At 40.8% G+C, this 62,320-nt stretch overlaps 6 protein-coding genes across 10 annotated transcripts; 3 read left to right on the forward strand and 3 right to left on the reverse strand.

The window, feature by feature from the left end:
• The first annotated feature begins 803 nt into the window (after positions 1–803).
• Positions 804–4,087, forward strand: LOC145458148 (uncharacterized). The gene is made up of 3 exons (XM_080336512.1): positions 804–1,791; positions 2,355–2,505; positions 3,848–4,087. The coding sequence occupies exons 1-3, from the start codon at positions 1,710–1,712 to the stop codon at positions 3,981–3,983; spliced, it is 369 nt and encodes a 122-aa protein (XP_080192638.1). The 5' UTR covers positions 804–1,709; the 3' UTR covers positions 3,984–4,087.
• Positions 4,088–6,229: 2,142 nt separating this feature from the next.
• Positions 6,230–13,800, reverse strand: LOC145458147 (membrane protein BRI3-like). The gene is made up of 3 exons (XM_080336510.1): positions 13,647–13,800; positions 11,285–11,483; positions 6,230–11,011 (listed from the first exon to the last, which is right to left on the reverse strand). The coding sequence occupies exons 1-3, from the start codon at positions 13,693–13,695 to the stop codon at positions 10,885–10,887; spliced, it is 375 nt and encodes a 124-aa protein (XP_080192636.1). The 5' UTR covers positions 13,696–13,800; the 3' UTR covers positions 6,230–10,884.
• Positions 13,801–17,464: 3,664 nt separating this feature from the next.
• LOC145458104 (uncharacterized) lies at positions 17,465–30,113 on the reverse strand. 2 transcript variants are annotated; one of them, XM_080336425.1, is made up of 5 exons: positions 29,998–30,113; positions 26,484–26,673; positions 21,787–25,489; positions 18,950–19,148; positions 17,465–17,696 (listed from the first exon to the last, which is right to left on the reverse strand). In XM_080336425.1, the coding sequence occupies exons 1-3, from the start codon at positions 30,050–30,052 to the stop codon at positions 25,363–25,365; spliced, it is 372 nt and encodes a 123-aa protein (XP_080192551.1). In that variant the 5' UTR covers positions 30,053–30,113; the 3' UTR covers positions 17,465–17,696; positions 18,950–19,148; positions 21,787–25,362. The 2 variants fall into 2 exon arrangements, with proteins under 2 accessions (XP_080192551.1, XP_080192549.1); XM_080336423.1 differs by lacking the exons at positions 26,484–26,673; positions 29,998–30,113 and having other exon boundaries at positions 21,787–21,920.
• A 3,437-nt stretch (positions 30,114–33,550) lies between these two features.
• On the forward strand, positions 33,551–39,744 carry LOC145458099 (lactadherin-like). 2 transcript variants are annotated; one of them, XM_080336417.1, is made up of 6 exons: positions 33,551–34,963; positions 35,429–35,542; positions 36,905–37,045; positions 38,056–38,214; positions 38,919–39,070; positions 39,523–39,744. In XM_080336417.1, exons 1-6 carry the CDS (start codon positions 34,528–34,530, stop codon positions 39,676–39,678), a joined length of 1,158 nt encoding a protein of 385 aa, XP_080192543.1. In that variant the 5' UTR covers positions 33,551–34,527; the 3' UTR covers positions 39,679–39,744. The 2 variants fall into 2 exon arrangements, with proteins under 2 accessions (XP_080192543.1, XP_080192544.1); XM_080336418.1 differs by lacking the exon at positions 33,551–34,963 and having other exon boundaries at positions 35,017–35,542.
• A 2,433-nt stretch (positions 39,745–42,177) lies between these two features.
• LOC145457276 (lactadherin-like) lies at positions 42,178–51,141 on the forward strand. Its single transcript, XM_080335466.1, has 5 exons — positions 42,178–43,617; positions 45,161–45,259; positions 45,318–45,475; positions 47,677–47,826; positions 49,788–51,141. Exons 1-5 carry the CDS (start codon positions 43,446–43,448, stop codon positions 49,941–49,943), a joined length of 735 nt encoding a protein of 244 aa, XP_080191592.1. The 5' UTR covers positions 42,178–43,445; the 3' UTR covers positions 49,944–51,141.
• On the reverse strand, positions 45,386–53,321 carry LOC145457274 (uncharacterized). Of its 3 annotated transcripts, XR_013920826.1 has the most exons (6): positions 53,134–53,316; positions 52,703–52,924; positions 52,348–52,587; positions 51,175–51,304; positions 50,506–50,918; positions 50,320–50,474 (listed from the first exon to the last, which is right to left on the reverse strand). XR_013920826.1 is itself a non-coding variant. In XM_080335465.1 (5 exons), exons 1-5 carry the CDS (start codon positions 53,198–53,200, stop codon positions 45,468–45,470), a joined length of 684 nt encoding a protein of 227 aa, XP_080191591.1. In that variant the 5' UTR covers positions 53,201–53,321; the 3' UTR covers positions 45,386–45,467. The 3 variants fall into 3 exon arrangements, 2 of the variants coding, with proteins under 2 accessions (XP_080191591.1, XP_080191590.1); XM_080335465.1 differs by lacking the exons at positions 50,320–50,474; positions 50,506–50,918 and adding an exon at positions 45,386–45,492 and having other exon boundaries at positions 53,134–53,321; XM_080335464.1 differs by having other exon boundaries at positions 50,320–50,918.
• Between the last annotated feature and the right edge of the window lie 8,999 nt (positions 53,322–62,320).

Consider the following 62,320-nt stretch of genomic DNA (forward strand, 5'->3'; position numbering starts at 1 on the left):
AAATAGCCAGCAAAGGTTGATTGTTCTGAACAACGGGCGCGCGGCAACACAATGGTCAATGGCGTCAAGCGAATGATCGGAGCAATGCGAATTTTCATATTTTGGTGACTATTTTGGGTTCCTTTCATTGCCCTGGTATTCCTGCGCTCCCGACCGTACTCTGAAATTCTAAATTTGGCCCTGCCACCGAAAAAGGTTGGGAACCACTGGCGTAGAGCCTATAATTATATTTGAAAACGTACATTATCGCTATTTAGGTTTAGGCCAATACTTCTAACTCGTAGGTTTTAGAGTGCATTTCTGTAACAATCGGTTCCATATCCTCCGACATGTCATCAAATTAATTCACCATACACCAAAGTATGATTGCATACGTAGATTGTACATAATTACAATGCTTTATGGAGCCAAAAGGAAGCTATTTATATAATATTCTTTTGACACTGAAGCACAAAGCTTCGCTCTATTATTGGGCACTGATTAGCTGGCGCTTCGAGAGTAGGTGAATGAAATCAGTGACTCCGATTTCAAAATTGGACTTCAAAGTAAGCGCGATATTGCCAACAACAATATTTATTTATGCCGATTTCTGATGATACCGACTTCGCTATTTGCTTTGAATTCACTTTCCGTAGAACCCAAGCGGTCGCCATGGCTGTACCACGTCCAGACTTATCCTCGAGCCTTTGTCGGGAGGTGGCAAATCAAGGATGTATCAATATCGATTTGTGATTTGATTCAAACTGTTTATATTTCTTGGCCCCGCATACATCGAATAAGAATTCTCTGGCATCGTCAGCTTCATTATATCTATGGGGTTCACGCTGCATGGCAGACCAGAAATATTTGACGATTACCATGCCAGTGATTTTTGTTCAGTCGCATTACTGATGCAATTGAAAAGTGAATATAAAAGATTAAGGAGTCATCATTCAGATATACATTTCACGCAGCAGAAATTTAAATTGAATCAGGCCAAGATCAAATAGTAGCGTTGTCGACCATTTGAAGAGAATACGCTCGTTTTAAAGTGATAGCGATGGTCGACCTATATTTCAAAATGATATGGTGTGTTCGTGATCATGGTGTTCACTCAGTGTTCAAATTCGGGTATGCTGACTAAATTGGGAATGAAAGCCGTATTGCATAATCTGCTGGTTCTGAACAGTGGGTCAATTCTCCACTGATGGGATGTCATGACTTCAGAGAGAATTTCATGACAATTTTACATTTAAAAAAATTCCGATCGCAAGTATACTTTTGTCAACTTTGAATTACAATTTAATAGTTCATTTATCTTCAATGAAAATTAGGGCCAAAACTGGATCTTCATCTCCCAGCAAATTTTTCGTGATTTATTTCGCACAGCTGGAGAATTAATGCACCTCAAGATTGCGATACGATGATAAGATGGCAAGGTTTCGAAACGACTTGGAGTAGTCCTTGAAATCAGACACCCTCCTGGGCCTAGGCGATGCAAAGAAGGGGCATGCACACTGAATAAAAAGCAATTGAAGATATCATAAAATGACAAACGACAAAATGAGGGGGATGTGACGGAAGCCGGAAGTCAATGTATCAGATCGTGGTCCAGAATAATCTCGAGCGCTGACTAGAATATATCCAGCAGAGTCTGTTTGTATATCGTTATATATTTAATCCTTGTTGCAACTGCAGCTAGATAAGGTTCAATCAGCAGCGGTCTCAAGATGAACACAGTATACCCTCAGCCAGGCTACGGTCAACCTCCGCCAGTTTACAACCCGTATCCGCCGCCAGCGCCTGCACCAAGTAAGAATTTACAGCACCGTCGAATGCCTTTCTCTGAGAGTTCCTGTAATGAAGGAAATCTCAACTATGCCTGCTGGATGGATAGAGCAAATGTAGCTTAGTCATCTCCACGCCATGTCCAGGTGCGATGCCGGGGTTATGAGCCATAAATTGGAAGTGTATAATAACGATCTTCCCTATAGTTACAATATTATTTTCAACGGAAAATCTAAATTAATTGTGTTGCCTATGATCTTCAATGGCGATAGAAGCGAGTTCATGCTCATAGCTAAATGAATTCTTGATTTAGCATCGTCACATAAGCACATATAGTAGATTACAAACACCGAGAGGTTCAGGCTATAGGCAACGTTGAATACCAATTTCTGAAAATGAGGCTCAAATAGGATATCATTCATCTATTCTTGTGTGCTTGGAAAACAATGCAGCGGTCAATCAATTGGACACTGCTATATCCGTTATTTGAGATCGTTAACCATAAATTTCATATTGAAAATAATATATACAGTATACACCCATCAGTCTACTGCGAGGAACAGTAGTATCACTGAAGCATTTTACAGTTCTGCAAGCGCCTGTTTCGACGTCAAACAACCAAACCATAGTCCAAGCACCTGCACCGGCAGCTCCCACAGTCATTATGGCTGGGACGGGGTCAGGGGGTAACTCAGGCACAGAAGCTCGATTCAGTGCTGGAAGCTGTACCAGATGCGGGTGGGTATAATCTGAGGTGGTCGCTAATGAAGAATACTTCTAGGTCTACTTGTAGTATATTTTGCCTAGTTGTACTACTTCCTTAAGTGGTTTTGTTTTAGATTATTTCTACTTGACAATTTTCTTTTTCCTAGGTGAAGCAAGGCCTGGAGTACTTATTGTTTCACTTACACTACTTTTTCTTGTTCTCCAGTAGAAATTGAGGACGGTACTTCTACTTCTACTTGAGTTCCAAGGATACTACGTTTACCCCTTATACGTATAATATTATATATAAATCAATTTCAATCAAATAATTTGTGTATACTGAGATAAACCCAAGTATTTTCGGCTGCCACTCGTCAGGGTCCAGTCAGCCACTAGACTATAGTAGAGAACTGAAAAGAAGATTGCTTATCATATTTCGTGATACGATTGTTGATATGCAATGTTCTTTTCGATTCTCTACCAGTCGCTGACGATTATCCTCGACGAGTGTCAGCCGAAAATATTCTGGTCTATTTCAATACCAAGATAATGTTCAATTGTACATTGAAGTTCTGTACCTCCAAGAAGCTCTTTAGATTAATTCCATAACATGTATCGTATGCCAGAGGTTTGAAATCTTGTCAAATCTTGTCAAATGCAGAGTTGGACAATTGGAATATTTTAACCTTTTCCAAATTTGAATGGAATAGGATTATAGCTACGCTGTTTTTTTAAATTGGATTAGAATTAGAATAATTAAATTCGAAAAAATTTGGCGATTGAATAAATTTTCTACTTAGAAAGAAATACTACAAAAATCAAGTTTAGTTCAAATCAAATCAGAGCTCATTCTCAGAAGCATGAGAATGGCAAATGCCTGAACACCAATCTTGGCCCGTTTCGTATTATACTAATCTGCTGTCGGATTATCTGTAAAACCTGAAATTAGATTCGAATTAAATTAGGAGCATATAGACTAGGGTTACCATACATCCTCTTTTAAGAGGATTTGTCCTCTTTTTTGACTTTGTTGAAAGTGTCCTCGGAGGACGCCCTTTTGTCCTCTTTTTTGAGATTTTGTCCTCATTTTTGAAAATTTAGGCCATATTTAGAGCAAAATGCGATTGCTATGCCGTACATTAGCACAGAAGTGACGCTCCGGCTGGGCGAAAAGTAGTTGACCTTTTTTTTTGTCAACCACCTGGCAATGTGGAGAGACAAATTTATTCAGAAGTGTATTACAGGCATTTCGCTCCAATGAGTCTACTCATACAACTAGAATTATCTGGTCGTCCAAGTGCGCTACACGGCTTGCTTTCCGGATAAACCTCCAATAGGTGCGATCTACCCAGGCTTATTTCTTTGCTTATTGCAGAGGCGAGATCGGGCCGGGGCCTTTCACGACAAACGGCATTCTGTGCGCTATCTGTTGCTTCCCGTGCGGCATTATATGCTGTCTCAAATGGAAGAACAAAAAGTGCAAATCGTGCGGGAGGGTATTCAAAAGCTGAAGCTGAAGATCCGCTCACCTGACCTTAGCGATTATGAACAACCGTTATGGTAATCGCGGATATTTGTCAGTCGCGTTTGAAAAAATAAATGCAAATAAAATGCATGCTTCGGATGTTTTAGATGTCGCTAGGTAGAGCCAAAGATATCGAGATTTTAGCAGCGACCCAGTTCAATATGAGGTAGGACAAAATGGATTACCTGAGTGATTCTCTTCTGAACCGATGTTAGGCGCCTAGTCGACTATTCGAGCATCACTAACTACGACGCCATAGGAGTATCGCGGATGTGGAAAGTTCAAGCATGTACAATGTACATTGTCCATATCCGACTGCAAAGAACTAACGTCAGTTTTACGCCAATAAAGATGCTTGGTATATTTTCGACCATGCCATATTGCATTGCACTTTATGACAACGCTGTGAATTGATCACCACTTCGCAGAAATGTCATTTCCACAAACGTGCGTAGCTTTGCACATTGTATTACATGTGTGGAAGACCTCCTGATATTGTAGATGTAAAGAGATACATACAGCAGTCGTTTTCAGAGTGCTTTATCATAGCCTACGTCCTCCCGACACCAGCCAGCATAGAAAATAACGAAGCATGCTCTGTCATGTGTCCACCAAGTGTCCATGCTACCTAGTCGTAATCAGACACTTGGTGGCCTCAGCAATAATAACACTACCACAATAAACAATGATAACAAATACACCCCTATTGGGCAGATATGAGCGGATTTGGAATTTCTATGTCCTAATCCAATCTAAATCCGACCAGGGATTAGGATTAGCAGAGATTAGCATGGATTAGGATTTGAAAAAATGAACTTATGAAATTTTGTCGGATATGGATTGGATATTTTTTTTTCTGAACGGATTAGGATTTGGAGTGGATTTACCGATTTTCATATGTCGTGTGGTGAAAGGCGACAAACTTTATTCAGATCAGTTAATAATGTACTTATGGTACACTACACTATGGTACACTCGGTGCCAATGAATTTGAGAGGTGCAGACCTATGCCAAGTTATCTTTAATCAAGAGAATTGTTGGTTATGAAAGAAAAATGTCCACTTCCTCCCTTGCATAAATTAGCATTTTTACTGAATTTCAAGTTATGATCGGATTAGGATTGGACCAGTGATGAGCATCGGAGTGGAGTCGGAGTGGATTCGGAGCGGAGTTTTGTCGAGTTTGTGACAGTTGGAGCGGAGTCGGAGTTTACTACAGATATTTTTTCGGAGAATTTCGGAGTATTGTAACTTTTGTCTCTGATATCTCTGGATAGCTCTGACCAGAATACACTCTTGATTATGATTACAAACCAAAACACAGACAGTTGACACCTTGTAAAGTTGTAATATGACTGGTAACAGGCAAAAATGATTGCCAAGTGCCTAAAAATCAGCCATCTGCACTACAATTGGGGACTGAAGAGTAAAAAATACTATAAGGCCAACCATATGATCACATTAATTTAGTAAAACACATTACCAAGTGTACCATGCTTGCCACTGTTTCGAAAACTTGACGAGATTCATCGGAGTATCTCGGAGTCTGGGATTGAGCTCTTCGGAGTCGAAGGGAGTTTTCCTCAGACACTAAAGTTGTCGGAGGGATTGGGAGTCTCGAAAAGAACTATCCGCTCATCACTGGATTGGACACGGATTTGAATATGTGCTAAAGTTCTGGATTAGAATTTGGATTATGATTTTAAGTTTCGGATTCGGACTGGATTAGGACATAGAAATTCCAAACCCGCTCATATCTGCTAATGGGTGGGTTGCCACACATGTTTCGCATGCTTTGGTGCAGCCATTCGATGTTCCAACGCTTTCAAGGCGGGAAAAAAGTATCGAAACTATAATTGTCGTTAATATCTCTTACTGGAATTGGCGTATATGTATCCAGTTGTCGAAAAAAAAACGACATCTCACTGCTCGACGTGAAGTATCGCCATTATTACTCCCTAAGGCTTTTTTGTCTTTATTGTCCTTAAGCTTAATACATTTTTAAATCGAAGCTACTATCGCGCTTTCAGCTGTTCTAAATAAAAATATTTCCCTAGCAAAACCTTAGTTGAATCAGTCCAGACTAGGTTACTTTCAGTCGCAATAACAGCTGGCATATAGCTCGTAAAATTTATTTCCGTTTCGCGAGTATCATTGGGAATCTATTATCACTACACAAAGTCTGTAGTGATATGAGCCATACTGAGAGACTACTCGCTACAGCGATGGCACATGCTGGAGGCGGATGCTTATTATTGTTATTGTGAATTCATTGAATAAAGCTGAGCTTGTGCTTTGGTTAATAAACGCCGCTGTAGATAAGCAGATATCTTGACATGGTGGCAGCGGTAAACGTGTAAAGACAAGTCAGCGTGAAGATTGATTCCGAGAGACTCCAGTGTGCCTGCGGGTAGACAGAGAAGCGAGTTCCGGTAAGAAACAATGGCGAATCCGATTCCGAAGATGGACTGGGGATATGACCCCCTCTCCGAGGCTCTGGAAACGTTCCAGGATATGATAAATGTATACTTCGAGCTGAATGCCACTACGAATAACGCCAAGAAAGCCGCGACCATAATGATGGGATTAGGCGATGAAGGCGCCAGAAGAGTACGACAATCGGGACTGTCCGCCGATGACAGGAAAGTGCCCGAACGAATATGGGAACTACTCAAACTGGAGATCGATACAAGTGACAGAGTGAGCTACAGAGTTCACAGATTAGAATTTGCGAAGCTATGTCAGTTGAAGGATGAGTCACTGACCGACTTTGTCCACAGAATCAGGAAAAAAGCTAAGAAATGTGATTTTGAAGACAATGAAGTAGAAGAGAGATTGGTGGAAAGAATCGTTGCATCCACCCCAATCGAGAAACTAAGAGTGAAGATCTTGAAGAAACAGAAAGGCTTCACGACTAAGGAAGCCCTGCAGTTGGGTTTGGAATTGGAAGCGCTACACACATACAACAGTAGCCATGATGCTCCCGAAGGAGCGACTTCAAGTATTGACGTAATACGCAAAGGAGATAGAGACAAGGCCTGCAACAAATGCGGACTATCACACGGTTGGAAATGCCCAGCATTTAGATCTCGCTGTAACTATTGCGAAAACTATGGCCACTGGGAGGATTTCTGCGCAACGAAGAAGCGTGATAATGACGGCAATGCGAGAAACAAGCAACACGAGAGCAACCAACGTAAGGCTCCGAGAAAGTCAAAGAAACATCAAAAGAGTCGACATACTCGACAATCAGAAGTAAAAGTGTATGACACAGATAGCAGCAGTACCGACTGTCAAAACCCCGATAGTGATGATGACCAAACGAACACAATTTCATCGATCACCATTGGAGCTGTAAACGACTGCAAGAACAAACAGGGTAAGGAAGCATACACCAGGATTAAATTCAAGCATATGAACCCAAAGTTGACTGGGAGCTGGAAGATCAAGGTCGACACTGGCGCTGGAGCAAACACTCTTCCAAGACGACTTTTCAAGGAAATATTCGGGGAATTCAATCCGACCCCGTTACAACCAGAACCCAATGTTTTGCTAAAGAACTACTCCGGTTCGCGTATTGAGTGCTTTGGATCGATAAGTCTCCGCATCAAACGGCCACATGGCAAGAAGTATCGTAAGGATAAATTCTATGTGGTCGACACTGACGGTCCCGGCATCCTGGGCCTGCCCACCTGCGAGGCACTCAATCTTGTAACACTGAATCTGGACACATGCAGTGTCATGGACAAAGCTCCTCATACAGAGCAGACGCCGCCTAGAGTGGATACCATTGAGGACCTGAAAAAATGTTTTCCAGACTGCTTTGATGGCATTGGCAACTTTAAGGGTGAAGAAACTCTGCACATACACACAAACGCAGAACCGTTCCAAGATGCTCCGCGGAAATGCCCAATCCATATTAAGGATCAAATCAAGCAAGAACTCGATAAGATGGAGACCCTGGGGATTATACGGAAAGTCACCAAACATACTGACTGGTGCTCTTCGCTCACTGTGGCAATGAAGGCAGATAAGACACTGCGAGTCTGCCTTGATCCAAGACGCCTTAACGAAGCGCTGAAGAGAAATCCACACAAGATCCCTACAGTCGAAGAACTCCTACCAGAATTCAGCAAGTCAAAAGTATTTTCTAAGCTTGATGCTAAATCTGGATACTGGAGTGTGAAGTTATCACCAGCCTCACAAGAACTGACGACATTTCGAAGCCCCCTTGGCGACAAATACTGTTTCTTGCGCCTACCATTCGGGCTCAATGTATCACAGGATATATTCCAAGCCAAAATGGATGCTATCATTGCCCAATGCGAAGGTTGTGTTGGCATATCTGATGATATTGTGATACACGGAAAAGACAATGACGAACATGACAGGCGACTGAGACACTTCTTGTACACTGCGAAAAAAGAGGGTCTCATGCTCAATTCCAAGAAATGTTGCATCAAGACCAACTGCATCTCGTTCTTCGGAAGACTCCTGACTGATCATGGTGTAAAACCTGACCCGACAAAAGTCAGTGACATAACCGGCATGCCGACACCACGAAACAAGCAGGACCTACAAACATTCCTAGGCATGGCACAATTCCTAGCCTGTCACATTCCAAACTTTTCGAAAACAAGTGCGTCATTGAGAGACCTCTGCAAAAAGGATATAACATTTCTCTGGAATGAAGATCACCAGCACGCCTTTGAGCAGATCAAGAAAGCAATCACTGACAGCCACATCCTGCAATACTACGATCCTACTTCACCGGTCACTCTGGAAGTGGATGCATCGCTAAAAGGATTGGGAAGCTCGCTGGTTCAAGGTGAGCGAGTGGTCGCTTTCGCAAGCAAAGCTCTGACGCCAAGTGAGTCAAATTACAGTAATATTGAGCGAGAGTGCCTAGCAATTCTGTATGGCATAAAAAGATTTCACCATTATCTGTTTGGCCGCCACTTCAAGGTCATTACCGACCACAAACCGCTTGAAATGATATTCAAAAAACCGATATACTGTGCACCCCCTCGCTTACAGAGAATAATATCGCAAACACTAGGCTACGACTTTGTGGTATCCTATAGACCTGGACCCGGCATGGTGCTCGCTGATGCACTCTCGCGTCTACCAAACCAAAAAGACGAGACTGCAACTCTCGACCACAGTGCAAACACAGTACCTATCAGCTGCATAAGTGATATGCCCATTGACTTCTTGTGTTTTTCAAGTGTGAAGCAATCGCAGATACAACAGCAAACTGCCACAGATCCGATCTTGAAAACCGTTGCCGAAACCATACACATTGGTTGGCCCGACACGATTCAAGAGGTACCTTCGGACATACGAGAGTACTGGAACTACAGGGATGAGCTAGCCCTTGAAAACGGCATAATATTCAAAGGAAATCAGACAGTCGTTCCAACATGTCTGCGATCAGATATATTACAACAACTGCATGAGAGTCACCAGGGCATCGAGAAGACAAGAAGACTTGCCAGGGAATATGTATATTGGCCTGGAATCAACAACGACATTTCAACACTCTGCAAGTCATGCGAATCATGCCAGGAGCTCCTACCAGAACAAACAAAACAACCGATGAAGATGCATGAACGCCCACCAAGACCTTGGGTGAAACTCGGAACTGACATTTTCGAGATCAAAGGTAGGAACTTTCTGATCATTTCAGACTACTTTTCCAGATACCCCATCGTGCAAGAATTACGATCGATCACATCGAAATCCGTCGTCAACAAAACGAAAAGGATCCTGAGCTTATTTGGAAGCGTCAAAGAAATAGTCAGTGACGGTGGACCTTGTTACCTCAGCCAATACGACAAATTCTGTGATGAATGGGGCATCACGCACACAACCAGCTCACCCCGACACAGCAGATCCAATGGCTTCATCGAAAGACAGATAGGATATCTCAAACCTATCATCAAGAAATGTATCAAGACTGGAGGAGATATCCAGGCAGCGTTACTCAATGTCCGGGCAACACCTCTCGACAATGTGCTGCCCAGCCCTGCTGAACTGCTATTTGGCCGCCGCATCACAACGAAGCTGCCTACTCATGATATCATCTCAACACCTCAGGTATACAGAGACAAGGTTGACCGGATAGTGGAAAACCAGAAGAAATACGCCGATCAGCACACTAAAGAACTTCCACTACTGCACCATGGACAAAATGTACGGGTGCTGGACAAACAAGATAAAGTTTGGAAGCCCGCGACCATATTATCGCGTGAAAGTGACCGAAGATACACGGTACAAATGGCAACAGGACGACAGCTTGTCAGAAATCGGGCCTACTTGAGAAATGTGGAAACATGTGCCACGGAGCAAACCTTGACAAACGTTGTGGACACGTCAAGCACATCCATACCGATAGAACAAGAAGACAGCACACCATCCTCAAGCGCCTTGAACACAAGCATACAGACTACCAGATCCGGCCGAGCTGTACGCAAACCGAAACGCTACATCGACGATGACGAAAACTGAAAGAGGAGGATGTAGTGATATGAGCCATACTGAGAGACTACTCGCTACAGCGATGGCACATGCTGGAGGCGGATGCTTATTATTGTTATTGTGAATTCATTGAATAAAGCTGAGCTTGTGCTTTGGTTAATAAACGCCGCTGTAGATAAGCAGATATCTTGACAAAGTCAATATATCAACAGCAGATGTCCTTGTCAATATAACATATTATATAGTGAAGCATGTCAATATTCACTACCAACGTCACACTATACGTATCCATGTGAACTAGAAAAATCAGTCGGCTGACCCATCCATACCAATAAATGCACGTGGTTAAATTGTGATATCGAGTGGGTTCATATCATGCCTGGTCGCCGAGTCGCCTTTTGATGTGATCTAAAATTGTTGCCCACACGAAGAACATTTTTTGTTTTTGATGCAAAACAAGCATATTAGGCCGATAGGAAAGAAGATTATGCAGAGAAAGATCCCACAGCACGAGAAATGTTCACCGATGAAGCCCCTGAAATGCACATATTAAAATCTTATTAAATCTAATTAAAATCGCGGTTTAGACAGTAAAAATGCGCCTAATTAGATCAATGTTTTCTAGGTTGAGTTCCCTAAGCCGGTCAAGGTGGGTGTCTGATTTCGAAGACTACTCCAAGTCGTTTCGACACCTTCCAATTTTTTATTGTATCGCAGTCTTGTGGTGTATTGTAATGATGATTTTGATTGTTGTTAGCAACAAATTGAGTTGAATCGAACCTCACGCAAATTATTCTTGCTCACTCACCCGCATCTCGGACAGCTCCCAGGTCTGAATTGAGTCGTTGCTGCTCCTTGCGCCATAATCACCGTCGTGTTGTTCTGTGGAGGTGGAGGCGGGGCGCTCTGTATGATGGTCTGCTGGAAATTGTTGGTCGGTGGCGGAGGTGGCGCATTTTGAACGATGGTCTGGTTGTAATTGCTGTTCATCGGTACATTTTGCTGAACTGCGAAACTATGCTTAATCACACAGGAATTCTCAAAAGTATTGCTAAATGCTAGTAAGTGTAGGGTTACCATATTTTGAGATACGGAAAGGAGGACACTTTTCACGGACTGCAAAAGTTACTAATGCGGACGAGAAATGGGCGATTTTCACATTTATAGAGCTAATTTGGTTGGGTTGATTAGATTTTTTACAAAAGGTCATTTTTCCTACTTAACTTCTAAAATACCCGCTTTTACCCTATATTAGAGGTATTGACTAAAAAAAGAAATATACCATAGGTCATTTTTTCAGCTCGACTCCAGAAATACTCGGCGTCCGAGGATTCGGCCCTTCATTTCCCCTAATTTGTGTGTCTTTCTGGGCATTTTGCGCTAACAAGGAGGACAAATTACTAGGAATGGTGTGAACGCGAGGTTCACGTTCGCGTTCTGTGTGTGAACCTCGGAAATTTAGAGGTTCGCGTTCACAACAGAACCTCGGTAAGTTCTGCACTGTGAACCTTTTTCATAGATTACAATTTTCACTTCATTGTAACATGTTTGGTTCAAATATACTACATTTCATCTGCGGGCCACTCTATGTATGGCGCTGGCAGCATTAAAAATCAACACTAAACGAGCATGCACCTCGACCATCTCAAAAGTTTTACTTGCTTTGTTACAAAAGTTTGCTCGAAACATCCAGTCTTCCGTTTGTGGATATTTAGTGACACTCTGCTGTGAGCTTGAGCTGCAATCACACAGCATCACGAGCCGAATACGAAGTCAGCGAATGATGCTTATTCAACCAATCAATGAGATTGATGTCGTTTACTGATGCAAAAAATCTAGCAGGCGTACGGGGTCAATCTTGAATTCATATCTTTACTGCATCATTAAAACCAAATCCGTGCGATTGAGGTGTTGGCTATACTGCTGTAGAACTTGTTAATGTGGTAATATCTGTAGCAAGTATAGAAACCCGTTTTACACTCTGCACGATATCAATATAGCAATACCCAGACGCCGAATACATTTTCCGGTCTAGCCTAGACCTTTAAGGCGTAAGCTTATATTTCTTCGTAAGTCAGTTGATACATTTAGCAGCGTTTAAAACGCCAATATGTAGCCTACTTCAGCATTGTGGTCTTATGTGGCCCGAGCCGTCGCTAGGTATATCGTGTACATTAATATAGGTTATCGATTCATTGAAAGATAGAGATGAAATTAGCAATATGACGCCACGTGACGTCACGAGGTTCACGTTCGTGTTCACACTGAACCTTTCAAAAAGGTTCGCGTTCACACGAACCTGAACCTTTCAGAGGTTCACACCATCCCTACAAATTACCAAAAAATAGGACATTTCTTGAAAAAGGAGGACGTATCGTAACCCTACTTAACTGTAACGCTACAATACACATCTGACAACTCACATGATGCTAATGGCAATTCATGAGCACGCGCTAGGCAAAGCCTTGTTGCCTAGATCTCAAATCAATCAAGTTAGATTGCATACATCCAATGTAAAGTAGATATGATTTTCAAGTTACTTCCCGTACGGTAACCCTAAGTAACTTCTCCTGTAAGGGCACCGCCAGTGATATATTGTTCTCCGTGCATGTTGTGGAGTCTATCGATAAATACGTGGTGTGCGTTGATCATAACAAAAGCGTTCTCACGTTAGATGGAAAGGCGAGGTAGCCAACGCCATACTTGATGTGCATATATCGTCGATGTGGAACAAAAGTAACTTATGTAGATTTTGCATATTTTGAGAGAATTAAGTTGGTGTAGCGTTTTCATTTTTTCGGCGGCATCTTGGCCTAAAACTACTACGCTCGTGCACATACGCTTTTGTAAAGTATAGATCAGTGTTTTTGTTGGTTTGCGTCACCTTTGTAATCACTTGAGGAGCGATCATGACTACTTTGACCACCTCAGCCCATATGTAACTTTGTATCGAACATATATATTATATAAACATATATTTGGAGATGGATGTATAGTAGCCTAGCCTATATTTTGCACATTACTCATTATTCCGTTCGCTGTCAGTCAAGACCGAATACACGGCCACGAAGATGTATAATTCGTTTGTACATCTTACCTACTGAAAGATCTAGCGATGATCTTACATAAAGTAATGTCTTTGCTTAGCAAATATGTTGTTTTGATCTTACCTGGAGGAGGAGCGTACGGTGGTGGTTGGTATTGCGGGTTGACTGACATTATAGCGTATTTGCTCGAAGTTTAATCCTGAAAATAACGTAATTATGCGTAGATATCGATTCAGATTGGAAATTCTGCTGATAACATAATAATAATAATAGTATGTTATCTATATGCTATAGACAGGGTTGCCATACCGTCCTTATTTCTAAGATTTGTCCTTATTTTGAAGGTCCACGTCTTAGAAAACTCAACTGTCCTTATTTATAAGAAATGTCCTTATTTTTGACTTACGTCCTTATTTTGTCTTATTTTCAACCACTACTGAACTTCGATCGTTTTCCTCTGGTATCTGTGTTGCATAATATTCTAAAATTATGCTTTTGCGTTGAGATTTTATGACACCATAAATGAAAGGAACTCTCGTGACGTACACACCACAAGATTTGCCTTCTAAGTGGTGAGATAGCTAGGGCAGTGAGTGGTGGTATAAAAGTTTCGTCTGTACCAAGCTATCGCAGCGGACGTCATTTTAGCAGTAAACAGCAATACCAGGTTCCTGCTGTTTGGTCCACAGCAGAATAAGCTCAAGCTGTTTGGAAGGCAGCATTCATGGCGTAGTGAAAAAAGGCGCAGTGCAGTCGACACACTGGTTAAAAAGCAATAAAGCTATAAATCATTGATAAATTTATCTAACTTATATTGTACTTGCGCATATAGTTTTATCTACTACTAAGGCTAAATCTGATTAGTTAAAATGAGCAGGCGTTAAAACGTTTTTCGTGACGATTATGAGAGAGAATTCAAAGGAACCTAACGAAGCTTGAACGGCGAGTGTTTCGCACATTGCAATATCTGCAATTGAGACATTAACCTGGAGGACATAGGAAAGACCGCTATTTTAATTCACATTGATACCCCAAAACACAGGAAGTGTGTCACAATGATTAATTTTAGCCAGTCGATGAATAATTTTTCCACAAGTCGATCAGCACCAACGACCACAGAAGACAAGGCAGCTGCTGCAGAGGATACCAGAGCATTCCATACTGTCAAACACCAGCAATCATTCCTCACCAATGATTGCACAATTGCAATTGTTCAAAGCAATATTCCCCAATTCCAACATCGCCAATAAGTTTTCTTCGGCCAGGACAAAGACTACAAGCATTGTTACTGGAGTTCTTGCTCCATACGCTCAAAAAAAGATTTTGTCTAAACTTGGTGTACGGCCTTTTCTCATCTAGGTTGACGCCTCTAATCACAATGAGGTGAAGAAGTTTGGTTTTTCACCGTATGGGGGTGGGGGTAGGGAAAGACCAACGTTTTTATTGGGGGGGGATGACGAAGTGCTGTTTCGGCCCTGAGTAAAGGTAAACCTAGACTTGAGCTGTCGTGAGATCCATGAAGCCCTTTCTAATAACAAGGCGTTGCTGGAGCTTATTGTTTCTGACGAAAAGTATGGACTGTGATAGGCCACGGCTCGTATAAATACAAAGTATGTACAAAAACGCTTTTTCATGCTAATCTAATTTTTCGACTGTCCTTATTTTTAGGTCAATGTCGATGGCAACCCTGGCTATAGATCAGGGGTGTTCAACATTTTTGATCAACAGAGCCTCATCGGGTTTACGAATAATTACACAGATGACTTGAGCGCGAATTCGTAACGATTGCTGTATTACAATTTCTGATTATAACCTCACCTTCCGATAAAGAACCTATATAAGAGCAATGAACATACCAAGATATAGTAACAAAGTTTTTTCTAAACATCGACACTTCAGTACCAACATTGGCAGTGTGTTTTTCGTATTTAAATATCTAACGACCTTCAAAAATTTGCAACCAACTAAAATAGAATCAACTAGATTAAAATGTGAAGCAATTCGTTAATTTATAATTTTAGCGGAATCGGATTGGCTTTTCAGATGAACTGAACATGAACATGAAATGGGAAGGGTTTCGACCCCCAAAACCCACCCCTGAAACTAGAACTGCTAAAAAACACGTCAACTAACTCGACTGGTAGTTTCTAGTTTCTACAAGTCTGCCCTTAATAGTTTAATCGCCTTTTATCGAGCAGCAATTATTCAAGTCCGATAATGCGAAACAACCCTTATTAAATCACTAGACCAAAGATCATTATTCACATCGCCGACAAGTTTCGATTAATAGTTATAATCATGTAGCAACAAATACTATTTTCGCAGATCTCCTTTCCTTCGCCATGGTTGAGCGCCATTGAACAGTACCAGCGGTAACGAATCACGTCAGTTTCACACAACCCGTCGGTACTGCCACGGGTATCCATTCTCCCAATCGACAAAGGTGTGAACTTGAAGTCTGCACAGATCCACACTGTCAGTGTGAACCTGAAACTAATATAGAGCTCATTCAGCCTCCCAGCTGGTTTTCCGTCGCCGAAATCAAGCACTCAAAATGCACTTCTTGCCCAGTCGGTTGGAGCTGTCTGTATGTGGTCGGTTACAACCTTTACATACTACTAGTAAGCACATCTGTAATAAGTCTGTGAATATGGCTATTGTCATTTATATAGTTGTTGATGTGCCACAGTGCCTATTTAAAGGTATTCTCATACGTGACGATTCTCATGGATTTCCTCTCTCTGAATATTTTCGTAATCACACCCTACCATACCGGTAAAGGATATAGGCTATATTTCCGATATCTTTTCACAGTCATATTGTCGTGAATGCATGTATGCCTTGTGAGGATTACTAGAGATTTAACTTCAAACACGGACTATGGAAATTCGCTCATTATTATTAATCATAATTACCATTTGTGTTGTAACTTGCATACAGCGGATTCGCATTGGCGTTTTTGCATCCGTGAAAAACTATTTTCGGTCGATTTTTACATAAAACGCTGTGCACTTTTTTGCCTTTTCGGAATTCGGTGTCAATGTCGCCGACTCATTCCTAACGATGACTATAGTGAAAACGAAAACCATTGTTGCGTGGTTATAGTAGCCTATGCTATGAATATCTTCGACATATGCTGTCTTGGAGGAATATTCACGTGACAGTGTTCCTTACTAAAATCTTTTATCATAAACATGCTGGATAGTGTAAGCATTTTCACATTTGCTCAGACTTGCTTCGCGGGTCGGATGAAATCGCTCAGCGGGGATAAAATCGCGCAGCGGGGATGGAATCGCGCAGCGGGGATGGAATCGCGCAGCGGGCATAGATGATTAGCATAGATGGTTACGGCCTTGGCAAATGCGCAATTGTAGCATAATTATAATCAGCTCCGAAATATAATTCAGTAAAAACGACGGAACCAGCATGCCTGGAAGATTATAAACACAATAGTATGATAACTATATATAGCGTTTTCTGCTCGAGATATGAACCTGGTGGATTGAAAAGATGAATAACAGGCTATTCCACTGAGATGCGATGTATTATGTTTGGGATGCTGGATCTCCCAATCCGTCGAACATCCGTAGCTGCTCGCGCATTCTGCGGCTGCGAAATTCGTTTTGTAATATCTTCACATCGACCTCATCATTTCCTACGAAAAACCATTCTAAATTCAACAAAACTATCATTTCATAGCAAGGCGTTATAGTTGAATAAGTCCAACACTGGTTATTTTCCGTCGCGATATCGGCGACACATTGCTCGTAAAATAATTTCCGACGATACTATCTTATTTTGCGAGCATCATTGGTATTCTTATGTCTACATGAACTCAATATATGAACACTGGACACTGGACAGTGGCTCTCCTTATCAATATACAGTAATGCGTGTCACTAAACAGTTCAGCATATTAACGTTCACTGCCAAAGCCACACTGATGTGAAAAACAGTTTATTTTATTCATACTAATAGATGCACCCGATTAAATTGTGATATTGAGAGAAATCAACACGCCTGGTCGCCGCGTCTCGCGCTAGAGTCTAGAATGACCGCCCACAGGAAACACATTTTTTGTTTTTCATGCAAAACAGGCATATCAATCCGATCGGGAAGAAAAGTATGCAGCAACAGATCCCGCAGCACGAAAAACTTTCACCGATGAAGCCCCTGAAATACAAATAACAGAATATTTTGGAATCGCGATTTTGACGGTAATTTGACGTGCCCGGAATTAAAATCTTGGCCCGGAATTGATCAACTAGAAATTTTTCTGGGTCAAATTGAATTTTCGAAGTATTGGTGATGATTCAAAGTCATTACATTTCGCTAGCTGTGTGAAAGACAGATTGATTGGCCATTTATCAAATATACATGCAAAATGCCGTTGTATCGCTCACGCACAGGTAGAACTGCTAATAAAATACGTGAGCCGAAATAGAAGATCGAACACGAAGCCTTTAGAAGTTGAAACAAATTGATATGGTACAGTTCACTACCAATCTACACATCCGTGAGAATATAAACGCATAAAAACATTCATCCAATTCAACTCATACAAAAGGGTTGGTTGAGGTGAACACTGCGTAATGTATGTACTGAGTCGTCTAAGAAAGGGAGATACATTGCTATTCGATAAATTTACTGCTAGTACATGAACGCAAGCTGTGATCATTTCGTTTGTGGTCAATTTATTTGTGATGTGACAATGGAGGATCAGTGAAACGTACAATCCGTGAATGACTGGTTGCTCTCACAAGTCACACTGGCGTGTCGCGAACAATACAAACTTAAACAAGATACAGTAATTTAACCGACAACACATATTTCATGACTTGAAATTGACTCCTAAATTTTGCTTCGAGTCACGAGTCAATCCACATTTCTAAAGCGCCGAGTCAAGTCAAGTCAAGTCATTTTTGCACAGCGACTCGATTCAAGTCATGTCAAGCAAAAAGTTTACTCGAGTCATCCCAACAATGATTGAATTATGTTCCTAAATCAAGCTCAGTTCATATCAAATCAGAACTCATTCCGACAAGCGCGAGAATGGCAAATGTCTGTGTAGCATGCTGGGCTCGTCTCGCGCTATACCGTTCTCCTGTAGCATTTTCAGAAAAAAACAGAACTTAGGTTATAATTATAATAACAGTATAGAAATATTTCACACATTAGATAACCTGCATTACCTGCATGCCGTGCTACAAGTCGACAGCTATTACGGAATAATAATGAAGAATATCGGCCTAGTGGAAATGACCAGTGTCGCCGAAAAACACAATGAATAAGACTAAACAACAAAAACCTGCATTTCACTTCAATCAGACAACTGCCCGGGATTTCTCGTCTACCAACTATCAGAAAAAGCGACGCGCGCCGGATTCGAACCCGGGACTTCTCTCAATTCAATGCATCGAACTCACCCACATCTCGGGCAACTCCCGGGACTGAATTGAGTCGTTGCCGCCCCTTGCGCCACTACCACTGTCGTGTTGTTGTGAACCGGTGCCGGCGGGGCACTTTGTATGATGGTCTGGTGGAAATTGTTGGTCGCTGGCGGAGGTGGAGCATTTTGTATGATAGGCTGGCCGACCGTGCTGTACACCGGTGCACTGGGTTGAACTGTGTTTAATCAGACAAGAGAATTCTTCACAATATTACTGAATGCTAATAACTGGGGTAGTGGTTCTCCACGGTGTGACGCGGCACAGTAGTGTGACATTTACGCCTCGTACGGGTGCCGCGACAGATTTCGTCGAAATTCTGGAATTATGCGCACAATAATTCTAGTTTATAGCAAACGATCAACAATCTAAATAGGACTGGATGTGAAGTTTGTACATTTGACAAATCAAAATTGCCGTCATGCCCGCAATCAATAGCTAAAAATTCTGAACCTCACACTGAAGCATGGAAATTTTTTCTCCCGCCTTGCACTATAGAATTGTAAAAAAGAGTGTTTGAGACCAAAGCTGCGACTTCGATGTCAAATGATACCATTCGTAGACGTATTTGTGACAAGTCAGCAGATAAAGAAAATGCAGTAATTTCTTCTTTGAAGCCGACCAAAGCCTACTTGAGTGCTCCGAAAGTGCACGACTGTGGGTGCTGCCAAGTATTCTGGCAGTTGCAGGAGCCGTAAGCCAAAACATTTCAGAACCACCGTGCTGCCGCTAACTATTTTTCATTTTCAAAGGGTGCCGTGAGGTCAAAAAGCTCGAGAACCACTGAACCAGGGTGATTATTGATATTTCAAATAAGTAAAAATTTTGTCAAAATTGTAGCGCTAGGTCAAAAAATTGTCAAAATTCTTTACATGAAGTCAGATTTTTTTGCTAACTTCATTTCGTTGGTGTTGTAGAGGTCGCACAGTCGGACTCGCTAGTAATCTATGTTAACGGGAGATGTCGAGCATGTACAATTGTACATCGTACGTGTGAGTTCGCTAACACGAGGAAGCTGATCCCATTAATGTATTATCGGCATCGGTGCATGTACCTAATAAATTGATGCTACCTCGGTAAATTCGAAATCAATCAGGCGGGCGGCTGGCTGGCTGCGCGCCTGCTTAATAGTATCGTAATTTTGTCACCATATACAAGCGACTATTGATCGCTTGCGAGTCGGCTCATTTTTCAATTCTGAGGTATTTTGACGTCATCACTTTGTGACGTCATCGATCCCGCATACCTACGCAAAATTAGAGTTCAGCTCTTATGATTCTTATATATATATTGTTGTTGCTCAAAACTTGGTGGTCGTGTCATCGGATTGTTCGGAGGAAATGCAAACGTGATACGAATTGCGTGATTATAAATGAGCTTTTAAATCAGGGGTGTCCAACTCAACTTGGGTCGCGGGCCGGATTCAAACATTTTGATCGCTCGCGGGCCGCACCAGTCAAATGATTCCAAAATGTTACCTTAAATTTAAACTGTCGTTTTTCACTGGAATGCTATATTATCAAAGCAGTGCATAATAGTAATATATACATTATATTGCATAGGCCTATCCTAAATAAGGCCAATGCTTACGATGATGTTACTCACAAACAGCTGAATAGACAAAACCACCATGATCGGCCGATTGAATACAGCTATAAACCACAATAACAGGATAGCTCTATAACGACGATACAAGTTGGCATGTTTCTATGCTCCTCCCTTTGTTTTAGTCGTGACACGAAGTTGACCCCGCATTTTCGTTGTGAGGTAGGCCTATCCAAGAGATTTTACTGTAAACGTGGGCGTCAGAATTTATTTCAGGGTTTTAAAATCACGATTCGGGTTTCTCTGGAGAGCAAGGCTTGGGCCCTTTGGATCATAATACGGTATTCAGCGTTGCGACCAAATATATTTGAATTGTATTCTTCGTGTAACTATTATCTGATTCATGTACCTTACATATAACGTTTTCGTATTGGTGTTTTCGCCTCTTGATCATTATCATCGAATTCTCCCTAATGGTACCTAGAGTGAAACCGCAACAATGCTGTCGGATGGCTTTGATGTGGCTATGTGGTTATCAACAGTGAACAAGTTCGACATTTGCTGTCTTGGGGGGTTATTTATACTGGAAGTATTTCTTACATAAAATCTCAACATTTTATTAGAAATGTGCTGGATAATACAAGGTTTTTTGCATTTGCTCAAAATTGCTTTGCGGGTCGGACTAAATCGTCTGGCGGGCCGGACGCGGCCCGCGGGCCGTGTGTTTGACACTCTTGTTTTAAATATTGAAAATAGAATTGGGATTTCTGTAATCGCAGTTTATTTCTCGTCAGAGATCAGAAAGACAATGAATATTAGAAAACTACATTGTGATACAGGCGCTGCCATGTCTCCTAGTCTCTTTGATCAATGACTGCATCGTGCAATTCAAGATTTCGCACCGGCCTAATCGAATTTGAGAGTGATATTGGTGGCTGGCGAGACATCAACTTAAATTTGAGAATTTTGAAAAGGGATGCGAGCCCCTAACCCTCAATACGTCACTGTATTAACCTATCAAAAACATGTTTATAATCCACAAGAATAATCATACTTCTCGTGCTGAATATTTAATAACACGTTGCTGCAATATTGATAAATAAGGCACAAAAATAAAAAATTTCGCAAAGAGTCATATCTTATGTCCAAAAGAGCCATATATGGCTCGCGAGCCATAGGTTCCCGACCACTGTCCTATACGAACGTAAAGCGCAAGAGACTATCTTACACAGACCACCTTACTTGCTTGTTAAATACGGTATTGATCTTACCTGGAGCAGGAGCGTATGGTGGAGGTTCATATTTCGGCGGGTAGTCTGACATTCTAAGTATAGCTCGAATTAAATCCTGTAAATAACATCAATATGTGGACTGTGCAGATGTTGAATCAGGTTACAAAAATCTGCTGATCAAATACTAGCATGTAGTTCACTCCGTTCTAAACATAAAGTGGTCTCAAATTAGAAACAAGCTTGAAAAGAATTTGGCTGCAGCCATCATCTTCATGAAACCACAATTTAAAACTTTACGTGAAATCTGGAAGTGGATTCTACAAAATAATCTAAAATGAAAGTAAACTGGTGAGGTTTATGTAGTGTACTGACCTTTCGAGGAAAGATTGGGTAAGCTATACAAAGACTAAAGTGCTTCAAAGCTTTCTAGGTTTTTGTCAATTAAAATTCGGTTACAATCAACTAAGGAATCAAGACATGCACTTCCGAGCACAGACATAAGCAACTGGGGTACGCACAGAATGAACAGAGTAATCAGCGCTCAAGTGCCTCGAGAAATCACCACAGATTATCCTGACGACTCCAATGACACGAATTTCCCCGCCCAGAAGCCACGCATTGCTACTATCCAAGCGGCATTCACTAACTACCAATCTGTGTATTCGCTGATGTTTTCCTCCGTTTCAAATTCTAGCTATGGCAAGTCTCCAAACTTCCCCTAGATCGGGCCCTCAGTAAATATCAATGCTCTCCTTCTGTAGATTATCATGTTACTAAGGCCTGTACCAAATCGAGGCTGGCAAACAGTCACATTAATTTGGCGAAGCAGATGCCGTTGTTTGTTATATTTTTCACAAGCGACTCACTATTCATAAGGTTTCATCGCCGTTCATCCTACAACCAATATTCATGTCCGCATCATTTTTACGTTGTTTCCTTGTCATATATATTCTAAATGGTTACTATATGTGTATGTGTGTGATTTAATATATATGTTCACGTAATAAACCATAACCTGCATCAAATACTCTGACGACCGACGAATGACTCTGGCCTCTGGCGCAGCATCGACAAAGGTGCGCAAAGCGCACTACAAAGATAAGAGGATTTACTATTTTCCAATCCAAGTCCAAATGCAAATCCAGCGTAGTTCCATATATTCGATCCAAATCCGACCATACTCATCAACTTCGTTTCATTTCCAATCCACATCCAAATCCATGCTCATCCCTGATGCACTGGCAATAATTCTGTAAATTCCCAGATACACAGCTGTCGATGTTCCGCCCCGCATACATTTGTGGGTTCTCAGACATCGTTGTTCGTATGGAATCATTTTTCTATGTGTTTCGCCAATACGCCCAAGACAAAGAGTATACCGTCAAAATATTTCAAATTCATATTGACGCCCGTCTGTCTATTCATATCCTATATTATCCGGGAATACGGGTGTTAGGAGCAGGTATCCAAAGTCCAAACCGTACCGGTTGCTGTCAGACGCAACATACAAGGCGGATATAGCACGCGAATACCTTTTGTGAGCTTGTCACCTTTTAATATGTGGCCGCTAATATAATATAGCTGGATTCTAAACATCTGAACCAGGTTTTCTGACGTCTATCGTAGCTTAGTCAATTCGCGAGAGGCTTTCTTGAATATCCGGCTTCAAGTAACCGTGATCGTTAACAATTATGATGACCACGACGGCAATAAGCAATAAACTGCTGACAAGTTTTGCATTTGTCCAAAACTTGACGTATCATCACATCAGAATTTGCATTGATAGCGGAACCGAATCTCGCTTGATCGAAAAACTTTAATCTGTCATTGCTATTGTAGATTTTCCAGGATTTGTTGAATTTGTTTACCATATTCATTAATACTGAACTGTTTGGATCATTAACATTGATTAATGCGGATTTTCAGCCATTGAAGGGATGTCTCCATTGACTTTTTTAATGACTTATCTCGAGTTAGTATCGCATAATGACATGACTTTACTCGGATTTGACGTACAAGAAATGGTGGACTCTGGACTCGGACACATATGTTGATTGTTCATGTCAATAAATTTGCTACTCCTGAGTCTACCAGCCGCACTAGAATCGGCCACGTCATCAATTGCAATCTTTTGTTTTTTGGATTCAGTCTACGTTTTCGATATGGTTAATCCCGTTAGCAGTAACATCGCAGGCAAAACAGCTTCGGCATGACTGGCCATCCCATGACTGCCGTCAGAATGGCTTCGTCTTGCATTACACTATAACTACAGCCGGCTTGCATAAATCTGTTCAATAAGTATCGTATGTGCGGAACTACGCGCTGTTGAATATCTGTGTGTCATGCATGCATGCACTTTCGGCAATACGCCATAAATGAGGACCCATAATTGGCGATTGTTTTAGAATAAGGATGTAGCCTACTTTACGCGCTGTTTCGGTAGCCGGTCATTGAATTCAAATCTATTCCACCGAAATCCTACATGGATTTGGATGACAGATGACAGGGCTAAAATGTAGCCAGAACACACAACCTTTAAGACACAAATATTCAACAGTCATAGTTGAAATTTTGCCTATCTAAAGGTTTTGTTTGTACAGTTAGAACCATTTCTGGGAATTACGTTCACTTTTTCTGGAGTCAGCAACTACTGAATAGCGCGTGGCACGAAGAACGATTTCAAATTGAATAAAACTGCCATAAATACTCTACTCATTTCGATTTACGAAATAATTTTAAGTCCTCCTTGGAGCTTCGAATCTGGTTTGGAAAATTTTTTCCACCCAACAAAATTCTTCGCAGTCATGTTAATTTTTTGGAATGTGCTTCGCGGTCCCAGAGAATCGTCTTGTTGACCCTAAAATGACACAGGACCCCGCAGTTGGAGAACCGTTGATGTATAATGTCTCGTCTCGAGTGCAATGACTCGGGTACAAGTAGGGTTGCATTTGAATAAAACGGTGTTTTTAAAACATTTTGTTTAAAACATGTTTTAAACAGTGTTTTTTTTTAAGTTGTAAAATTATGCCATAATTGTGTGAATACTTTACAAAAAACATGTTGTATCAGCCTACGGACAATTACCACCCGATATAGCCGACGTATATCGATATGGGATGGTTGGAATCCTCCAAATAGTCGGCTCAACAGCAATATATATATTTCGTCAAAGGAGCTATATTTACCCGATTTTTTTTTTATTGTCAATGCATATCCACTATGACGTTACAATTGAATATTTGTGACGTCATGATTTGAAAAAAAAAACATAAAAAACAATAAAAAACATGTTTTAAATTAGGGCCTTGTTTTAAGTAGCCTATGTTTGTTTTAAATTGATTTTTGTTTCAAATGCAACCCTAGGTACAAGCCGAATCAATCCAAAATGCGACTCAAGCCGCGTTCATGTTCATTATTCAAACAAATGGTGATTCCCGCGTCTCTATCTAATTACAATTCCAGGTGTTAGATTGCTTATCTGGAATTCAATGCATATCAACCTTTATTCCGAAAATCCATTTGCTCAATGATTAAATGTCATTAAATCGTTTCACAACGAGTCGATTGCTGTTACTCCTATAGTCGCAATGGCTCACATAACGCACTTCACGCGATCTAGAATTTTTTTCCACACGAATCACACTGTCTGTCTTTCATCAGGAACAAGCACAGTAATCCGAATGGAAAAAAGAGAATGCAAAGAGTGATCCCACAGCACGAGAATTTTTCATTGATGTAGCCCCTGAAATTCAGAAATTGGAATAGGTTGGATTCACGTATATGTGATGGTCAAAGTAGTCACAGTTGGTTCTCAAGTAGCTTCTCGGGCAGGAGGTCACCAATCTTTTTGCAACCAAGAGGTACTTCTTGGGTACTCCCGCCGTTTACCCATACCAGACGGAATTTCCGCTTTGATATTCATAGCACTGGGCAGGAATCACACTGCGGTAAAACTTCTAAAAGAGTCTTTTAAATCAAAACATCCCATTTCAAGTAGCTAGCCACTAAGAATTTTTTGAGAAATTATGAATTACTTTGCACCATGTTAACATAAATAAATTATTCAACAACAGTCAACTCAAATTTTAAAATAAATCATGTCACACTTTAGACCGGACATCATGTTATCTGTTCTTCCTATATTAGTCCGTTGGAAGCCTGGCATTGCATGCTATTAACCAATGCGATGTACTCTGGTATGTAACTTGACGCTGCAACTCTGAGTGAGTGTTACAGATGTGCATTATTGGTGAGGCGTGTCATCATTTTGAGTATTTATATATATGTATTGTCATTTGTAAGTTACATGTTAGTGTGAATTACACAAGAATAGCTAAATAAATAAATCTATATATTTAAAAGCTCACTGTTAGTAATCTGTCGAATATTGGTAAATGCTGCTATTCGATCTATTTTTAGAACAGGCTGGCGGGCTACTCATCTGGTCCTCCCGGGCTACCTGGGGCTCGAGGGCACCGCGTTGGTGACTCCTGCTCTAGGACTATAAGTAGAATTGTAAATTATACTCGAAGTAATTCGTTAACGGCCAGCTCTGAGTAAAAGTGCAGCTCTGATTCATTCAAGTAATTTTGTCGTGTGACCATGTTATTTGAAGAGGCTGTTGGAGGTACAGAACTTCAACAATTTACAATAATATATAGAACTATAGTATTGAAACAATTCGAACATTTTCGTCATATAACAGAGCATTCATCATATTATTATTTTCGACTTACCCGCATCTTGGACAGCTGCCTGCTCTGAATTGAACCGTTGCCGTAGCGGCCGGTTGCGCCATCACTACTGTCGTATTGTTCTGTGGCGGTGGAGGCGGGGCGCTTTGTATGATGGTCTGATGGAAGTTGTTGGTCGGTGGCGGAGGTGCCGCATTTTGTACGAAGGTCTGGTTGAAATTGCTGGGCTGAACTGTGAAACTATGCTTAATCGGACAATAGTTTTCAACAATATTACTTAATGCTGATAACGTATTACTCGCGCGATTTTTTGACATGTCAAAAAAAAGTCAAAATTTTGTCAAAATTGTGACGTTCGGTCAAACAATTGTCAAAATTGCTTACAAAGTCAGAGTTTTGTTGCATCCTGCATTTCGTCTTAATCGTAGATGTATGGCAAGGATCGGCAACCTACGGCCCGCCACGCGAAATCGTCCGGCCCGCGGCATCATAATTAGTTGTTGAGTTTCAAACTTCAGTGCCAGCACTGTTTAGAAAAATTGTGGCATTGCTAAGATATAAGTAGGCCTACGTTGTACTACTCTGTTGGTACGACATAAAACCGATGCGTAGGCGGAATACTGATATTATACCATACCAAGTGCAGTGCAATATTGTCTGCAGAGTTAACGATAGTTGCCAAGAACAGTGCTCTTCAACCGAGTGCGTACACCCAATCGTGTACCATATATTTTAACGGGTGTATCATGTGCCACTCTGATGGGTTGTAGGCCTACCAGATATCGCATTTCATTCGGGTGATGACTAGCTATCACAACAATGAATTTGCTACTGACTGATATTTCAGAAGGGGTCGACTGGATGTAGAATACGGTATAATGCTCCAAGTGTACGCACTACGCAGCTTGTAAATTACATACTATTAGACATGTCATTAATGGCTCCACTTGTTTGTAGTATTTGTGTTGTTTTCCGACTGCAATGTCATTTACACCAGGCCGATATTCCTTATTTTGATTCTGTAGATATGCCGACTTGTAGCACGGCCTACTAATTTAATTACTGAATTTTCCGAAATTCGTTCTCTACGAAATAAATTCAGGCTATTCAGTACTTCGTTTGCTGTAAAAGTTATTACCATACCCACAGAATTTCAAAATGATCTTATTGAAATGCAATTCAGTGACGAATTGAAGGAAAAATTCCGTACAAAGAGCATATCGCTACTTGACCTTTACAAAAAGTACATCCTTGAAAGTGGTCTTTATCCCAGCTTGACCACTGACCAGCCATGCAAAAGAAACGAAGAGCAAACTAAGATCGCGCATTTCCGACGCCCATTTAGAAAATGTTCTGGTTCTTGCATCATCTGACTTGGTACCAGATGTAAAAAAAAACTTTCAAAAAGCAACCAGCATCAAGTTTCACAATAATGCTGTGTTGTTGTGTGAATATGCATTTGCTCTTTTTGTGATTGGTATGGTTGAGATTGAGCAATGTAGCGTAATATACTGAAGTGAGTATGAATTGTAGTATGAGAAGTCCGGCCCGCCTATGAGTTGTGCCTTTGATATTTGGCCCGCGACCACCAAAAGGTTGCCGACCCCTGATGTATGCACTGTCGGTGAACTTATAATTTTATATTTTACATATTGCAGCCTACTTTAGAGGCCTACCGTTGTAGACGGCCCATTGTCTGCTCATTGTCGATCATACACGGTCACATCAAGCTGATACATGATTAAATCGTATACATTATATTGCGGATCATTGGCGCTCTATTCCACCAATACATTAATTCGCAAACAAGTAAATTGGCAAAAATATGATGATTGCCAGATTGAACACAGGTATAAACTGCTATAACGGTGGCGTTAGCGACGATATAAGTTGACGTATTTCCATGCTCCTTTTACGTTAGGCGCGGTCATGCGTATGCATTGTGAGGAATACTAGAGATTTAACTGAAAAGGCGGACCTTGGTATTTCGCTCATAATTAGTAATCACTAGGGCGATTTTTTTTTACCTAAAAAACGGAAGATTTTGACCTAAAAAATCTAAATTCTGACCTCACGTTGACCTCTAAATTTTGACCAAATTTTGACCTCACGTATGCAAATCAGGTGTTTTCGCACATAATGTTAAAATTGTACTACTTATCTTCATTTCTGGTTGGAACTGTCTGTCCTTACAAAGTAGATTGGCCTGAAAGAACGTTTTGGCTCAAAAACTGATAAATTTTTACATGAAAAAACTAGTATTTTAACGAAATCTGGCCCTATGAAGAATTGCAGTAGTTACATTACGTATTATGGTGGAATAATTAAAATTTGCTGTAGTACAACGAAAGATACTTTCCTACATTCTCTGGTAGAAAGTGTTTGTTTTGTTTGTTTGTTTTGTGGTATTCATGGTGTTTGTCAACTACTATGGTCATTTACACCAGGCCGATATACTTCATTATTTTCCATAACTGCCAACATATAGCACGGCCCACCTCTAGGCTTTTTTGTAAGACACCGCTTACGCGGATGAGGTGGCGAGGAGGAGCCTAGGTAAACCTCCAACACTTAGCTATCGGAATTATGAAGTCGACCTCGGTCGGAATCGAACCCACACCCATTGGTGTTGCAGCCCCGCTGCGCTATCTCGGGTAGAAAGTGTCTGTCCTTACTAAGTAGCTTGTCAAGAATGGAGAAAGAACGTTCAACAGCAGCAGTTGTTAGCTGACAACACTGAAGTTGTGTGCACACTGCTTGCTGGCGATGCACCGTGTTGCTTCATTCTGACAATGTTTTCTATATCACAATTTTTCAGCTTGCGCTTCTTGATGTAAGAACCATGCAATGCCCAAGCAGTCTTGCTTCAGTTAGGATATTGCGGTACGTTGACCATAAAACCATGTCACTATTTGTTTTATTTGACCGTTTATGATTTACAGTGAGCAGACGATGGGCCGTTTACAACGGTAGGCCTATAAAGTAGGCTACAGGCTGTAAATTATCAAGTGATAAGTTCACAGACAGCGCAAAATCTACGATACAAACTAAATGTAGAGGTCGAAAAATGTTTGATTTTGTAAACAATTTTGACAAATTTTGACCTAACGCTACAATTTTTACCTAATTTTGACTTTTTTTGACATGTCAAAAAAAAAATCGCCCTAGTAATCATCATTCCGGTTGCAATTTGCATGCAATGGTTTCACATTGGCGTTTTCGCAGCTATGAATAACTATTTTTCAGTCTGTTTTCCAAAACATTCTGAACTCAATGTGCTTTCTTGGAATCTGGTAGCGATGGCCTATTGACATGTTCGACATTTGCTGCATTGTGATATTATTTACAGGAGAGTATTTAATAAAGGTCAGCGTTTCTTAGAAATGTGTTGGATAATAATATATAAGCATTTTCCATTCACTCAAAACTGGTACGGGGGCCAGATGAGATCAATTGGGGGTCATATGTTTGAAACGCCTGATTTCGAGGTGTGCACCATTCATCCGTCATATGCTACTTTCCTTTCTAGCGAAGTATGGCTATGTTTTGATCTTACCTGGAGGTGGAGGGGGTGCATATGCAGGTTGCTGATATTGTGGGTAGACTGACATCTTAAGACTATCTACCGTACTCAAATGTTATTCCTGTAAATATCAGAACGTATTTTCTTAATATCTGATCTCCTCCTCGAATGTCATCAGGTATAATATATAATACGATGAACTATACCAAGAGTGACCACTGCACAGTACTCCACCCTTGTGCTTAAAAGGCGACATCCGGTCTGGCTGGATTATAATATAGTCTACCAATATAGCCGTCAAATCAAACACCAAACTCACACATTTACAAATTGTGCATTGTACTCTTTAGCCATTATAAGAATAGTAAGCACGCCAATATATAGCATCAAAGTTATAGGCTACTTAGAAGTAGGCCTGCTGTACTCTTTTTCCAAGACACGCGGACTGCTGGGTGACCGGGCTTTTCGAACAACAGCCAAACATTCGCTAGTTAACATGCCGTCGTTCAGCATAATCTGACGACATGTTTGCTGACCAGTGACCATGACGTCGACAGCTAGATCATTCTAGCTGTCTAATTATGGAGCTTAGAGCTTGATGCCGGTAGTTCTAATCTAATTTGTGATATGTTTCTATGCTGTCATTTTAATTGTAATCTATTTTCTGGTTTTTCCGAAAATGCTACTGGAGAGCTGTATTGTGCGAAATGAGCCAAGCCTGCTGTACAGACATTTGCTATTCTAGGGTTACCATGACTCCTCTTTTAAGAGGATTTGTCCTCTTTTTTGACTTTTTTGAAAGTGTCCTCGGAGGACTTTTTTGAGATTTTGTCCCACTTTTGAGAATGTAGGTCATATTTATAGCAAAATGCGACTGGAATGCCGTAAATCAGCTACGAAGTGACGCTCCGGCGCCGGGTATTTAGGTATTTTTTTGTTTAGTCAACCACCTGACAATGTGGAGGCAAAAACGGTATTTTGGGCGCTGAGAGGGAAAGCTGAACTGTTTTTATTCTACGACCACAAAGTGGGAAAAATTTACCCTTTTTTTGAGAATTTTTCTCAAGTTTTGCAAGTCTGAAAATTCTGAAAAAGTGTCTTCTTTTCAGATTTCCAAAATATGGTAACCTTATGCTATTATCATGCTTATGATAATGAGAGGAAGAGAGAGAGGGAGAGAGAGAGAGAGAGTTCTTCTATTACAGCCACCATGATATACAGTTGTAAATAACCACAACCATAAGTACTAAAATGAGAATTTTGCCAAACATATATTACATGTATAGACAGGGAGACTCGATATCACCAAAGTCTCCAAGGCCGGAGTCACCCGAGCATATTTGGAAGTAATAATAATCCATTTCCTCCCTCAGTCAAGTATATACGAACAACGAGTAAGGAAACGAAAACAAAAGTAAGCAAAAGAGAACTCTGATTTCATATGAAGGATCCGTGGACCCCTTGGGAGGCACGAAGCACAAAATCAGGGGGTACGAGATGCATTGAGGAGTTAGGCCTATGTGCTATATCTAGAGCACAAAATTATTTATGAATCAACTAACAGTGGAATATTTCTAGGCTGATTTATCCAACTCAAAAATTTTCTTCGCGCTGTGCGTGATTTCATGTCAATAGTCCTTTCGATTTTACCATAGGTACCATCAGAAGTTGGGTTGTTCATGGACAGGATTGCGGGAAATTTCGTTTAAGGTTAAGGGGGTATAATATTTTGAAATTTTTCCTGAATACTTTTCAAGAGTTGCCGGAAAATGCGAATTTTATGAGTGCGCCTCTGCACCTGTCTGCGGTCTCTCTCGTTCACCGAAGCGATGTTATTGTGATTATCCAAGACCTATATTTTATTTATGTAGTATTATATCTTTCTTTGAGATGATATATTTGAAATATTTTAGTCGCATGAATAAGAGGTTATAAATAGATTTAGTCGATATGACAATCCATTTTTAGATGCATTGACATCGCCGTGAAGTGTTCTAGGCCCATTAGTTACGTCAAATGCCTGTTATGCGTCGTTTCATTGTTGAGATCCTCATCCTCAATTCTCACTTTGGCTAAAACACTGGATGCAAAATATGCAGGCTGCGCTGTTGCTCAAAGACCTCCCACGTCGGGATATCCGCTGATTCCGTGGTGAAACATCGCCCAAGCGTCCGAATCTTTGGCGTCGTTGTAGTAAGTAACTTTGTGATATAACAAATGCTTTGAATTGGGAGGTGAAGTCAAGAAGAAGCTCAAGAAGATATCAAAATTAATCATTGACACGATCAACACGGATGGATTTACCAGTAAATACTTCGATCCGTTTGAGTTGTTAAATAAATCTTTCCCGACATACGTGACGCAATCAGAGCGATAGGGCTGATTCTGTTTGGTTGTTTAGGATCCGCGCGGCTCAAACATGTCGCTTGTCGCCAGGCAACGTTCGAAAACTAATCTAGATCGTGTCGAGATAATCGTGAGGTTTGTTCAAATAATTGGTTCAAATATTTGTTGTTCGTGGTTCCTGCGGTAGAAGGAGTATTGTTATGGGGACTATATTTCCACATCTGTTTTATCGACTCTGGCTTGAACTTGTTTGACAGCGAATCAGTCTTGGACTTGGACAACGAGATAATCCAATCAGTCTAATCTAATTAGAGCGAATTGCCGGTAGTGTAATGTGAAACGTTTCTATACTCATCATTTTGATTATAATCTTATTTCTGGTTATCCTGAAAATGACACAGAAGAACTATATAGCGCAAAACGCACCAAGCTCTCTGTGCAGATATTCGATATTCTCGTGATTACGAAAATGAACTAAAACTTGACACGAACTGAAATTTCATTCTTATTCGGAATTTGATTCAATTCCCAAGTTTTGCGAATTCAGTAATTCTAATTCTAATCCAATCTGGAAAAAGTCGTGTAGCTATAATTCTAATTCTAATCTTTTTTGGTAAAGGTAAAAAAATTGTAGCTTTTCAATTTTGATGCCGCGTGTCTTCTATGTTCCACGACGTCATCACGAAGACGAAAAGCCAATGCAGTCCAGGCATTGAAAAATCTGACGCAGTCGTATGCTGTATAGACCGTATGCTGTATAGGCCGAATCCTTCTTTTGGGATTTAACGAAAAACGAACAGCACTACCATACAATACAGCTGTCTGGTTTGACAGTGAAACCACAAATATATGACGCCAGAGCATCAGAGCGATCGGAGAAAAACAACGTGAACAGGATTCGGATCACCCATATCACTATACGAAATATACCTAATTTAATTAAGCTACTTATACGCAGTAAGCATAATGATATTTTCGTTATATGCCTATACGTACAGGTCTACAATTTGCCTTTTCGTTATATAGTGAACTCGCGATTACAAGTATCGCGTGTGCTCACAATCGCAATACGATTAAAATGCTGTTTCTAGTATTCTAACGTCCAACTATCTATATATAAATGTTTATGTTTGGTGTTAAGCATAATATTTATAATACGAAGATAGTTTGACTGTCTAAAAGTTAATGAATCAAACATCTTTTAAGGTTAAACAAAAGAGGTTAGCAAAAAGGCATGAAAAGTGGTCATGTGGGTACATTCAAGAATCATATCAATAGTCCAGCCTATATATTTGCAATTATGGCTCTTAGCGAAACGCGCAGATATCAGGGGCGAATATCGAGCAGCCAAGTGGAGTACAATTTCGATATAGAGTTGCCAGAATATGCAGTGCAGATATGTTTTACTGATATGTAGCTGCATATCATCTTGATAAACCGTCTTTAAGCAAGTCACCGTATAGGCGTGGCCGCTATTATCAGGCATTAGTAGGAATAAGGCCTTGACTTCTGTATCTACATTTCGGCAATTTCGAATGGTTAAAGCAATCGTATGTCGATAGCATGGCAATATTTCACTTCTAATCTTCCACTGAATAAATAGGTGGTAATGATAGATGATGACTTTGGTTGCTCAACATATTGAAAAACAACAGCCAAACATGTACCTTTGTGATCCTAAAACTATAACACCAACTCTCACCCAAATCAACCTTCATCTTAACTCACATGGTGAAGAGTCGCATGGTCAAATTCTCATATACCCAGTCCACGTCTGGTATCTCAGCTACGTAGGACCATGCTCTAAATTTCAGACTTGGATTGGGTCTATTTCGTCGCTGTGGAATCAAAGTACCTTATGTCTATTCTTCAAATTTTGAGATCCATTTTCAAATTTATATGATATCAAGTTTTTGCGAAATTTTCACTTCCTTCCGGTATTATTTGGGTCATTTTTATGTTTATCACATTTTTTTCAAAGGTAAACACAGCTTAGGTGTGGCCGAATAAAAATGAATATTTTTCGTGAAGTTGATTTTCTCGAAATATGTAAAATGGACATAATTATGATAACAATGCAATTGATTTCACAGCGACGATAAATAGGCTACTTTTGCAAGTCATATATTTAGTAAAATTATCGTATGACAATGTTTTCTGCTTTCAATTGTGCAGGTTTGGACTGCTTAGAATAGAATTATACTCGAATAATATGCAATGTTCTTTTCAATTCTCTACTATAGTTGCTTAGTATTACCCCTGGCGAGTGTCAGCCGAAAATATTTGGGTTCATTTCAATATGAATATACAATTGAATTGTGTATTAAAGTTCTGTACCTCCAAGAAGCTCTTAAGAATTATTCTTGTTTCGAATTTCCCTGGGATAGGATATTTCTGCATGCACGTCTTAGCCATCAGTTTTGTTGCATTTATTATTGCATTATCAATATTAGCATTGCAAATATGTATCACAGGGACTCGATGGCACTGATATTTTTCGCTACGTGTTTTCTGAGCATGTCGTATGCACAGATTATGACAGAGATCATACCAGTTGAATTACCACGGTATGGAAGCAGGAGTCGAAACGCAGGAGTCGAATATTCAATGGCGATGTGGCTATTTCTCATTCAGGAAAATCAAATTTTAAGCGGTAAGGCAATAGACACTGATTTCTGATATTAGGATATTAGTCAGTGTTTAGCTCAGCAATCCGCAAGTATAAAAGTCAATCGGTATTCGCCGGTAAATTCTTTCTATTGTATGACATGCGAATAGGACAGAACAATATTTATATTGGAATAAAATAAATATTTTAGGCTGACACTCGTCAGGGGTAATCGTCGCAACTTGTAGGAAATTGAGGAGTACATTGTATATCAACAATCGCATCTCCAATGTTCTTTTCAATTCTCACCTACAGTTGCTGATGAATATCTATGACCCTTGACGAGTGTCAGCCGAAAAGACTCGGGTCTATTTCATGCAATTGTATATTAAAGTTCTGTACCTCCAAGAGTTTCTAGGGATAGGACTGCATGTGACTGGTTTAGAAGCACTGCTATCGAATCCCCTGAAACTGATGCATTATACCTATCATATGTTATTGTATATTCAGAGGAGGTGAAGCAGTTGAAAGAATCTCAGCAAAGCTCGTTGGACGCAATGAATAAAGAGGTGTCCGGACTTGCGTTGAGTGTCATTGATACCATATTTTCGTCGCCAAGTATAGGTATATTATTCTATATTGGTTTTTGATACCTGGAAGCAAATCCGGGATAGAGTAAGGTCTAAACTTTTGTCACACTTTCTCTAATGTATTTAATTTTCAACAACAGAACAAATAACTCATAGGAGAGCTCGATTTTTGTTAGTTCGCCGATTTTCGCTATACTTCTTCCTATACTAGTTATGTAGTTAATTTTTGAGTCACGGTATTTATTGAGGTTTTTAGTTTTGATTGTAGTCAAGATATTCCTGGTCTATATGACTCGAATTTGATGAAACGGCGTGTCTGTGTTTATCTTATTAGATTTCACTCAATTGCGTGTAGATGAACAAATAAAGATTCTCTCTATCTTTCTATACATCCATCCATCCATCCATCCATCCATCCATCCATCCATCCATCCATCCATCCATCCATCCATCCATCCATCCATCCATCCATCCATCCATCCATCCATCCATCCATCCATCCATCCATCCATCCATCCATCCATCCATCCATCCATCCATCCATCCATCCATCCATCCATCCATCCATCCATCCATCCATCCATCCATCCATCCATCCATCCATCCATCCATCCATCCATCCATCCATCCATCCATCCATCCATCCATCCATCCATCCATCCATCCATCCATCCATCCATCCATCCATCCATCCATCCATCCATCCATCCATCCATCCATCCATCCATCCATCAATCTATCTATCTATCTATCTATCTATATATCTATCTATCTATCCATCTATCTATCTCTATCTCTCTCACTCCCTCACTCTCTCTCTCTCTCGCTCTCGCTCTCGCTCTCTCTCTCTCTCTCTCTCACTCTCTCTCTCTCACTCTCTCTCTGTCTAACCAGAGCAAAGGCTACCAACCCGAATGCACGCGAACATAACAGATAGCCTACATTTCAATTAGAATGCTGTTATCGTAGGGCGGTTTGTGCTAAAATACAACAGCCTCTATTTCTAATCCTATAGTTCCGATGACACACCTGTCATGAAAGATTAAAGTTTAAAGCAATGGTTTTTAACCTTTTATGACCCGGGAAACCCTTGCGTTAATCTGCAAGCCGTCAGGGGTTTGTATTTCGAACCCCAACTTCCCCTGCGTACGCTGCTATCACACCATTATTACAGTCACAATTCGACTACCGATCGGGCCTAATTGCCTGCAACGAATGTGGGCCAAAACATGCGTGTTCTCCTTAATCATATGTAGGCCTATTAGTAGCCTATAGTTTGTGTGTTGACATCCGGTAAAACCACTGATACTGGCTTACGAATAGTTTTAAGTTATCATGGCAAATAACTTTACACACAAGTGTTTACGAGGCACAGTAATGTCCCGATTACGTGCAGGTGGCCTCGACGGAAAGATACAGGAGAACATCGAACGGATTTTTGAACTGTCTCAGACCGATCAGGCTTTCCAAACAGCTCTCGACTCGCTTCAGCAGACCGTCAGTGCGATTCAACAAAGCTTCAACGCCCAATCAAAATGTATGTTGCGAATTCACAGCAATTATATTCTGTATAGTATGTATCTTGTGCGTGTAATTGTGCTCTTAGAACTCACTGCTGCTATTTTGAAATGTTTTTGTGAATAATGAGATACAAAATTATATTTAAAGAGTTTCTTGGAGGTACAGAACTTTAATAAACAATTAAATAACATATTCATATTGAAATAAACCTAAATATTTTCGGCTGACACAAGGGTAATCTTCACTAATTAAAATACTATTGGAAAGAGCATTGTATAAGGTATGTATACGATTATTGATATACAATGTTCCTTCAAATTCTCTACTAGTTGCTGACGTAGGCTATATACCCCAGACGAGTTTATTTCAATATGAAAATGTTATATATATACAAAATGATATCATATTCTGATCTTAACCCATCAATCTAATGCTTGTGCGAAGTGAAAGCCGTCTTAAAGCATAACCACATCAGTAAATATAGTGCGAGTAGGCGGAACCTACTTGAGTACTGCAAAAAAACCTGCGTTAGTGACCACCTCGGTGGATTCCAGAGTCATTTATTGAACATATCGCGACTATTTACGTCAGCACAAATTCGTCATGATCCCGACCGATATCGGACAAAAACTATTACTAATTCCCTCGATGATATTATATTTATCCGATATTCAAAAGATATGGCAGCTAGCTTAAAGCGCATTACCAAAACTCAAGAGTATTTGTTCAAACTGCTTTACAGCCATTGCTATACCTGGACAATAAATAAACTAGACAAGCTGCAGCTGGAAACATGTAAAATATAATAGATCGATATTCCCAGTCACGCAGTCGCTGTTCATAGCTCTCTGACTACCCGCTGCCGGACTGAGACTTCGCGAAAATTACCGATATTCCTCAATGGCCGATACCAATATTTATTTCGAAGTGTGATGCCGACTTGATATTACCGAGCCTTTAATAATAATAATCGACCGGGCTCTAGTCATGATCTATTATATGTCTGATTCTTTTCATTATTTGTAGCGACGCGTTGTTACTTGGGGATGAAATTCGGTGACATAGCGGACAGTGAAATCAGTGCTTCGTCTTCATTGAACGCATTACATGCGCCGTGGCGAGCTCGGCTCGACACCGAGAAAAATGTACTGAACGAGAGGGGTGGCTGGGCGGCAGTGGTTCCAGGTATAGACTTACGAAATTAGACTTGAGCGTTTGAATCTGGCTTCGTCGCACGAATTATACTCGAGACAGAGCTGGACAATTGTGGAAAATTTTCAGATTTTCAGATTACATTCGGAATTAGAAACAAGTTCATTTCCTATCACGTCAGAGTTCCTTCTCATAAGTTCGAGAACGGCAAATGTCTGTGCACGTCACTCAGCTCTACCGGCAAATCTGATTACATGAGTAGAGAGAAGAGCAAAATTGATAGCAATATATATGCAATTCCCGAGCATACTGACCGATTCAATCATGAATTCTAGAAAATTTTCGCGCTTCGCGCGCTTATAGGCGACAAAAGCTGATACACCAAGCCCCCCCCCCCCAATGCAGATGATAAGTAACCATAAAAAGGGTAAAGCCTCAGGGGGGTCTGGGTGGCGAAGCCCCCCAGAAGTTAGGTTTATCACCCTATGGGGGGGGGCAAGACCAACGTTTTGGGGGGGGCTGACGAAGTGCTGTTACGGCCCTGAGTGGAGGTAGAAGTAAAACAATATTTTCAAAAGAGCAAAAAGGAGTATTCCAGGAAAGATTTTCAAATGAGCAAAATGGAGTATGTTACTGACCACATCTATGATTCTACGTCCAATATCCTTTTTATGACTTCCGTTTACATGTTCGATGAGTTACATGCGGTCTAAAATCGAAATTGCGTTGAATTTTAGCCGGTACAGACGAATGGATCGAAGTCGACCTCGGAACCAAAACGTCGCTAACGGGCGTTATCCTACAAGGCAGATCTGACAGAGATGAATGGGTCGAGACGTATCAGGTACAATGCGATCAAGTGACTGTCCAGGAAAGCGGAGCAGATAAGGTAAGGGCGAGGATGTATGGGGACAGTGATGCTCTGTTGTTTCGGACTTGGAAAAATACATAATTCTAATTGTCTAGCTTCACTTAAGAGCGAGATGTGGGTAAACTAATTTTTGAAACGTTTTGAAACTTAAATTCTAATCTAATTTCTGGTTTTCTTGGAAACACTACTGGAAAATTGTATAGTGCGATACGATCCAAACTTGGTGCACAGACATTCGCAATTCTCATGTTTACGAAAATGAACGCTGATTTGATTTGACAGAAACTTGATTTCTGCTGTATTTCTTTCCGATACGGAAATTAATTCAATTCCAATTCCAATTTCTAAGAATTCAGTAATACTAATTCTAATCAAAAGAAACTGTGCAGCTATACATCTAATTTTAATGTAGCTTGGAAAAATTGAACACTTTCTGGTTGTCCAAAATTGACCAATGGCTTTGGTTGCAGACCTTCACTGGAAACACCGACAGAAATACTAAAGTTGTCGGAAAATTTCCTTCGCCTTTGGACTGTCGTTACGTCCGGATAGTTCCCATTACCGTGAACGTTCATTACACTCTTCGATTTGAGCTGATCAGAGGAAGTTGCTTCGACGAGTACTGAATCGATATTCCTGTTCTGAAATATACTGTAGTGGACAACGCCTTTAATATAAAAGCTGGTATTGGACTGTGTTGATTTTAGCGATGGTTCGAATGTTCGATACCGAAAAGGTTGACAAGATGCCATCTAACTCTGTGCCAAGTTTCAAGTTTGTCACTCAATGATTAGCGTAAGTAATTAGGTTAAACAAATCGACTATGTACATCAGGCCTGGGCAAAGTGCGGCCCGCGGAGCTATTCTGTGCGGCCCGCGTAAGGTTGCTTGAAATTGAAATATAAAACCAACTTTTTAATGTTGTTGCGTGGACTAATACCATAGGTTGTATGAACTGGACCGTAAATTCGGTTACCATCAAGCCTGTTCATTAACGTGCTGCGATTACGCAGCCTATACGTACGTCACATGCCTAATCCAGATTCAAAGTAGAGTCAGTGTCAAAATTCTGCCGTTACAATTAAAGTCACAAGAAGTCACCAAACCTTCTTTGCGATTGTCACATTACGCATTACAACGGTCTGTGTTTCAAATTGTTACGTGATGCGTTCCAAATCCCTAATTCGTAAAACAAATCAATCAGTGCCTGTGATTTCTATGAGTATATATCTCCACCCATAAAGGATGTAAAAAAAATAAAGCCGAAAGTCGAAATTCAAAGAAGGTTCGGGGGACTAACTAATTGTTTACTAACTGTCTTGTCTTTTTAGTAGTTAGTGCTGCGCACGTCGCCGTGATTAGGGAGTATAATTTAAGTCGGTTCTATGACAAAAACACGATGACATAGGCTATACACTCGATCAAGAGACGACGAATTTCGGAATAGCGGCAAGCTTGGGTCAACAAGAAAGCCATTTCGGTAAGCTGCACACTTCTCGGAAACCAGCTACCAAGACAATAAGTTTTATAGTATCCCCAGAACCGTAACTTCCTCACCCCAAACCCCTTCAATTGGGGGGCGAGCTCGACGGGCACCCAAAATTATTTCGTGAATAAACATAAATCTTTCTCGCGCTATGCGTGATTTAGAGATCAGGAGTTTATAGAATTGGGCATTTCGGCGTCAGCCATTACCCCGCCACGGCGCACCAAGATATATATACGAAGTTTAGGCCAACACGGGATTTCGAGAAGGCACTGCAATTGCACGTGCTGATCAAGCACGTAAAGGGGGAAAAAGCTCGACTGCGAGAATACCTTGGCCGAAAAGGACTGCCCTTATTAAATGCCCTTATTAAAACCATGTTGTCCCATTGTCCATAGGCAATATTTGCCAGTGAAGAAATACCAATTAGGAATCGTGTGCCTCTTTTAGTTCAGTACGCATTGGCGATTTCAATATCTTTTCACATAGCAGACGGGAGGTCACGAAATAACAACATATAACATTAAGGTAATTATACAAACGGGCCCGCCCGAATATTTCCAATACAGCATCTCACTCAGCTCTAGCGGTATAATTGACTACGCGGGCTGAAAGAGGTTAAAAGATATAGCAATATGTAAGCAATTACCAATATTATTACCCGATTGAATCATGAATCGTGGAAAAATTCCGCGCTTCGCGCGATAACGGCGCAAAACATTGCCAATTAGTGTATACAAGAAATCTCTCTCAGAAGCAGTGTTAACAACGTGTATCCCAATGGGGCCTGGTCAGGGGGCGAAGCCCCCAGGAGTTTGGTTTATAACTTCATGAGGTGCCCAAGACCAACATTCCGGGGGGGGGGGGCTAACGACGGTTTGTTTTTGCCATCGCAAATACATTTTAATATATTGACAGAAAAACGCGGATAGGGTGTTTAAAGAGAGTTCAAAATGTATCATGTTTAACATTGTTTCGAAATATGGCGGCAAATAAATATTTTTTTTGGTAATTAACCGTCACTTTCTCATTCCCCAATATCAACACATCCACGGCTTTCAATTTAGAAATAAAATCAATACGCTGGAGAATATATAGCTAAAATTTCTGACTGGGCCTGAAAACGTATTTTCTGTTTCTCATTTGGCCCGCGGAGAAAAATAATTGCCCACCGCTGATGTACATTGTACACGTACAGGCGTGCGGTTTAGGCTAAACTCACACAACAGATTTTACGCAAAAATCGCCATTGATATGTTTTGATGTAGACCAGCGGCTCTCAAACTTTTTTAGACACGCCCCCCTTTATGATAGTGAAAATTTCCGCGCCCCCTTATCGTCATATCACAAAGCAATCCCAACGGATAGTTTGATGGCATGGAATTATGACTGTTGAGAGAATTCTCAAATATGAAATTCGGACTACACACAGAGCAATAACTACGAATTGGAGGTAAATCGCACCTTCGCCCCCCTTCAGATGCTTTCACGCCCCCAGTTTGAGAACCAATGATTTAGACCAGTGGTTCCCAACCTTTTTCGACCCATCGCCCCCTTTTCAAGGTCGACGCCTATCGTCGCCCCCCAAATTTTGTGTACCGAAAATTGGGCATACAAATTGTAATCACCGGTGGGTTGACTGAAAAAAAAAGGTCAAATTTTCGGCTCGATGTCCAATTTGACACCCTTTTGTAACTAAATTTCCGTGGGTTGACTAAAAAAAAAAAGTCAGCCGTTTTGACGCGTCATCGCCCCCCTATCGCCCCCTTCGCTATTTTCGCCCCCTGTCGCCCCCTTCGTCATTTTCGCCCCCCTAGACCGCCAAATCGCCCCCTGGGGGGCGATATCGCCCACGTTGGGAACCACTGATTTAGACGGTATTCTATACGTAGTTCGGAGACAAGATTTCGCATGGTTATGTACGCTAAAGCTGTGCCAAATATCAAGGCTGTCATTTAATGATTAGGATAATAATTTCGTTTCCAAAGTCTCGTATTTATACTAGGTGCGCGCTATACTGAAACTAGCCATGATAGATTTGGGGGGGGATCGCTGATGGCTTGCGGATTACCGTAAGGATTCGCCAGTTTAGTAAAGTTTAAGAACGACGGCGTCAGACAAAATTCACTTGCGAAATTTTACAAATTCAGGCATTGCTGCTCTAAACAAAGTAATGCAACTTTGTCGTCGATAACATTTTTCTTGTCTTTTTCCTCCATTCAAATTTGAAAAACATGAATTGACAGAGAGCAATCAAGTTGAGTAACCGCCAACCGATCACCGATTAATATTTATCGCCATATTCGGAATGAGGATTATAATATGACGATTATGATCTGCATCAATATATTCTACTCGCGTAACAGCAGCAACTTCTAAGAGGGTATCGGGTTTAGAAAGTCGCCCTGCATTGTGACACGCCATGCGATTTTCATTGGTTTTGCTGTCGCAATAGCGTATGTCGTTATTTGATGACGAATTGGCAGTTAAATTTCGAGCTAAATCGGTGGCTTTGATCGCCCGAATAACTCTGTGACCTCTTTTTGCTGTCGTCCAGGATATATAAATGTCAACCGGCGGATTGGGTCGACTTATATATTTGATGTTATAGGCTATGCATGAAGGCAAGTAATCTGCCTTGAAATCATTCAAATATATACACTTACGGCACGGAAGGTGTTAATGAAAGGTATACAGTTCAGTTCAGCATGCGTGCAGTTTGTGCGAACAGTGAGATATTTATATTATGGCTTTGCAGTTGCGTTGGAATCTCCTAGTTTGACTACAATCTACAAATATTTTTACTACAAGTTACATCGCTGGTCCTGAGATTAAACGTACTCTTACTGGAACATATGACTACAACAGTATATAATATATACAGATAAGCTAACTATCGCCGGACCAATGTTGTTCGTAATTCATCTTTGCTCTCTCATGGCTGCGGTGGTGATGGCAGAAGGTGACGTGATGTTGCCGTATCATCCGCAAAACACGGCATTTCATCCCCAAAGGCGCGTAACATCAGCGAAAAGTTTGGTAACAATGCTTCTTCTCAAAGAAAACAAGAAACTTGCAGGTATAGAGTGTATTTTGATTGATTTCTGTAAAACAACACAATATAGGGGAGATGTGGTACCGATGGATCACTGGGACCGAAAATACTTTGAAAATTCTCAATGATAATTCCATGATTACACTCCGTTAACTTGTCTTCAGTTGCATGCTGCCAAAATCTTTCCTCACATACAAAAAAATTCGACGTGCGCGAGCTATGGGGTCTCTCACAGATGTTTTTTGTTTTGGGGGGTGTAAACTAAATTTAAATCGACATATACATTTTTCTTTGTAACCTTCAACAGGAACAAACCAGCAATCATTTTTATTGTGAAGTGTAGGGCTTGTATCAGGCTATATAATGGCACCTATAATTTTTTTCGGTGCCTTCCTTTAGTGGAATTTTTTCGATTCATGTATAAAATTCGCAGGGTGGGGACCGATGATACAATAGCCAAATCAAGCAAAATAATCAAGCATACTAATCATGAAACAAGTGAAACATGCCTACGTACAGAAAATCTTTATGTAATAATTGCATATGACGTTTTATCGCTATAACGAGGTATTTGGATGTCACACTGTCGATTTTCGGGCAATATGTATGTACCCTCAAATTTATAAGCTCGAGCCTAAATCGAAACGTGATTTTATGACAACATTTGAGTAAATATTCATTCTATTTTTTGACGGTTGCGACCGAACATTCTTCTTTGGCTTGCTGTAGCTTAGATTATAATATTGAGCAAGAAAAGTTGTCATGTTTTAGTTTTTTAGGGTATATGTGTCATAGGTCCCCGGGTCGTGTGCCACTGGACCCACCGGGTGGGGACCGATGATACGCTCGAGCATCAAATTTTAAACGTCCTTAAATATTTTTTGAAAAGACGGATATTCATGTATATGTGCGCGATAGGTAGAGCTTGTATCAAAGTGCTGAGCCAGCAAAAGATCTGATGTTTTCGGCTGAACATTTTGGGGCCAGCGATCATTTTCCAATTTTTGATCCATCGGTACCACATCTCCCCTACTATCGTTTAGCGGATGACATCGGACCTAAAATATGTCGGATGTAAAGCTGTAGACCTCAGACTCGTACAAACTGTACGCTGGATATTCCAAATGCGCAACTAGATCTAGAACTATAATCACTTTTTAAACCGCGCAACTAGAACTAGAACAAACGTTCTTTAAAAAAAACCAATTAACTAACTAAAATACAACTATCAATTCCGAAGCAATTCATTAATTTTTAGTTAATCGGAATCGACTCCCAAAACCAAACCCGTGGATATGTCAATGCCAGTAGTAAATTTATGACTCGGAGCTATAGCAATTGCTACTACAACATCACAAAACAGAACACCGGTATCATGACTCACGACGACGACGACACCTGTTTTCTATAGTTGATCGGCAACTAAATGTTTTCCAAAATGCGCAACTAGAACTAGAACTGCTCACTCTGCAACAAAATAGATTGGTAATTTGTACAAGTCTGTAGACCTATACCCTTTACGCTTCCGTAACATTTGTACACATTCTCACCACGTATTCGTCTACAGATAAACTGGAACAAGTGAAACTTGATAGCGAACTATCCAACCTCGCCCTGCAAACCAAATTAGAAGCCCTCGAGATGAAGATAGAAACTCGGCCCAGATGTAAGCCGATTTCAGATGAAACAGCATATGTACGGTAAAGTGAGTCTGTTTATCACAGCCACCCGATGCTATATGGGAATGAAGTTCGGGGATATTCCGGACTCCGCGATAACCGCTTCGTCTCAGGTAGACGTGAAGCATTCGCCGGCAAGAGCGAGGCTTGATACTGAAATGACTGGAGATAACTTCAGAGGCGGTTGGGCAGCTTCTACACCTGGTGGGTATTTGATGTGCTGTACAGAATTCATCGTAAGGCATACATTAATAGGAGAGTTTTCGATTCCTTATACGTAACGATGGAATAGTAGGCTATATCACATTGAAATGAAACCCGAATATTTTCGGCTGACACTCGTCAGGGGTAATCGTCAGCAACTAGTATAGAATAAGAAAGAAGATTGTATATCAACAATTGTATCACAAAATATGACGTCACCAGCATGAAACTTCGAATGAGAGAGCGTTCTGTGCGCTATTCCCAGGTGGTACACGAACTCTTTCTGTTGACAGAGTTTCGGTTGGTGTATTTTGCTAAAAGTCGTCTCCAAGGCACACAAGTGGAAGTGTGAACGGCCCCTCCCAATAACGCGAAATTTGTCGTCTCTATAATTATTCGCACAAATCGGATTATCCAACAGATGTTTGCCGATTGCAGAATTAATTATACGTAACGCTGCAGTGAATCTAACATTGTAATTAGGGCCAGGCCGTAATATTTTTGGCATATGCCAAAACTGCCAAAAATAACTTATTTTTGGCATTTTTCGATTTTTATTTTTGGAAGTTTTGGCATCGTCCTCTAAATAGATAGTTTCAGCCTCGAATTAGTCACAAAAACGCTTTATTTGGGCTAGTTTGTCAAAAGACACCACAAAATGTGCAGCATCCACGTATAATCAGTGCCAACAAACAATAAGAAGAAAAAACCTCACGATTTCATGGGTTAATAATATCAAACGAAACCACAAAATGTGCAGTATATCCATCGGAATCGGTGCCAATATAAGCAAAAAGAAAAAGAAAAGCCTAACAAACACGCTCAACAGCTGATTGTTACAGCTGTTGAAATGACTTAACTCGTTTGCACTGTAACAATGCTTCCAAACTCAAATCAGCTAAGTTTCTCCTAAATTCATTTCTCGCGCAGCGAATCTGGGAAATATCGGCTTCAACAGTAGCCGTTGAGGGAAAGAATGTTGCCAGTCATCCACAAAAGGTTTTCAGAGCTTCAAAATCTTTGGAGGGCCGAACCGGCTCCCATGCATCATGAAAAGAGATCACTTCGCCAGTGCCATCGATATCATCGCGGAAAGAATTTTCTTCCCGATCCTTTTCCAGGAGTTTCCTGTGTTGTCTCTCAACACATTCTATTTAGTAGCCCGACTATCATTTCTCCTTCAGTCTACCGATATATTTTCGGAGGACTTTTGTCACTTCAGGTGGCTTTAATATTACCAACTCGCATGGAAGAGTCCTGGGAAAGTTAGCTTGTTTAAAAACATTGACGCAACAAGACTGTCTGGTAAAACAAGACTATGCAGCTCAGAAATAGCCAGACAGTTTGTTGCGTCACAATGTTCAACTCGATCACAATGCAAAAATCGTGGTTGTTTTTGGGGGTTCCAGTTCCATGAGCAGAATATAATTTGTATTTTAATAATCAGTACTGCGGCAGCTTCTCATTGATACCCGTTTTATCATATTATGAAACCTGCCTTTCACAAACGCTCATCTTGCTTGTAACGCGGTCCTGTTAACACAACACCATAAACGAAATACACTCTTTGGCAGGCCGTGTCATTTTTGGCATACGCCAAAATTTGCTTATTTTTGGCATCTTCAAATTTTTATTTTTGGCAGTTTTGGCATGGCTCCTGAAATGCCAAAAATAACACGGCCTGGGCATGGGACAATGAGAACGGGAATTCGAATTGATAGTGATGATTCGCGTCGCGTATAGGGAGACATGGTTTTTTCGGGTACGGAAAGTATATAAGCCCCTTTCCACCACAAGAGTTAATTTATCAACGAGAGTGATAGTTTCATTTCTTTTTCCCACCTAGGAAGCCTTGAAACCTCGATTGGTCGTATCACAGCATACAAAACATGTAATACAAAGCTACTCGCGTCAGTGAAAATGACATATCTGTCTGATCAACCCACAGCATTGCCACAAGTAAAATAGGCATGGCCGAAAATATATCAAGTGTTCTGTGATGTAGTGCACAATTAGCAATATTTTCTTTGATCTGCGCGTCGTAAAAATGCATCTTTGAACTTTCCACATACATCATACTCATATGACGACGTCTTAACGTGTGATATTCAACCTAACTCGAAGCCTAAAACTAGATTCGGAATCGAAACACTCACGTTCTCGATTTTGCCATGACCCAATATTCATACGCTGTACTTTGGTTTCGGACGAATGGATCCAGGTTGACTTGGGAAGCAGTCTGCCGATAGCCGGCGTCATCCTACAAGGGCGGTCAGACATGAATGAGTGGGTGAAAACGTACAAGGTCCAGTGCGACTCGGTGACGATTCAAGAATACGGAGTTGACAAGGTATATTGATACACCACGTTCTTTCCAATTCTCTACCAGTTGCTAACGATGACCCCTGTCGAGTGTCAATCGGAAATATTCCGATTTACTTCAATACCAATATATTATTTAATTGTATATCATATATATAAGTTATGTACTTTCCAAGAGTCTCTTCGTATTGGCAATGTTTGTGGAAATCTAGCGACCCTCCGATGTGATTTGTTTTGCCCTGCCACGTACTTCGAAATAGGCCTAACAAATGCGGCTATAAAGTCAACATTGAATCACGCAGGTATTCATTTAGTAATTACTAGGGATGGTGTGAACGCGAGGTTCACGTTCGCGTTCTGTGTGTGAACCTCAGAAATTTAGAGGTTCACGTTCACAAACGAACCTTGGTAGGTTCTGCACTGTGAACCTTTTTCATATATTGTAATTTTCCACGTTATTTGTTAAAATTTTTGGTTAAAATTCATTGCATTTCAACTGCGGGCCCCTGTATGCATGGCACTGACAGCATAAAAATCAACACTAAACGAGCATGCAACATTGACAATCTCAAAAATTTTAGTTGATTTGTTACAAAAGTTTGCTCGAAACATCCAGTTTTCCGTTTTTAAATATTTAGTGACTCTCTGCTTTGATCTTGACCCGTAATCACACAATATCAAGAGCGAAATACGCTACATGTAGGTATAGTCATGTCAGCGAATGATGCTTATTCAACCAATCAATGAAATTCATATCGGAATACATCGTTGTCAAATATAAAAAAATCTAGCAGGCGTATGTGGAAACCATCTTGATTTGATATGTGTTTTGTATCATAAAAAACAAATCGGTGTGATTGGGGTGTTGGACACTCCTATATAACTTCTTAATGGGATGATATAGGCAGCAAGTATCGAAACCCTTTTTACTTTCTATTCAATATCAATGTAGCAGTACTAAGACGCCGAGTACATATTCCGGTCTGGCCTATAGACCGTTTAAGGCGTAAGCTTATATTCCCTTGCAACTCTTCGTCGGAAGATATTGATTGGGTTAATTATGTCATTTGATTGCTCCAGTTGATATATTTGGCGACCTTTAAAAAGTCAGTATGTACTTCACTATTGTGGCATAATGAGGCCCCAGTCGTTACTAGATATCGTATTGTACATTAATATATCACTTCACTGAAATGTAGGCTCGGAATTACCAATATGACGTCATGTGACGTCATGAGGTTCACGTTCGTGTTCACACAGAACCTTTCCAAAAGGTTCGCGTTCACACGAACCAGAACCTTTCAGAGGTTCACACCATCCCTAGTAATTACTGCCGACGTGTTGTGCAAGTTGCTCGACTGACCTATAGTAGGGCGGAGCATGGACCGGAGCCGTATTGGATATCTGGCCGGACTTTTTCATTTTGGCAGGAGCCAGATCGGATACAGATCAGTACAATTTCTGATACGGCCGGAGCTGAATCAGTACTTTTTGGATACGGCCAGAATCTTAATTGATAAGCATGACTTTTGTAACAAAATAACTACCAACCAACCACACGCAAGTAACCGCCAAGCCAGTGCGAAAATAAACGACCCATATCTATAAATTTACCCAAACACCGTATACCGTCACGGCGGAGCATGGACCGGAGCCGGATTGGATATCCGACAGGACTTTTCCATTTTTGACCGGAGCCGAATCAGTACTTTTCCTGATGAGTCGGAGCGGAACCGGACCAGAGAATTTGTCGATCCGCTCCGCTCTATAGGCCTACAGCCAAGTTTTTGCGAATTCAGTAATTCTAATTCTAATCTAATACGGATAAGCACCGTTCAGCTATAATTTCAGTTCTAATCTAATTCGGAAAAGCTGAAAATATTCCAGTTATCCAATTACGTAAATTAACACCGCCAATTTACATGCTATTTCCAATCATACCTCTGCCAAGCGTTATTAGACCAATGTCAAAAAAACGTAACTTTTCAGATATTCATCGGGAACACGGACCGAGACACCAAAGTAGTTGGAAAATTCCATCATCCGCTGAAATGTCAAATCGTCCGCATCGTACCGGTATCGTTCCAGGTCCACGTCACTCTGCGATTTGAGTTGATCAGCGGGAAGTGTTTCGACGAATATTAGCTTCACCTTCACTTCGCGGCAGACATGGACAACTACATAATTCTAGTTGTCTAGATTAGACTAATGAGATCGCAATGCCGGTAATCAGATTCCAATCTAATTTGTGAAATTTTTCTCAATGCTATCATTTTTTATGCATGAAAATCAGCAGAGCACTTGATTTGGAATCAACGACAAGATTTTACAGTCATATATTCTCAACTCCAATCACAATTATATTCAAAACATTGCAAAGTACGCATGTTTGGAAAGTAGGATAGTCGTTTTCTTTCCAAGATAACCCGGAGACATGCTTTCCCGTCGAAGTATATTTTCTTCTGATGCAATCAATATCGCATAAATAGTCTCCATTATTGCTTTTATTATTTCAACGCTCTCCATTCTTCGTTATATTTTCCGACTCCCGTACAATATGGAGGGCTTATAGTTCCAGACCACCGGCTTTAATGCTATTCCGACGAGGCTAACTTGCAATTAATTCAATATCACGATCTGAAGAACGTGTGGTGATCATTCCAGAAACATTGCAACCTTCCAGCAAGTGTAATCCCCATTTGCATACGACGTATTACGTGTCAGCGACAGATCATGTTTAATTTGCCATTCATTATTTTCATTCGTTCCTCGTTGCGTGTTACAGCCCGTATTCCGTAATAATCGAAAGTCTACTTACATTAATACTCCGATGAATCGTTGAGTGCGGTGATATTGTCACAAAACGACTATTTGGTTACCCAAACCGCCGGTTATTCACTGAATTCTTGGAATGTCTTATCGTCCCCTCGCTATACGCGTTTTAAAAATCTTATTCTCGTACGCTATCGCAGCTCATATAGCTCGTTCACGACTTCGATTTTCTCGGAATGTTCCGGCCGATCAATAGGTAGTATGCCATCCGAAGCCTTTGGTGAACGAACGGTCGTTTTCACAATTTGGTTTTTGAGCGTCGAGTTTGCTTTTGTTAACTGCCACGTCCTGAAATAGGTAACTTTCTATTTACATTTAACATTTGACATTTTTTGACATCGCTCATCATTTTACACATCGCCTCATTTCAATCATCTCTAGTACCAATGAAAATATATCCTATACTTGAGCACACCACAACCCCAGTGAAGAAAATTTTCTTTATCATCAATTCGTAGACACTATTTTCCAAAAAGTGGTTCATTTTGCAAAATGAGTACGTTGCAAACTATTGACTACAATTCGTAGACGCTGCGTTACCAACCTGATTGCCAACAGGATTGCAATCAAGAGCGTGATTGCGAAGAGTAAACCGAACGTCATTCCCAGAATTTGGTTATGCGTCACGTCGCTATCGGTGTGAGATGTCGTAATTTTTCCGTTATTCGAGACGCCTGAAATAGGAGCAAACCACAGTTGAGATCTTGGAGATCAGTCCAGGATCTTGATTACTAAAGTATCTGCTTGGTTCTCCTGGCGCTGTAAATATTGAATATCATAGGCCCCGAGTTCGCGCATTAGGTAGCCAGCTGGTTCAATTCTGTGTGGTCGAATAACTAGCTATTCCCAGGTATGAAATTGCGCAAAAGGTAGAAAAGAGCAAAGGTTGAGTAAGTATAGGGAATCGTCAGCTGATACGGACTATGATTTGCAAGCATTAGTGCCATGCGAGTAACGTATAAGGAAATCAATTGGTCGCATAATAACTATGCATTTTGGCCTAAGCCAGTTATACTTCTCTGTGTTGTTATATAGGACGTCAAATCTTGTCTATATAGATGTCTAGTTGTCGCCGGTAGCGGGATAAAATCAGTGGATTAATTTTTTTTTTGTCAGCCGGCTCCATCACAAATGTCGTATTATAAAACCGGTTCTGTTACAAGTCATTGATAGTAACCAGTAATGTTTACCGGCTCGCTGATCTCATAAAATTTCGTGAGACAGGCCTAGAGAATCGGTTGAACCTGGCCATTGATTACAGTCAGCGGGTTCATGTTATCATGACCCTTATTAAACGACAGTGGATCGTATTCTAGTTACATAACATGGTTGGATATATTTTTGATCTGAACAAGTCACACACAGTGTACAATGCGATAAGACACAATGCGATGTCATGAACAGATAGGAGGATGTCGAACGACACGCATCAGTAGCGATCCTTTACTCTAACATCCACCTCGGCCTAGAGTGCCCGCTGTCACAGTCCTTTTTCAATGTTGATCTCTTTGAAGCCGCGGCCCTTTCTACTAGTTCTTTCCATTCATTGTGAGTGCTTTCTTTCGTCGGGTCTTTGTCTGGGCTTTTTTGTCGCCGTAAGAACGGCAACGGAAGGGGAAGAGGAGCCCAGATAAACCTTTGACGGGAATCGATTCCGGTCCGTCTTCGTGCTGGGCGCTTATCGTATCTATTGATTATTTTCCAATCTTAAACTCACCCGGTTGTATATTTCTGTCCTTACGTGATGAGGTACCCAGCATATATCGAATCTGAAAATTTGGTGTGTTTTCGAAACTCCAGACTTTGAATGGGAGTAATTCCGTTCGGATATGCGTTTCTATGTGTGTACAGTTTTCTATCAGTTCCGGTACTGCATTGATATAGGTGCGCTCTTGCGAGTATTTTACACAAAATCCAGGCTCTTGATTACAAAAGTATCTGCTTGTTTCTCCTGGCGCTGTAAATACCCAGATCACAGTGTCATGGTTTCCCGATAACATTGGATTAGGATTGTTCAGTTGCAACGCCAATGCTATAACCGCTCACGCTAAATGTACGGAGAAGTCACTAACCTGTATATAATACAGCACTAGCGCATCGGTCATTGAGAAACAAATCACTTTGCAAAAGTTTTAAAACAAGCACGTGCTTGTCAGAGCTGTTGTCGCTGCAGGAGTCGTCGTTAAAGATCCATTGCTGATCGCCTGCTCGGTTCTGTTGTGCTATGATCCCTTCTGGGTTTTGGCAAATGTCGATATCTTCCCCCGAAACCAGATTGAATAGGATCATGATTTCTAAAATATCACATCAAACCATAATTGACATGGTCGGTTTCTGAATATTTATCGCCGAGGGAGATTATTTTGAGAGAGAGAGAGTCCTTATTTTCATCAAACCAAAATACAGAACAGGGCCGATTGAAACAAATATTTTGTAAAGACTTTATTATTACTTACTCATTAGCAAAAAAATTAGCAATAAAATTACCTATAAAACAACTTACCGAATGCTATTATAATTTTGTCAATAACATAATTTTTCTCCGTTGATCCTGATATTAGATTCTTCATGTCGTTACGAATTCACTTCGACTTTTATCGTACGATATGCATTAGGCCACGTACCCTGATCTTCGGTAAAAATACGCTAGCTATTAATATACCGTATGAAAGATTGTACAATGCACAGGGTTTGATATAATTATTGGCAGCGAAGTACGACAACGAAAAGCAGTAAGACGCGCGACAAGTATATTCCAATAAGTAGCTATGAATGTATTGCCAACATCTATAACGGATTATTACATCGTCGAAAGGGTCATTTTGGGATCCGTGCAGCGAATTTGACTAATTAGAGCGAAATGCCGGTAAGCTCATTGTAATCTAATTTGAGAAATGCTTCTATGCTCTCATTTCAATTCTAATCTAATTTCTGCTTTTCCTGAAAATGCTAGGAGAACGGAATAGTGCGAAACGAGCCAGGCTTACTATACAGCGCACAAGCATATGTCATTCCCGTGCTTGTGAGAGTGATACGAACTGAACATGATTCAACCTCCAAGTTTTCGCGAATTTATTAATTCTGATTCTAATTTAATTTGGAGAAGCTGTATAGCTATAATTTTTATTCTAATATAATTTGGAAAAGCTGAAAATTTTATAGTGGTCAAACTAATCAATCGATGGGCCTTCAGTACTCGCGCGCTCTGCACAAGAAACACAAAGTGAGCCGAAATACTATGCAATAAACAGATATAGGAGAATGTCGAAACGATAAGATGCGGTCTCTCAATCTGACTATACATAGCTAACAAAGATTTACCCTGGTTATCTATAATATGACATTGAACTCTGGCTACTAGTAATGCTTGTGTAACGTTAGAATTGAATAATGATCCTGCATGCTGTAATTTCTGCGCTTTATCATACTCTGTCGCTGCAACTACATAGATGAATATTCCGGTGCAGCCCAACTGGCCATATATAGCATATTGATGCATAAGGAAATTAACAAATTCAGTGCCGATAAGTTTTTCTCTGTAGTTGCATGGCCACTGTTATTCAACGATTTCTGCAACAAATCTAGTGCTGCTATCCGTAGTACGTCATAAGTCTTTCGAGTATAGTGGAAATCATGCGTGTATTTGCGATTCGAAACGTGACGTAGATCACATGCTTTGTATTCGCTCCTATATGCGGTGTGTATGATGTCATGCATGATTATTGATTCACAAGTTTTACTCAAAATTTGCATTCATTCCACATCGTTTCCGTCAATTTCGTTGAATACTCAATATTCGTAGATACAAGCTTGATAAAACAACACATACGAGAAGCTACTATTTACTCATCATGCGCAGATCAGTATATGGCTCCTATATCGGGTAGGCCCTACGGCCTACATATTAGGTAGCATTGTAAAGCCCATATTTACGCATGCGAAAAAGCGTTAGTTTCACCTGTAGGTTAGGGATTTAGTTAGAACATGGGCCTTGCGACTAACCCGAAACTGCATGTCCATTATAAACATGGATAATACAATAATTATAGTTTAGTCGCCAAACGAAAAATCATATAACAGGCCTATATAGCCTATATACTCGTTGCATTTTGTATATTGTTGTAATGATCATCATCATGATATCATCGCTGTTGGAATTGCTTGGTGTCACTAGAAATTTTGATTGTAATATGCGTATAACCGCTCCCAAGCATAATTTAATAAATTAGTCGAACTGTATATTTGCAATAAAGAACGGTATATTCATAGTATTACTTAGGTCAGGGGTCGGCAACCTTTCGCATGCAGCGTGCCAAAATGTCAAGATATGTCAAAATATTACGAACTGACGTGCCGAACATTTTTAATTTTGTCATACTTGGCGTTTCAAGCAAGAATTCCCACCAACCGCTTAACTGTAGCTGGCAACGGCACCGGTTACGCAAGTGAAGGTTATAAATTTTGGTCGCTATACCGCACTTGACCTATCTCTTAATGTACGTAGTATTTGCATCATTTATTTTTAGTCGCGCTATGATCGATATTCTGTGGTTGGTGTGGTCGTTTCCAAGTCCACTGTGTTCGGTACTATAACCAATAAGTGACAGCCTCATCAATGTTGCCACGGTGATATGGCCTGATGATGAAAAATGTGCCCACCCCTATATCATAGAAGTCGGTTAGATCAGTGGTTCTCAACCGTAGTTTTCGCGACCATTCGTTTTCGATACATTCATTTTGTGCAGCACCCCAAACCCGCAATTGGAGCGGGGCTGAGCTTGAAGGGGCCCAAAATTATTTCTTGAATAAACATAAATTATAAAGTTTTTTTCAAACTAGATCCAACATTTTGCAATTATTTTTCGCACTTTGCGCGACTTAGTGTCACTAAATGTCTTGATTATTGAGTGCTCTTAACTCAAGAAATACGCATGATTTATAGAAATAGGCATTTCAGCGTCATTCATTACCGAGCCACGACGCACCAACACATAATGAAGTTTAGGCTAAGATGAGACTCCGAAAAGTGTGCTAAGACATTCGGCACCGAGAAAACCTGCACCGAATAAGACTGCTCTTTGTTGACCAAAAATTTCGATATCTTTATGTCTGATTTTCTCCAGGTGCCTAAATGGCTGGCGCCAAATCTTACTGTCCTGACAATCTGTACCCCACAGGACAAATGCCATACCTCAGAGAAAAATTATTTGCGAGTGAAGAAATACTAATTTGGAATCGTGTACGTCTTTTAGTTCAGTACGCTTGTACGATTTCAATATCTATTCACTATATAACGGACAGTTGGTCACGAAATAATGACATGTAACAAAGTAATTATTCCAATAGGCCCATCACTCGAATATGTTTAATTAATAATTACATTCCTTAAATTTTCCAAGACGACACGTCACTCAGCTCTATCTGAAAATCTGATAATTCCGAGAGGATAAACGATTTATAGCAATATATATGCATTAGTAGTACCAATGTTATTGACCGATTCAGTCACAAATTATAGAAAAATTTCTCGCTTGGTGCGATTAGGTTACGTAAACTATCTGCCTAGACTGAGTAGAATGAATGTGCTCGCAAGTCCTGGTGAAAAAATCCATCCAGCTGTGGGGTCTTTGGGGTGAAACCCCCAGAAGTTTGGTTTATCATCATGTGGGTGGTCCAAGATCAATGTTTTCGGGGGGTGGGCTGAAGAAGTGCTTTTTGGCCAGAATTTTGTGAATGTCCAGGTATAGCTGTTGCCATGCGGCGCATTGTATTCGGGGTAGCCAGAGTAGCCTACGTCTGGTGCGGTAGTGGACAATGAGCATTGAGCAGGGTAGCACGACAATATGCTGCCCGATATTGTCGAAGAGAATAATATTATTCGAGTTAGCGTGGTCGATTAAATCCAGCACGGGCTTTGGCGCGAAAGACTGTAAACGACTCTCGGCGGTAGCACGTTTATCTGGGCAAGGCAATTTTACCTCGACTCGGCTGACTCACTACAGTAAAATCACATGGATGCCATCATGAACATAATTATTTACGATCAAAATTCTCAAACTGTTACTCTCTACCACCGTATACTTGCAATAAAACGGCTGTATACTTTACACAGAGTTGATTTCAATTTTTGAAAGTCCACCGGTCCGCCAAATATGTTTTGAAGTTTTACCGGTCCGCGGGGTGAAAAAGAACCACTGGATTAGATGACACATTAGGGTTGGTCTGGCACTACATTCTTCTGAAAAGCTCCAAAGGTCGCCGGAAAGCGGCAAAGGTCACCGGAAAGCGGCAAAGGCCGTTGCTCCAGATATTTTGGAATCGCTTACACGTTCCAGACGAAACTAAAAGAATATCTCCTTTCGTGAGACAAACACGATTCCACATTCGCATATTGATAAAACTGGGCTCATTATTTTCCTCGGTGGGTCTCATTTGATACGTGGGGCTCAAGCCGGGGCGCTGAACTATTCGGCATGCACTGGTCATTACACCGACTGGGCAGTATGGACGTATCAATGTCGAACGTTTTAGCCAATATGCGGCGGTTATTTTATCGAGGTTTTATAGCCGCCAGTCATTTTGGAAGCGCACACACCGCACGGAGTCGATTGTTGCCCGAAACGTCTAGACCAGTGGTTCCCAACCTGTGGTACGCGTTTTGTCGACCAAAGGGAGCTATTAGAGTCAGGGGGGTTGATTTTTAGTTCTTTGAAGTTTTTTGACTGGTGCTGAAAAAACAATTTCATGCATCCCATCAACCCCGGTTTTAATAAAATTTGTTATTACACCTAGCATGCATAAATCACAAACGTGATTATGACGTCACAAATGATGTAAAATTTTTCGACCGCCCTCGGCGCGCGTAACTTATGCAGGTGGTACGCAAGCACTGCATACAACCTCAAAATGATACGTGGGTGGGAATAGGTCGGGAACCACTGGACTAGACTCTAGGTCAGTGGTTCCCAACCGGGGGGGAATTCCCCCCTTGGGGGGAATTTTGAAATTTTTAGGGGGGAATCTGGCTTTGGCGTTGTATCGGAAGATACACTGGGTTCACAATTTGTGGTGAGATAGCGCAGTGGTAAACTCAACAGCTACAACACCAATGGGTTCTGGGTTCGAGTTCGACCGAGGTCGACTCCAGAATTCCTACCTAAGTGTTGGGGGTTGGTCTAGGCTCCTACTTCCATCTCATCCGTGTAAGCGGTGTCTTATTATAGCCTAGAAGTGGTCCGTGCTATATGTCGGTCGCTACGGAATAAAAAAAAATTAAGGAAATTGGCCTGGTGTAAATGACCATAGTAGTCAACACACACTATGAACACCTCAAAACAAACAAACTGGGTTCACAAGGTTTTTAGATTTTTATGGTAGAACTGTTATGTAGAAACTAATTCTTTACAATTGTATTTTTCTTTGGCGAATTTTCAGCTGGGTGTATGTTTAAATGCCTTCCATAGATATTACACCCCTTAATAAAGTGAGGCCCGCGAGACGATTTCGTTGGGTCCGCGACAGCCTCTCGACCAAATTGCTACTAAGCAGCAAAAACTCAAGTCGAATTCAGCAAAAGGCCGCTGGTGAAATTGTTATATCTATTTAAGCCAACATATGAGCTAATGTGAAGACATAGAAAATTCATCGATTCAGCCCAAGGCCATAGCAAGCCGACTTGGTGATTTATTTTTCGTCAGCGGCTACTCGACCGAAAAAAAAAAAAACAGATCAAATTTAGCTGTACTTTACCACAGTGTAGTGCGGTCCGCATTCGACATATCTGAATATGATTGTCCAGTAATTGCTCAGTCAACAAATGGTTGTGCGTTAAAAAGTACCTTTTTCAGTCACGGGCAAATTTTTCATAGGGGGGAATTTCAGCTAAAATATCGGCCAAGGGGGCCACGAGACGAAAAAGGTTGGGAACCACTGCTCTAGGTGGTGTCTCCTACAATGAAAATGACCAGCGCCGAAGTGCCGTTTCATATACTAGTCGCCAGAGGTGGTCAGTAACGAAGTACTTCTACTTTTCGGAAGTACTCAAGTAGTTTTCCTCTACTTCTGTTACTTACTCAAGTAGATCTGATTTTCTCTACTTCTTCTTCTACTTCGTAATATTTTGTGATCTACTTACTTACTTTTCGCTATTTTCAGTTTGTCAAGTAGAAGTAGTTTAATCCCCCAATACGAAAGATAGTCTGAGAAATTTCGGGGCTGTTTTCACGGAGTACCAACATTTAATATTCATAAAAGTCAAGTAAAGCCCACAAAATTTGTTGCGCTTAGCGCATAGTAGTGATGGAGTGACAAATATGTTTTAACGAAAGTATCAGTGAATATAATTTAATTACCGGATTGCTTGGTTCCTCTCACACCGCATTGTCGCCCATATCAAATATTTCATCACAGTAAATATGGCCCACCATAACGTTTGAAACTACCGTTTCGCAATCTAGCAATTACCTATCATATCGTAATTTAGCAGCCCATTACGTGCCTTGCTTATTTGAAATATCCAGCTTTTTTCAACGTTACACCTGTTTTAGCAGATCACCTTTGAAGCTTTATGGACAAAAGACATCAAGTGTATTTTCCGCTTTTTAGAAGCGGTATTTGTATATCATTTTCAATGGCGAGTATCATACTTTGAGTTCTAATTACTTTCAGTTCTTTTGTCTGCAGAACATACATGTTCAAGCATCAAAGAAAGTGTAGTAATATAATATGGGGTAGGGCGCCATGCCATGATATTCTCTAAAAACGGGGTCTTCTAGTAAATAAATGGTTAGTATCGCATTTTCATATCAATACTATAATTTGCATCTCATGATGCGAAAAAATGCTTATTCTGTCGAAAATTGATACCTCCTGGGATGCATCAATACGAATCAAGCTATCTGCACTTTACGCATAGCTCAATTCGCAGGTTTTGACAGTCCATGCGAACGAATTGAAACTGTTTTCAAAACTACTTACTTACTGGAGTAGATATAAAGTCAGTCAATTCCAGAGGTGGTCAAAGTAGTCAAGAAAGCTACTTAAGTAGAAGTAGAAGTAGCGACGAAAAAATCTACTCAAGTACGAGTAGAAGTACTTCTTCCATAAGCAACCTAAAACTACTTGAAGTAGAGGAAGAATTGACTGACTTTAAATCTACTCAAGTGAGTAAGTAGTTGTGAAAACGATTGTAATTCGTTCACATGGATTGTCAAAAGGTGCGAACTGAGCTATGCGAAAGGTGCCGAGCTTGATTCATATTGATGCATACCAGGATGTATTCAATTTTCGACAGCATGAGCATTCGTCCGCATCATGGGATGAAAATGATAGTGTTGATATGAAAATGCCATAATATTCCTATGTTTAATCAAGCAGCACGTTTTAGAAAATATCATGGTATGACGCACTCCCTCATATTATAAGGCCCCTAGTTTAGTCGAAGATCAATACGGAGAAGTTGTATAGGATGCGGTGTAAACACTTTCCGCGATTAGTAAACGTTGATAAAAAATATGGTGGATCGTAAAAATGCCATATTGCGTAGCTTTCTTTCCGGAAATTGAAGGCATTACGACACTTTCTTTTATACTTCAACATATATATATATCGACTTTTTCAATTAGATAAAATAAAAAAGGGCAAAAGAAAACAGGAGACAAAAGAACATCGAGATAATCAGTTATGGGCTCGTGTTAAGCGTCTCCATCGTAGGCGGTCGTGGGCGTCTTCAAGCGACAGCCCGCGTTGCGCTAGATCAGTCTCCATTGTCGAGCGCCATGTTCTCCGATTCCAGCCACCTCTGTGCCATGGCTCCGTGGGAATGTGATTGATTATGGCGGCGGCTGGTTGCTCGTCTTGATGCCGCACTAGATGGCCGATTAGGCGGAAGCGTCGTTCACCTGCCAGTAGACGGCATGGGACCGTTCCTGTGAGTTCTCGCAATGCGTTCGTGGATATATGCTGCGGGTGGTGAATGCCAAGTGCATAGCGGAGGAGTGCGTCGTAGTTAGCGTTGAGCGTCTTAGCCAGCTACTCTGTCAGCGTGAGTGCCTCTATTCCGTAGAGAAGAACCTGCTCGACAGTGGCACGGAAGATGCAGGTCTTGAGCTGGGTTGAGGCACTTGAATGGAAGAGGCTATGTAGCCGTCTTGCCGCGCCCCAGGCCTTTGCTCGCCTCGCCTTGAGCGCTTTTCCAGAGTCAGCGACGTCAATACCGAGGTATACAAAACTCGTTACATACTTGAGATCGATATCTCCCAGTTGAATTGGTGTCGCGTTCTCCGGTAGAGCTGGTATGGCCAGAACCTCAGTCTTCTTAGCGTTGATCTGGAGGCCAACAAGAGCAGCGGCGGCCTCTAGCTGGTTAATGAGGCGCTGTGCCGATGCGGTGTTCGGGGCAAGCAGGGCTAGGTCGTCTGCGTAGGCAAGAATACCTTCGTGGATTGCCTCGCGAGTCGCACGCGTGCGCGTTCCTTGCCGTGGCCGCCATTCATAGAAGTTCGTAGTATCCGGGAAGGCCGTTCGTAGCACGAACTTACATACTTCAGCATGTATGTTACATACTTCAACATGTATGTTATCCAGACAAAATAACTTGTATTAATTAGAATTAAATAGTATATTCATATTGAAATGAACCCGAATATTTTCAGCTGACACTCGTCAGGGGTAATCGTCAGCAACTCCAACACAATTCCATTTGTGAGCCTTGGAATCAACTTTTATCAAAATACACCAACCAAAACTCTGTCAACAAAAGGAGTTCGTGTCCTACCACCTAAAATAGTACATTGAACGCTCTCTCATTCGAAATTTCATGCTGGTGACGTCATATTTTGCGATACGATTGTTGATATACAATGTTCTTTCCAATTCTCTACTAGTTGCTGACGATTACCCCTGACGAGTGTCAGCCGAAAATATTCGGGTTCATTTTAATATGAATATACTATTTAATTGTATATTGAAGTTCTGTACCTCCAAGAAGCTCTTCAAATATTAATTAGAACTAACATAACATAACATAACATGGTTAGGTTATATTTTGATCTGAACAAGTCACACACAAAATGTACAATGCGATAAGACACAATGCGATGTCATGAACAGATAGGAGGATGTCGAACGACACGCATCAGTAGCGGTCCTTTACTCTAACATCCACCTCGGCCTAGAGTGCCCGATGTCACAGTTCTTTTTCGATGTTGATCTCTTTGAATCCGCGGCCCTTTCTACTAGTTCTTTCCATTCATTGTGAGTGCTTTCTTTCGTCGGGTCTTTGTCTGGGCTTTTTTGTCGCCGTAAGAACGGCAACGGCAGGGGAAGAGGAGCCCAGATAAACCTCCGACGGGAATCGAACCCGTCTCAAAGTATATGATACTGGGAATTGAAAGAGAAATATAGATACTACTTCTAAAAGCGGAAAATGTATTTCATATCTTTAGTCTAGAAAGTTTCAAAGGTGGTATGCTAAAACAGCTCTAAAACTGAAAAAGTCAGAGTCCACTTTTCCAGATAAGAACACGCCATGGACTGCTATATTACGATATGATTAAGTAAATGCTAGATTGCGAAACATTAGTTTCAAACGTTATGATGCGCCATATATACTGTGATGAAATATTTCATACGGGCGAAGGACGACAATGCGGTGTGAACTGTGAACGGAACCACGCAAACCCGCTACCTAA

Source organism: Botryllus schlosseri, chromosome 15, assembly GCF_051294905.1.
Source record: "Botryllus schlosseri isolate E-star chromosome 15, Bs_hap1, whole genome shotgun sequence".
Classification (NCBI taxonomy): Eukaryota; Metazoa; Chordata; class Ascidiacea; order Stolidobranchia; family Styelidae; genus Botryllus; species Botryllus schlosseri.

Excerpts from the sequence above, each read along its gene's own strand:
- LOC145458104 (XM_080336423.1), bottom strand. The coding sequence starts at position 21,838 with ATGTCAGACTACCCGCCGAAATATGAACCTCCACCATACGCTCCTGCT. Across the intron at positions 19,149-21,786 it reads ACCATACGCTCCTGCTCCAG|TTCAACCCAGTGCACCGGTG; the intron begins GTAAGATCAATA and ends GATTAAACACAG. Across the intron at positions 17,697-18,949 it reads GGGAGTTGCCCGAGATGTGG|GGGCTTCATCGGTGAAAGTT; the intron begins GTGAGTTCGATG and ends TTTGTATTTCAG.
- LOC145457276 (XM_080335466.1), top strand. The coding sequence starts at position 43,446 with ATGTTGTTCGTAATTCATCTTTGCTCTCTCATGGCTGCGGTGGTGATG. Across the intron at positions 45,476-47,676 it reads GTTGGGCAGCTTCTACACCT|GTTTCGGACGAATGGATCCA; the intron begins GGTGGGTATTTG and ends CGCTGTACTTTG. Across the intron at positions 47,827-49,787 it reads AAGAATACGGAGTTGACAAG|ATATTCATCGGGAACACGGA; the intron begins GTATATTGATAC and ends GTAACTTTTCAG.
- LOC145457274 (XM_080335464.1), bottom strand. The coding sequence starts at position 53,200 with ATGAAGAATCTAATATCAGGATCAACGGAGAAAAATTATGTTATTGAC. Across the intron at positions 52,588-52,702 it reads TAGTGCTGTATTATATACAG|CGCCAGGAGAAACAAGCAGA; the intron begins GTTAGTGACTTC and ends GGGTATTTACAG. Across the intron at positions 51,305-52,347 it reads GGACAGAAATATACAACCGG|GCGTCTCGAATAACGGAAAA; the intron begins GTGAGTTTAAGA and ends CTCCTATTTCAG.
- LOC145458099 (XM_080336417.1), top strand. The coding sequence starts at position 34,528 with ATGTTCTTTTCAATTCTCTACTATAGTTGCTTAGTATTACCCCTGGCG. Across the intron at positions 34,964-35,428 it reads GGAAAATCAAATTTTAAGCG|AGGAGGTGAAGCAGTTGAAA; the intron begins GTAAGGCAATAG and ends TTGTATATTCAG. Across the intron at positions 39,071-39,522 it reads AGGAAAGCGGAGCAGATAAG|ACCTTCACTGGAAACACCGA; the intron begins GTAAGGGCGAGG and ends CTTTGGTTGCAG.
- LOC145458147 (XM_080336510.1), bottom strand. The coding sequence starts at position 13,695 with ATGTCAGTCAACCCGCAATACCAACCACCACCGTACGCTCCTCCTCCA. Across the intron at positions 11,484-13,646 it reads ACCGTACGCTCCTCCTCCAG|TTCAGCAAAATGTACCGATG; the intron begins GTAAGATCAAAA and ends ATAGTTTCGCAG. Across the intron at positions 11,012-11,284 it reads GGGAGCTGTCCGAGATGCGG|GGGCTTCATCGGTGAACATT; the intron begins GTGAGTGAGCAA and ends TGTGCATTTCAG.
- LOC145458148 (XM_080336512.1), top strand. The coding sequence starts at position 1,710 with ATGAACACAGTATACCCTCAGCCAGGCTACGGTCAACCTCCGCCAGTT. Across the intron at positions 1,792-2,354 it reads GCCGCCAGCGCCTGCACCAA|TTCTGCAAGCGCCTGTTTCG; the intron begins GTAAGAATTTAC and ends AGCATTTTACAG. Across the intron at positions 2,506-3,847 it reads GGAAGCTGTACCAGATGCGG|AGGCGAGATCGGGCCGGGGC; the intron begins GTGGGTATAATC and ends TGCTTATTGCAG.